This window comes from Triticum urartu, chromosome 5A (assembly GCF_056163025.1).
Source record: "Triticum urartu cultivar PI428250 chromosome 5A, HENAU_Tu73, whole genome shotgun sequence".
NCBI classification, from domain to species: Eukaryota; Viridiplantae; Streptophyta; class Magnoliopsida; order Poales; family Poaceae; genus Triticum; species Triticum urartu.
In genome coordinates this window covers 133,065,659-133,137,747 of record NC_141877.1, presented here as the reverse complement: position 1 = coordinate 133,137,747, position 72,089 = coordinate 133,065,659, and the positions used below count along the sequence as shown (strand labels likewise).

The 72,089-nt window shown below is 39.9% G+C and overlaps 1 protein-coding gene and 1 long non-coding RNA gene across 12 annotated transcripts; one reads left to right on the top strand and one right to left on the bottom strand.

Moving 5' to 3' along the window:
- Positions 1-40,660: 40,660 nt before the first annotated feature.
- LOC125508157 (uncharacterized) lies at positions 40,661-41,262 on the top strand. Its single transcript, XM_048672762.2, has 2 exons — positions 40,661-41,047; positions 41,153-41,262. Exons 1-2 carry the CDS (start codon positions 40,685-40,687, stop codon positions 41,204-41,206), a joined length of 417 nt encoding a protein of 138 aa, XP_048528719.1. The 5' UTR covers positions 40,661-40,684; the 3' UTR covers positions 41,207-41,262.
- A 739-nt stretch (positions 41,263-42,001) lies between these two features.
- Positions 42,002-70,793, bottom strand: LOC147970586 (uncharacterized). 11 transcript variants are annotated; one of them, XR_015604106.1, is made up of 4 exons: positions 45,977-70,793; positions 43,577-45,892; positions 42,831-42,914; positions 42,002-42,487 (listed from the first exon to the last, which is right to left on the bottom strand). It is a non-coding gene; the product is annotated as an uncharacterized LOC147970586 (long non-coding RNA). The 11 variants fall into 11 exon arrangements; XR_015604113.1 differs by having other exon boundaries at positions 42,002-42,914; positions 43,577-43,820; positions 44,264-45,892; XR_015604115.1 differs by having other exon boundaries at positions 42,002-42,914; positions 43,577-43,820; positions 44,280-45,892.
- Between the last annotated feature and the right edge of the window lie 1,296 nt (positions 70,794-72,089).

The window sequence follows — 72,089 nt, the reverse complement described above, 5'->3', positions numbered from 1 at the left end:
GTAGTTTTATTCTTGAAAAATAGTTTCACACTTGTTTTAGGTAAAGCAAATGTTAACTATGCGTAGAGTTGTATCGGTGGTCGATAGAACTTGAGGGAATATGTGTTCTACCTTTAGCTCCTCATTGGTTTCAACACTCTTATTTATCGAAGAAGGCTACAAATGATCCCCTATACTTGTGGGTTATCAAGACCTTTTTCTGGCGCCGTTGCTGGGGAGCAATAGCGTGGGGTGAATATTTTCGTGTGTGCTTGTTTGCTTTATCACTAAGTAGTTTTTATTTCCTCTTCTAAGTTGTTCTCTATCTTTAGTTATAGATATGGAACACCAAACACCAAAAAAAGTTAGTTGTACTTGCTACTCATGGAGATGGGGGACCTCCTAAAACCCTCGATGCTTGTTACGTGAAAGATATTATGCACTACTTTGATAATCCTGAGAAAACCCCATTCAACTATATAATGGGAGTAACGTTGGATCAACGTGAATACTTTAGGGATTATCGCTTGAATCATAAATGGAAATTGTTATGGGATCAAATTCATATGTTGCATTGGTATGCTTGGGAGCTATGCCTGAGATATGATTATACTTGTTGCTCTAGGATGAATGCTCCACATCTTCCCTTTTCATGCAAATTTAATGGTAATGAAACCTTGGCTTCTTATGCTAATGGTATATATGATTACTATGATGTGGAACAAATAGAAGAATTTGTTGCTTTTAATGGTGCTTATGGAATTGAATCTTTGTTTGATAAGTTTGAAGATTTTGATGATTCAGTTTATAGACCTAAAAAAATTTCTATCCTTAAATATTGCCATGATAATTATAAATGCAATTACGATATTGATGTATTTATGGAGAGAATGTTTGTTGCCTTGGAAGAAAGGCTAATATTTTGGAGGAGTCTATGGAAAAAGTAATTGATGAAACTGTGAGCTCATTGGATGAAAAAGATGATGAGGAGAGCGAAGAACAAAAGGAGGAAGAGTGGATTAGCTACCCGTGCCCACCTTCTAATGAGAGTAACTCTTTAACTCATGCATTGTTTAACATTCCTTCGTTCTTATCGAAGGATGAATGCTATGACCCCGTTGATTCTTTTGAAATATCTCTTTTTGATGAACTTGATACTTGTTATGCTTGTGGCCAAGATACCAATATGAATTATGCTTATGGAGATGAACTTGCTATAGTTCCTTACGTTAAGAATGAAATTGTTGCTATTGCACCCACACATGATAGTCCTATTATCTTTCTGAATTCTCCAAACTACACTATATCGGAGAAGTTTGCACTTATTAAGGATTGTATTGATGGGTTGTGTTTTGCTACTACACATGATGATTTTGATGAATATAATATGTATGTGCTTGCTGCTCCTACTTGCAATTATTATGAGATAGGAACTACATCTCCACCTCTCTTTATGTTTTGAGCACGATAAAATTGCAAGAAACTGCTTACGCTATGTATTGGCCTTTACTTGATGTGCATGAATTGTTCTTGAATGACATGCCAATGCATAGGAAGAGAGTTAGACTTCGTCATTGCATGATATATGTTGCTTTGTTCTCACTACTAAATGACAAATCATTGCTAATTAAGATTGGCTTTGATATACCTTGGGATCCGGGTGGATTCATTACTTGAGCACTTTATGCCTAGCTTAATGGCTTTAAAGAAAGCGCTGCCAGGGAGACAACCCGAAAGTTTTAGAGAGTAATTTATTTCTGTTGAGTGCTTTTATATAGTTTAAAAACAAAAAATATAGAGGGGAACTTAAAACTTCACAAAAAGAAAAACGAAAGTGAGAGGGACGAGCATTGTGAAAGTGGGAGGATGCCTTGAACTTTGTTCATGCCCATGGGAACTTTGTGAATCTTGAATTACAGAAACTTTTCAACAAAAATAATTATCCCCTTGTACAATTCCATTGTATTATAAAAATAATGTGCCAAGATTTGCCTTTAGGATGATTAGCTTGCTTGTTGGTATGTGCGGTGCAGAAACAGAAACTTTGGTTGTAGCGCGTGAATTTTCATTTTCACTGGAACGTGAAAAGGTTCTAAAACTTTTTGCACAGTCTTGCTATACAAATAGTTTATTTCATCCTAATTGTTCAGTATTTTTGGAGTTGCACAAGTATGGTAGATGTTCATATTACTATAGACTATCATGTTTAAGACAGATTATGTTTTTGATGCATTGTTTTGCTTGTTTTGATGAAACTATCAATACTATCGGTGGTATAAGCCATGGAAAAGTTATATTACAGTAACTAAAATGCAAAAAATATGAATTGGTTTGCAACAGTACTTAGATTAGTGATTTGCTTTATTATACTAACGGATCTTTCCGAGCTTTTTGTTGAGTTTTGTGTGGATGAAGTGATCAAAGATCAAGGAGGTCTCAATATGAGGAGAAGGAGGAGAGGCAAGAGTGAAGGAAATATGCCCTAGAGGCAATAATAAAGTTGTTATTTATATTTCCTTATATCATGATAAATGTTTATTTTTCATGCTAGAATTATATTAATCGAAAACTTAGTATATGTGTGAATACATAGACAAATAGAGTGTCACTAGTTTGCCTCTACTTGACTAGCTCGTTGAATCAATGATGTTTATGTTTCCTAACCATAGACATGAGTTGTCATTTGATTAACGGGATCACATCATTAGAGAATGATGTGATTGACTTGACCCATGCGTTAGCTTAGCACGATGATCGTTTAGTTTGTTGCTATTGCTTTCTCCATAACTATACATGTTCCTATGACTATGAGATCATGCAACTCCCGAATACCGGAGGAACACTTTGTGTGCTACCAAACGTCACAACGTAACTGGGTGATTATAAAGGTTCTCTACAGGTGTCTCTGATGGTGTTTGTTGAGTTGGCATGGATCAAGATTAGGATTTGTCACTCCGATTGTCGGAGAGGTATCTCTGGGCCCTCTCGATAATGTACATCACTATAAGCCTTGCAAGCAATGTAGCTAATGTGTTAGTTACAGGATGTAGCATTACGGAACGAGTAAAGAGACTTGCTGGTAACGAGATTGAACTAGGTATTGAGATACCGACGATCGAATCTCGGGCAAGTAACATATCGATGACAAAGGGAACAACGTATATCATTATGTGGTTTGACCGATAAAAGATCTTCGTAGAATATGTAGGAACCAATATGAGCATCGAGGTTCCGCTATTGGTTATTGACCGGAGACATGTCTCGTTCATGTCTACATAGTTCTCGAACCCGTAGGGTCCGCACGCTTAACGTTCGGTGACGATCGGTATTACGAGTTTATGTGTTTTGATGTACCGAAGGTAGTTCAGAGTCCTGGATTTGATCAAATACATCACGAGGAGTCTTGAAATGGTCGAGACATAAAGATCAATATATTTGAAGCCTATGTTTGGACATCGGAATGGTTCCAGATGAGTTCGGGCATTTTCCAGAGTACCGGGAGGTTATCGGAACCCCCGGGGAGTATATGGGCCTTATTGGGCCTTAGTGGAAAAGAGGAGAGGGAAGGAAAAGGAGGGAGGTGCGCCCCCCTAGCCCAATCCGAATTGGGAGGGGGCCTCCCCCCTTTCCTTTCTCCTCTCCTCCCCTTCCTTCTCTCCTACTCCTACTACATGGAAGGGGGAATCCTACTCCTGGTGGGAGTAGGACTCCCCTAGGGCTCGCCATAGAGAGGGCCGGACCCTCCACTCCTTTATATACGGGGGAGGGGGGCACCCCATAGACACACAAGTTGATCATTGATCTTTTAGCCGTGTGTGGTGCCCCCTCCACCATAATCCACCTCGCTCATATCGTAGCGGTGCTGAGGCGAAGCCCTGTTCTGGTAGCAACATCATCACCGTCATCACGCCGTCGTGCTGACGAAACTCTCCCTCGATGCTCTACTGGATCATGAGTTTGCGGGACGTCACCGAGCTGAACGTGTGCAGATCGCGGAGGTGTCGTACCTTCGGTGCTAGATCGGTCGATCGTGAAGACGTACGACTACATCAACCGCGTTGTCATAATGCTTCCGCTTACGGTATACGAGGGTACGTAGACGATACTCTCCCCTCTCGTTGCTATGCATCACCATGATCTTGCGTGTGCGTAGGAAATTTTTTGAAATTACTACGTTCCCCAACAATGGCATCCGAGCCAGGTTTATGCATAGATGTTATATGCACGAGTAGAACACAAAGGAGTTGTGGGCGTGGGTATATACATATTGATTACTGTCACAAGTTGATTCTTGATTCAGCGGCATTGTTGGATGAAGCGGCCCAGACCGACATTACGCGTATGCTTACGCAAGACTGGTTCTACCGACGTGCTTCGCACACAGGTGGCTAGTGGGTGTCTGTTTCTCCAGCTTTAGTTGAATCGGATTCAATGAACAGGGTTCTTTCTGAAGATCAAAAAGCAATCACTATACCACGTTGTGGTTTTTGATGCGTAGGTAAGAACGGTTCTTGCTCAGCCCATAGCAGCCACGTAAAATTTGCAACAACAAAGTAGAGGACGTCTAACTTGTTTTTGCAGGGCATGTTGTGATGTGATATGGTCAAGACATGATGCTAAATTTTATTGTACGAGATGATCATGTTTTGTAACACAGTTATCGGTAACTAGCAGGAGCCATATGGTTGTCGCTTTATTATATGAAATGCAATCGCCATGTAATTTCTTTACTTTATCACTAAGCGGTAGCGATAGTCGTAGAAGCAATAGTTGGCAAGACGACACCGATGCTTCGATTGAGATCAAGGTGTCAAGCCGGTGACGATGGTGATCATGACGGTGCTTTGGAGATGGAGATCAAAGGCACAAGATGATGATGGCCATGTCATATCACTTATATTGATTGCATGTGATGTTTATCCTTTATGCATCTTATTTTGCTTATTTCGGTGGTAGCATTATAAGATGATCTCTCACTAAATTTCAAGGTATAAGTCTTCTCCCTGAGTATGCACCGTTGCTACAGTTCGTCGTGCCGAGACACCATGCGATGATCGGGTGTGATAAGCTCTACGTTCACATACAACGGGTCAAGTCAGTTTTGCACACGCGGAATACTCAGGTTAAACTTGAGAAGCCTAGCATATGAAGATATGGCCTCAGAACACTGGTGACCGAAAGGTCGAGCGTGAATCATATAGTAGATATGATCAACATAGTGATGTTCACCATTGAAAACTACTCCATCTCACGTGATGATCGGACATGGTTTAGTTGATGTCGATCATGTGATCACTTAGATGATTAGAGGGATGTCTATCTAAGTGGGAGTTCTTAAGTAATTTGATTAATTGAACTTCAATTTATCATGAACTTAGTACCTAATGGTATTTTGCATGTCTATGTTGTTGTAGATAGATGGCCCGTGCAATTGTTCCGTTGATTTTTAATGCGTTCCTAGAGAAAGCTATGTTGAAAGATGATGGTAGCAACTACACGGACTGGGTCCGTAACTTGAGGATTATCCTCATTGCTGCACAGAAGAATTACGTCCTGGAAGCACCGCTAGGTGACAAACCCGCTACAGGAGCAACACCAGATGTTATGAACACCTGGTAGAGCAAAGCTGATGACTACTCGATAGTTTAGTGTGCCATGCTTTACGTCTTGGAACCGGGAGTTCAACGACATTTTGAACATCATGGAGCATATGAGATTTTCCAGGAGTTGAAGTTAATATTTCAAGGAAATGCCCGGATTGAGAGATATGAAGTCTCCAATAAGTTCTATAGCTGCAAGATGGAGGAGAATAGTTCTGTCAGTGAACATATACTCAGAATGTCTAGGTACCACAACCAATTGACTCAACTGGGAGTTAATCTTCCTGATGATAGTTTCATTGACAGAGTTCTTCAATCACTTCCACCAAGCTACAAGAGCTTCGTGATGAACTATAATATGCAAGGGATGGATAAGACGATTCCTGAGCTCTTCGCAATGCTAAAGGGTGCGGAGGTAGAAATCAATAAGGAGCATCAAGTGTTGATGGTCAACAAGACCACCAGTTTCAAGAAAAAGGGTAAAGGGAAGAAGGGGAACTTCAAGAAGAACAGCAAGCCAGTTGCTGCTCAAGTGAAGAAACCCAAGTCTGGACCTAAGCCTGAGACTGAGTGCTTCTACTGCAAAGGAACTGGTCACTAGAAGTGGAACTGCCCCAAGTATTTGGCGGAGAAGAAGGGTGGCAAAGTGAAAGGTATATTTGATATACATGTTATTGATGTGTACCTTTCTAATGCTCGCAGTAGTGCCTGGGTATTTGATACTGGTTTGGTTGCTAACATTTGCAACTCGAAACAGGGGCTACGGATTAAGCAAAGATTGGCTAAGGACGAGGTGACGATGTACGTGGGAAATGGTTCCAAAGTCGATGTGATCGCCGTCGGCACGCTACCTCTACATCTACCTTTGGGATTAGTATTAGACCTAAATAATTTTTATTTGGTGCCAGCATTGAGCATGAACATTATATCTGGATCTTGTTTGATGCGAGACGGTTATTCATTTAAATCAGAGAATAATTGTTGTTCTATTTATATGAGTAATATCTTTTATGGTCATGCACCCCTGATGAGTGGTCTATTTTTACTAAATATTTATAGTAGTGATACACATGTTCATAGTATTGAAGCCAAAGATGCAGAGTTGATAATGATAGTGCAACTTATTTGTGGTACTGCCGTTTAGGTCATATTGGTGTAAAGCGCATGAAGAAACTCCATTCTGATGGACTTCTGGAATCACTTGATTATGAATCACTTGGTAATTGCGAACCATGCCTCATGGGCAAGATGACTAAAACTCCATTCTCTGGAACAATGGAGCGAGCAACAGAGTTATTGGAAATCATACATACTGATGTATGTGGTCCAATGAACATTGAAGCTCACGGTGGATATCGTTATTTTCTCACCTTCACATATGATTTGAGTGGATATGGGTATATCTACTTAATGAAACATAAGCCTCAAACATTTGAAAAGTTCAAAGAATTTCAGAGTAAAGTGGAAAATCATTGTAACAAGAAAATCAAGTTTCTACGATCTGATCATGGAGGCGAATATTTGAGTTATGAGTTTGGACTTCATTTGAAACAATGCGGAATAGTTTCGCACCTCACGCCACCTGGAACACCACAGCGTAATGGTGTCTCCAAACGTTGTAATCGTACTTTACTAGATATGGTGCGATCTATGATGTCTCTCACTGATTTACCGCTATCGTTTTGGGGTTACGCTTTAGAGACAGCTGCATTCACGTTAAATAGGGCACCATCTAAATTCGTCGAGACGACACCTTACGAACTGTGGTTTGGCAAGAAACCCAAGTTGTCATTTATTAAAGTTTGGTGCTACGATGCTTATGTGAAAAAAGCTTCAACCTGATAAGCACGAACCCAAATCGGAGAAATGTGTCTTCATAGGATACCCAAATGAGACTGTTGGGTACACCTTCTATCACAGATCCGAAGGCAAGATATTCGTTGCTAAGAATGGATCCTTTCTAGAGAAGGAGTTTCTCTCGAAAGAAGTGAGTGGGAGGAATGTAGAACTTGACGAGGTAATTGTACCTTCTCCCTTATTGGAAAGTAGTTCATCACTGAAATCGGTTCCAGTGATTCCTACACTAGTAAGTGAGGAAGCTAATGATGACGATCATGAAACTTCTGATCAAGTTACTACCGAACCTCATAGGTCAACCAGGGTAAGATCCACACCAGAGTGGTACGGTAATCCTGTTCTAGAAGTCATGTTACTTGACCATGATGAACCTACGAACTATGAGGAAGCAATGATGAGCCCAGATTCCGCAAAATGGCTTGAAGCCATGAAATCTGAGATGGGATCCATGTATGAGAACAAAGTGTGGACTTTGGTTGACTTGCCCAATGATCAGCAAGCCATAGAAAATAAATGGATCTTCAATAAGAAGACAGACGCTAACGGTAATGTTACTGTCTACAAAGCTCGACTTGTTGCGAAAGGTTTTCGACAAGTTCAAGGAGTTGACTACGATGAGACCTTCTCAGCCGTAGCGATGCTTAAGTCCGTCCGAATCATGTTAGCAATTGCCGCATTTTATAATTATGAAATTTGGCAAATAGATGTCAAAACTGCATTCTTTAATGGATATCTTAAAGAAGAGTTGTATATGATGCAACCAGAAGGTTTTGTCGATCCAAAAGGTGCTAACAAAGTGTGCAAGCTCCAGCGATCCATTTATGGACTGGTGCAAGCCTCTCGGAGTTGGAATATACGCTTTTATAGTGTGATCAAAGCATATGGTTTTATACAGACTTTTGGAGAAGCTTGTATTTACAAGAAAGTGAGTGGAAGCTCCGTAGCATTTCTAATATTATATGTAGATGACATATTGTTGATTGGAAATGATACTGAATTTCTGAATAGCATAAAAGGATACTTGAATAAGATTTTTTTTTCAATGAAAGACCTCGGTGAAGCTGCTTATATATTGGGCATCAAGATCTATAGAGATAGATCAAGACGCTTAATTGGACTTTCACAAAGCACATACCTTGATAAAGTTTTGAAGAAGTTCAAAATGGATCAGGCAAAGAAAGGGTTCTTGCATGTGTTACAAGGTGTGAAGTTGAGTCAGACTCAATGCCCGACCACTTCAGACGATAGAGAGAAAATGGAAGGTGTTCCCTATGCTTCAGCCATAGGCTCTATCATGTATGCAATGATGTGTACCAGACCTGATGTGTGCCTTGCTATAAGTTTAGCAGGGAGGTACCGAAGTAATCTAGGAGTGGATCACTGGACAGCGGTCAAGAACATCCTGAAATGCCTGAAAAGGACTAAGGGTATGTTTCTCGTATATGGAGGTGACAAAGAGCTCGTCGTAAATGATTATGTCGATGCAAGCTTTGACACTGATCCGGATGACTCTAAGTCACAAACTAGATACGTGTTTTTATTAAATGGTGGAGTTGTCGGTTGGTGCAGTTGCAAGCAGAGCGTCGTGGCGGGATCTATGTGTGAAGCGGAATACATAGCTGCTTCGGAAGCAGCAAACGAAGGAGTCTGGATGAAGGAGTTCATATCCGATCTAGGTGTAATACCTAGTGCATCGGGTCCAATGAAAATATTTTGTGACAATACTGGAGCAATTGCCTTGGCAAAGGAATCCAGATTTCACAAGAGAACCAAGAACATCAACAGACACTTCAATTCCATCCGCGATCAAGTCAAGGAGGGAGACATAGAGATTTGCAAGATACATACGGATCTGAATGTTGCAGACCCGTTGACTAAGCCTCTCTCACAAGCAAAACATGATCAGCACAAAGACTCCATGGGTGTTAGAATCATTACAATGTAATCTAGATTATTAACTCTAGTGCAAGTGGGAGACTAAAGGAAATATGCCCTAGAGGCAATAATAAAGTTGTCATTTATATTTCCTTATATCATGATAAATGTTTATTATTCATGCTAGAATTGTATTAACCGGAAACTTAGTACATGTGTGAATACATAGACAAATAGAGTGTCACTAGTTTGCCTCTACTTGACTAGCTCGTTGAATCAATGCTGGTTACGTTTCCTAACCATAGACATGAGTTGTCATTTGATTAACGGGATCACATCATTAGAGAATGATGTGATTGAATTGACCCATCCATTAGCTTAGCACGATGATCATTTAGTTTGTTGCTACTGCTTTCTCCATAACAATGCATGTTCCTATGACTATGAGATCATGCAACTCCTGAATACCGGAGGAACACTTTGTGTGCTACCAAACATCACAGCGTAACTGGGTGATTATAAAGGTGCTATATAGGTGTCTCCAATGGTGTTTGTTGAGTTGGCATTGATCAAGATTAGGATTTGTCACTCCGATTATCGGAGAGGTATCTCTGGGCCCTCTGGTAATGTACATCACTATAAGCCTTGCAAGCAATGTAGCTAATGTGTTAGTTACATGATGTAGAATTACGAAACGAGTAAAGAGACTTGCCGGTAATGAGCTTGAACTAGATATTGAGATACCGACGATCGAATCTCGGGCAAGTAACATACTGATGAGCATCCAGTTATGAGCCAGTAAAGGGAACAACATATATCGTTATGCGGTTTGACCGATAAAAGATCTTCGTAGAATATGTAGGAACCAATATGAGCATCCAGGTTCCGCTATTGGTTATTGACCGGAGACATGTCTCGTTCATGTCTACATAGTTCTCAAACCCGTAGGGTCCGCACGCTTAACGTTCGGTGACGATCGATATTACGAGTTTATGTGTTTTGATGTACCGAAGGTAGTTAGGAGTCCTGGATTTGATCACGGACATCACGAGGAGTCTTCAAATGGTCACGACATAAAGATCGATATATTGGAAGCCTATGTTTGGACATCGGAATGGTTCCGGATGAGTTCGGGCATTTTACGGAGTACCGGGAGGTTACCGGAACCCCCCCGGGGAGTATATGGGCCTTATTGGGCCTTAGTGGAAAAGAGGAGAGGGAAGGAAAAGGAGGGAGGCGTGCCCCCCTAGCCCAATCCGAATTGGGAGCCCCCCCCCCCTTTCCTTTCTCCTCTCCTCCCCTTCCTTCTCTCCTACTCCTACTACATGGAAGGTGGGAATCCAGGACTCCCCTAGGGCGCGCCATAGACAGGGCCGGCCCCTCCCCTCCTCCACTCCTTTATATACGGGGGAGGAGGTGATACGTCCATTTTGCATCATGCTTTTATATCGATATTTATTGCATTATGGGCTGTTATTACACATTATGTCAAAATACTTATGCCTATTATCTCTTATTTTATAAGGTTTACATGAAGAGGGGGAATGCCGGCAGCTGGAATTCTGGGCTGGAAAAGGAGCAAATATTAGATACCTATTCTACACAACTGCAAAAGTCCTGAAACTTCACGGGAGCACGTTTCAGAATATATAAAAAATATTGGGCGAAAGAAGTACCAGAGGGGGGCCACGAACCATCCACGAGGGTGGGGGCGCGCCCTACCCCCTCGGCAAACAAGTAAATAAAGTAAATAAGGTGAAACAAGATGGCCCAATCCTCTTTGTAGCAAAGGACAAGCCTGGACAAACTCTTATATAAAGGAAAACGCTCCCGAGGACACATGGGAATTATCGTCAAGCTAGTTTTCATCATGTTCATATGATTTGCGTTTGGTACTTTGATAATTTGATATGTGGGTGGACCGGTGCTTGGGTACTGCCCTTCCTTGGACAAGCATCCCACTTATAATTAACCCCTATTGCAAGCATCCGCAACTACAAAAGAAGTATTAAGGTAAACCTTACCATAGCATGAAACATATGGATCCAAATCAGCCCCTTACGAAGCAACGCATAAAGTAGGGTTTAAGCTTCTGTCACTCTAGCAACCTATCATCTACTTATTACTTCCCAATGCCTTCCCCTAGGCCCAAACAATGGTGAAGTGTCATGTAGTCGATGTTCACATGACACCACTAGGGGAAAGACAACATACATCTCATCAAAATATCGAACGAATACCAAATTCACATGACTACTTATAGCAAGACTTCTCCCATGTCCTCAGGAACAAACGTAACTACTCACAAATCATATTCATGTTCATAATCAGAGGGGTATTAACATGCATAAAGGATCTGAACATATATTCTTCCACCGAATAAACCAACTAGCATCAACTACAAGGAGTAATCAACACTACTAGCAACCCACAGGTACCAATCTGAGGCTTTGGGACAAAGATTGGATACAAGAGATGAACTAGGGATTGAGATGAGATGGTGTTGGTGAAGATGTTGATGGATATTGACCCCCTCCTGATTAGAGGATCAATGGTGATGATTTCCCCCTCCCGGAGGGAAGTTTCCCCGGCAGAACAGCTCCGCCGGAGCCCTAGATTGGTTCCGCTAAGGTTCCGCCTCATGGCGGCGGAGTTTCGTCACGTGAGCTAGCTTATGATTTTTTTCCTCGACGAAAGACTCCATATATCTAAAGATGGGCATTAGAGGGCTGCTAGGGGGGCCCACGAGGCAGGGGGCGCGCCCTCCTCTGGTACTTCTTTCGCCCAATATTTTTTATATATTCTAAAACGTGCTCCCGTGAAGTTTCAGGACTTTTGGAGTTGTGCAGAATAGGTCTCTAATATTTGCTCCTTTTCCGGCCCAGAATTCCAGCTACCGGCATTCCCCCTCTTCATGTAAACCTTATGAAATAAGAGAGAATAGGCATAAGTATTGTGACATAATGTGTAATAACAGCCAATAATGCAATAAATATTGATATAAAAGCATGATGCAAAATGGACGTATCAACTCCCCCAAGCTTAGACCTTGCTTGTCCTCAAGCGAAAACCGATATCGAAAAATATCTCGACATGTTTAGAGATAGAGGTGTCAATAAAATAAAATACGGACATGAGGGCATCATGATCATTCTTAGAACAGCAACATATATATAGGGCCGGACGGTGATGTTTCCGAACTCGCGAACTCGGGCGGTGACAAGAAAAAATAAAAAAGCCCACCCCACCTCCCGCTCCCCTCCCCCCGATCCCCCACCTTCCCCACCTCCCGCCCCGAACGGGGATGCGCCCGCCACCCCATCCCCAACCGGCGGCGCCACCGCTACCCCGCCGTGCCCCAACCGGAGACACCGTCGCCCCAAGATCCCATCACCGTGCCACCAAGACACCAACGCTACAGGCTGCATCTCGTTGTTCCGCGCCACCGGGATCTCGCCTCCCACCTTCCCGTGCATGCCGGTGGAAGAGCTCAGGCACCGCTGGTTGCCCCGGGCACCACTCTGCCTTCTTTCGTTGTGACCTTCCCAGGGGCACACCATGACCTTCTCAGTGGCGTCGCCGCGACCTTCCTAGGGGCACCGCCTCGTCCTTCCCAGGGAGGCCACGGTGACTTGCCGACCTCCACCCGACGCACATGCTGTCCAGCGACCTTCCACTCCGTGCTCTACTGCGGCGGCCGCCGGTGGCCTTCCATCCGCCCTGGAACCCCCCCTCCCGCCTGGATCCGGCCCCAGCACCTCCCCTCGCCTGGATCTGGCTATGGCTCCGCCCCGCGCCTGGGTCCGGCCGCCGCGCTGTACCCGCCCTCTCAACCCGTTCACTGTCAGCTCCCCCACCCCCAGCTCAGGAGCGTCGGCATCCACTGCCAGCCCCAAGCATGCCACAGTTCCCCGCCCTACCACCTCCTCTTCTCCGGCCACCAGCTCCTCCTTCCTTCTCTGCTCCGGCCACGAGACTCCGCTGTTGTGCCACAGGCCACCACAAACGGCAAGCGCCACCAGCATCCTGTCGGCCCTCGGCTCCTTCTCTGTTCACCAAGGGTCACTGCCCACATCCGCATATACAACATTTCCTTCAGGATTCAGTTCAACAAAAGAATCTGCAGCAATTCTTCAGTGTCTTATTACTCCATCAGCAATTCATCTTGTGTTTGTTTTTTGTGCTTGGTTTTTGCAAAAAGGGAACCATTTTTCCGGCCAATTTTGAAAAAATTACAGTGTAAAGATGTTCTCTCAAACGTGTCTATTATTATGTGGGTAAAAGAACTTTCCTATACTTCAACAACTTAGTAGTAATATACAGCAGTCCAAATGTTTGTTTTTTCAATGGGCCAATATGTCCATTCACCAATTTTGTGCAACGAAAAAATAGTAGCTAAATTTTTGATGGCTAATGTGTAGATGAACCAATTTAGTAGGGCTGCATTGAAGATGGGAAATTCACGAGAAAAAAAAGGTGAAGTAAATGAAATTGAAAAAATGAAGTTAATGAAATTCCCTTGATTTTGTTAAACTGATTCCATTCTTCTGATTTCTTGCAGCAGTTCAATGTACAAGAAGAAAAAACTAACACTAGTTGCAGATGTTGTGCTTTGTGATTGTCATAGGCTTACAGCCGAGACAACGGCCTCCACATTTCCTACCAGCCTCGCCCAATCCCGGTGCCGGCGTCCACCCCACCACACCGCCTGAGTCCACCACTCCGCGTCCGGCTGCACACCCAGTGCACCACCACTAGAGACCTTCCTGACTCCCTCGGCCTCCTACACACTATTGCTGCTCCCTATACTTTTTTGATGAAGTTAGGTGATGTTGCTGGCTTTGGATGTAGCAATGCAGCTATGGATATTGTGATGATGCTACTATGTTCAACAGGGCATCTGCTTTGATCTGAAAAATGAATTTGTATGAGTTCCTATAAAATAGAATGGGTGGCAGGTCGGATACAAAAAAAGTTGAAGTTGAAAGGTAATAGACTTGATAAAAATAAGGAAAACTCTATAACAAATAAGTGTTTGAAAAGGAGTTATGTGGCATGTGCCGAATTAGATCAAAGAATAAGGAGATAACACCAAAAGTGTGTGTGTGTGTGTGTTGTGATGCAGATAGAGTACTAGTTGGTGGGCATGTACGTTTTAGTTTTCAGAGTTGGTTTCTTCCAATTTTATCTCCAAAGTTTTCAGAGCTGGTTCCTTCCAATTTTATCTCCAAAATGCATCAATGCCGTGGAGTATTTATTCTTCTTGTGTTTTTGCATCATTCAACAATGCCATGGAGAAAAAAAGAAATCGAACTTCAACTTCAAATAATAGCCAAGTACAATATTTATAAAATTCGGATTGTTCCCATTTTAAGAAAATAAAACTATGAAGTTCAAATTTTAAAACTAGCGAAGTTCGATGTTTATAAAAACACTAGGGAGAATTAGAGAAAGAAAACGAGTAAGAACACATGGAGAAAAAGTTTCATCAACACATGGACAAAATGTACAAAAATTTACAGTATCACTAAAAAGGATGTTATTTTGTCGATTTTTTTGACAAAAAACCCTGAGGAATTTATGTTCCAATTTTTTGTAATAAAACTATTAAGTTCGAATTGAAAAAACGGATCACTTCGATGTTTACAAAAAATAATCATTTTAAAAATTATAAAAAAATTGGATTACCCCATTTCTACAAAAAGCCTAGAGGTTCAAATTTAAAAGAGGAAGAAGTTCAATGTTTATTACAAACCTAAAGAATGTAAAAAAAAGCATCCCAAACAATTTTATATAAAAAAGGGATTTTGTCCTTTAAAAAAGACCCTAGAAGTTCAAATTTGAAATACGGAATGAGTCGATGTTTATTAAATAGATGGAGAAGTTCGATGATTTTCCTCATTATTAAAGAATGGAAACAAGAAGTTCAAAAATAAAATAACAAGAAGCTCAAATTTTAAAAATAGAGCGCTTCAAAATTTCATAAAAAAGAATAAAAAATAAAACCAGGAAGTCCATATTAAATCAATGGAGAAGTTCGGTGATTTTCCTCGTTATTAAAGAAAGGAAACAAGAAGTTCAAAAATAAAATAACAAGAAGTTCAAATTTTAAAAATAGAGTGCTTCAAAATTTCATAAAAAAGATCAAGAAATAAAAACAGAAAGTCCATGTTAAATAGATGGAGAAGTTCAATGACTATAGAAAACTCAGATTTTTCTCGTTATTAAAGAATAGAAATAAGAAGTTCAAAAATTAAAAAACAAGAAGTTCAACTTTTAAAAATAGAGCGCTTCAAAATTTCATAAAAAAGATTAAGAAAAACCCAGGAAGTCCATATTCAAAAGATGGAGAAGTTCGATGATTATAGAAAACTCAAATTTCCCTCGTTATTAAAGAATGAAAACAAGAAGTTCAAAACTAAAATAACAAGAAGTTCAAAAATAAAATAACAAGAAGTTCAACTTTAAAAAATAGACCGCTTTAGAATTCATAAAAAAGGATTAAGAAATTCAGATTAATATTCATAAAAAACTAAGATATTTTCACGTAACTGAGAAAGGTTCAGAGAGATAACTCCCAGAAGTTCACGTACTACATGAAGGAAATATGCCCTAGAGGCAATAATAAAGTTATTATTTATTTCCTTATATCATGATAAATGTTTATTATTCATGCTAGAATTGTATTAACCGAAAACATAATACATGTGTGAATACATAGACAAACAGAGTGTCACTAGTATGCCTCTACTTGACTAGCTCGTTAATCAAAGATGGTTATGTTTCCTAACCATGAACAAAGAGTTGTTATTTCATTAACGGGATCACATCATTAGGTGAATGATCTGATTGACATGACCCATTCCATTAGCTTAGCACCCGATCGTTTAGTATGTTGCTATTGCTTTCTTCATGACTTATACATGTTCCTATGACTATGAGATTATACAACTCCCGTTTGCCGGAGGAACACTTTGTGTGCTACCAAACGTCACAACGTAAATGGGTGATTATAAAGGTGCTCTACAGGTGTCTCCAAAGGTACATGTTCGGTTGGCGTATTCCGAGATTAGGATTTGTCACTCCGATTGTCGGAGAGGTATCTCTGGGCCTTCTCGGTAATGCGCATCACATAAGCCTTGCAAGCATTGCAACTAATGAGTTAGTTGCGAGATGATGTATTATGAAACGAGTAAAGAGACTTGCCGGTAACGAGATTGAACTAGGTATTGAGATACCGACGATCGAATCTCGGGCAAGTAACATACCGATGACAAAGGGAACAACGTATGTTGTTATTCGGTCTGACCGATAAAGATCTTCGTAGAATATGTGGGAGCCAATATGAGCATCCAGGTTCCGCTATTGGTTATTGACCGGAGACGTGTCTCGGTCATGTCTACATTGTTCTCGAACCCGTAGGGTCCGCACGCTTAAGGTTTCGATGACAGTTATATTATGAGTTTATGAGTTTTGATGTACCGAAGTTAGTTTGGAGTCCCGGATGTGATCACGGACATGACGAGGACTCTCAAAATGGTCGAGACATAAAGATTGATATATTGGACGGCTATATTCGGACACCGGAAGTGTTCCGGGTGATTTCGGAGAAAACCGGAGAGCCGGAGGGTTACCGGAACCCCCCGGGAGAAGTAATGGGCCATATGGGCCTTAGTGGAGAGAGAGAAGGGCAGCCAAAGGTGGGCCACGCGCCTCCTCCCCCCTGGTCCGAATTGGACTAGGAGAGGGGGGGCGGCGCCCCCCCTTTCCTTCTCCCTCCCCACTTCTTTCCCCCTCCTAGTAGGAGTCCTACTCCTACTAGGAGGAGGACTCCTCCTTGGCGCGCCATAGGGGCCGGCCGTCCTCCTCCCCTTGATCCTTTATATACGGAGGCAGGGGCACCCCATAGACACAAGTTGATCCACGTGATCATATTCTTAGCCGTGTGCGGTGCCCCCTTCCACCATAATCCTCGATAATATTGTAGCGGTGCTTAGGCGAAGCCCTGCGATGGTAGTACATCAAGATCGTCACCACGCCGTCGTGCTGACGGAACTCTTCCCCGACACTTTGCTGGATCGGAGTCCGGGGATCGCCATCGAGCTGAACGTGTGCTAAAACTCGGAGGTGCCGTAGTTTCGGTGCTTGATCGGTCGGGCCGTGAAGACGTACGACTACATCAACCGCGTTGTGCTAACGCTTCCGCTGTCGGTCTACAAGGGTACGTAGATCACACTCTCCCCTCTCGTTGCTATGCATCACCATGATCTTGCGTGTGCGTAGGAAATTTTTTGAAATTACTACGTTCCCCAACAGTGGCATCCGAGCCTAGGTTTTATATATTGATGTTATATGCACGAGTAGAACACAAGTGAGTTCTGGGCGATATAAGTCATACTGCTTACCAGCATGTCATACTTTGGTTCGGCGGTATTGTTGGACGAAGCGGCCCAGACCGACATTACGCGTACGCTTATGCGAGACCGGTTCTCCCGACGTGCTTTGCACATAGGTGGCTTGCGGGTGACAGTTTCTCCAACTTTAGTTGAACCGAGTGTGGCTACGCCCGGTCCTTGCGAAAGTTAAAACAGCACCAACTTGACAAACTATCGTTGTGGTTTTGATGCGTAGGTAAGATTGGTTCTTGCTTAAGCCCGTAGCAGCCACGTAAAACTTGCAACAACAAAGTAGAGGACGTCTAACTTGTTTTTGCATGGCATGTTGTGATGTGATATGGTCAAGACATGATGCTAAATTTTATTGTATGAGATGATCATGTTTTGTAACCGAGTTATCGGCAACTGGCAGGAGCCATATGGTTGTCGCTTTATTGTATGCAATGCAATCGCGCTGTAATGCTTTACTTTATCACTAAGAGGTAGCGATAGTCGTGGAAGCATAAGATTGGCGAGACGACAACGACGCTACGATGGAGATCAAGGTGTCGCGCCGGTGACGATGGTGATCACGACGGTGCTTCGAAGATGGAGATCACAAGCACAAGATGATGATGGCCATATCATATCACTTATATTGATTGCATGTGATGTTTATCTTTTATGCATCTTATCTTGCTTTGATTGACAATAGCATTATAAGATGATCTCTCACTAATTATCAAGAAGTGTTCTCCCTGAGTATGCACCATTGCGAAAGTTCTTCGTGCTGAGACACCACGTAATTATCGGGTGTGATAGGCTCTACGTTCAAATACAACGGGTGCAAAACAGTTGCACACGCGGAATACTCAGGTTATACTTGACGAGCCAAGCATATACAGATATGGCCTCGGAACACGGGGACCGAAAGGTCGAGCGTGAATCATATAGTAGATATGATCAACATAGTGATGTTCACCAATAAAACTACTCCATCTCACGTGATGATCGGACATGGTTTAGTTGATTTGGATCACGTAATCACTTAGAGGATTAGAGGGATGTCTATCTAAGTGGGAGTTCTTTAAGTAAATTAATTGAACCTAAATTTATCATGAAACTTAGTACCTGATAGTATCTTGCTTGTTTATGCTTGATTGTAGATAGATGGCTCGTACTGTTGTTCCGTTGAATTTTAATGCGTTCCTTGAGAAAGCAAAGCTGAAAGATGATGGTAGCAATTACACGGACTGGGTCCGTAACTTGAGGATTATCCTCATTGCTGCACAGAAGAATTACGTCCTGGAAGCACCGCTGGGTGCCAGGCCTACTGCTGGAGCAACACCAGATGTTATGAACGTCTGGCAGAGCAAAGCTGATGACTACTCGATAGTTCAGTGTGCCATGCTTTACGGCTTAGAATCGGGACTTCAACGACGTTTTGAACGTCATGGAGCATATGAGATGTTCCAGGAGTTGAAGTTAATATTTCAAGAAAATGCCCGGATTGAGAGATACGAAGTCTCCAATAAGTTCTATAGCTGCAAGATGGAGGAGAACAGTTCTGCCAGTGAGCATATACTCAAAATGTCTGGGTATAATAATCACTTGATTCAATTGGGAGTTAATCTTCCAGATGATTGCGTCATTGACAGAATTCTCCAATCACTGCCACCAAGCTACAAGAGCTTCATGATGAACTATAATATGCAAGGGATGAATAAGACTATTCCCGAGCTCTTCGCAATGCTGAAAGCTGCGGAGGTAGAAATCAAGAAGGAGCATCAAGTGTTGATGGTCAGCAAGACCACTAGTTTCAAGAAAAAGGGCAAAGGGAAGAAGAAGGGGAACTTCAAAAAGAACAGAAAGCAAGTTGCTACTCAAGAGAAGAAACCCAAACCTGGACCTAAGCCTGAAACTGAGTGCTTCTACTGCAAGCAGACTGGTCACTGGAAGCGGTACTGCCCCAAGTATTTGGCGGATAAGAAGGATGGCAAGGTGAACAAAGGTATATGTGATATACATGTTATTGATGTGTACCTTACTAATGCTCGCAGTAGCACCTGGGTATTTGATACTGGTTCTGTTGCTAATATTTGCAACTCGAAATAGGGACTACGGATTAAGCGAAGATTGGCTAAGGACGAGGTGACGATGCACGTGGGAAACGGTTCCAAAGTCGATGTGATCGCAGTCGGCACGCTACCTCTACATCTACCTTCGGGATTAATATTAGACCTATATAATTGTTATTTGGTGCCAGCGTTAAGCATGAACATTATATCTGGATCTTGTTTGATGCGAGACGGTTATTCATTTAAATCTGAGAATAATGGTTGTTCTATTTATATGAGTAATATCTTTCATGGTCATGCACCCTTAAAGAGTGGTCTATTTTTATTGAATCTCGATAGTAGTGACACACATATTCATAGTGTTGAAGCCAAAAGATGCAGAGTTGATAATGATAGTGCAACTTATTTGTGGCACTGCCGTTTGGGTCATATCGGTATAAAGCGCATGAAGAAACTCCATACTGATGGACTTTTGGAACCACTTGATTATGCATCACTTGGTACTTGCGAACCGTGCCTTATGGGTAAGATGACAAAAACATCATTCTCCGGTACTATGGAGAGAGCAACAGATTTGTTGGAAATCATACATACAGATGTATGTGGTCCGATGAACGTTGAGGCTCGTGGCGGATATTGTTATTTTCTCACCTTCACAGATGACTTAAGCAGATATGGGTATATCTACTTAATGAAACACAAGTCTGAAACATTTGAAAAGTTCAAAGAATTTCATAGTGAAGTTGAAAATCATCGTAACAAGAAAATAAAATTCCTACGATCTGATCGTGGAGGAGAGTATTTGAGTTACGAGTTTGGTGTACATTTGAAAAATTGTGGAATAGTTTCGCAACTCACGCCACCCGGAACACCACAGCGTAATGGTGTGTCCGAACGTCGTAATCGTACTTTACTAGATATGGTGAGATCTATGATGTCTCTTACTGATTTACCGCTATCGTTTTGGGGATACGCTCTAGAGACAGCCGCATTCACGTTAAATAGGGCACCATCAAAATCCATTGAGACGACGCCTTATGAACTGTGGTTTGGCAAGAAACCAAAGTTGTCGTTTCTGAAAGTTTGGGGCTGCGATGTTTATGTGAAAAAGCTTCAACCTGATAAGCTCGAACCCAAATTGGAGAAATGTGTCTTCATAGGATATCCAAAGGAAACTGTTGGATACACCTTCTATCACAGATCCGAAGGCAAGACTTTTGTTGCTAAATTCGGAAACTTTCTGGAGAAGGAGTTTCTCTCGAAAGAAGTGAGTGGGAGGAAAGTAGAACTTGACGAGGTAACTGTACCTACTCCCTTATTGGAAAGTAGTACATCACAAAAACCTGTTTCTATGACACCTACACCAGTTAGTGAGGAAGCTAATGATGATGATCGTGAAACTTCAGAACAAGATACTACTGAACCTCGTAGATCAACCAGAGTGAGATCCGCGCCAGAGTGGTACGGTAATCCTGTTCTGGAAGTCATGCTACTAGATCATGATGAACCTACGAACTATGAAGAAGCGATGGTGAGCCCAGATTCCGCAAAATGGCTTGAAGCCATGAAATCTGAGATGGGATCCATGTATGAGAACAAAGTATCGACTTTGGTTGACTTGCCCGATGATCGGCAAGCAATTGAGAATAAATGGATCTTCAAGAAGAAGACTGACGCTGATGGTAATATTACTGTCTACAAAGCTCGACTTGTCGCAAAAGGTTTTTGGCAAGTTCAAGGGATTGACTACGATGAGACCTTCTCACCCGTAGCGATGCTTAAGTCTGTCCGAATCATGTTAGCAATTGCAGCATTTTATGATTATGAAATTTGGCAGATGGATGTCAAAACTGCATTCCTGAATGGATTTCTGGAAGAAGAGTTGTATATGATGCAACCAGAAGGTTTTGTCAATCCAAAGGGAGCTAACAAAGTGTGCAAGCTCCAGCGATCCATTTATGGACTGGTGCAAGCCTCTCGGAGTTGGAATAAACGCTTTGATAGTGTGATCAAAGCATTTGGTTTTATACAGACTTTTGGAGAAGCCTGTATTTACAAGAAAGTGAGTGGGAGCTCTGTAGCATTTCTGATATTATATGTGGATGACATATTACTAATTGGAAATAATATAGAATTTCTGGATAGCATAAAGGGATACTTGAATAAGAGTTTTTCAATGAAAGACCTCGGTGAAGCTGCTTACATATTAGGCATTAAGATCTATAGAGATAGATCAAGACGCTTAATTGGACTTTCACAAAGCACATACCTTGATAAAGTTTTGAAGAAGTTCAAAATGGATCAAGCAAAGAAAGGGTTCTTGCCTGTGTTACAAGGTGTGAAGTTGAGTAAGACTCAATGCCCGACCACTACAGAAGATAGAGAGAAAATGAAAGATGTTCCCTATGCTTCAGCCATAGGCTCTATCATGTATGCAATGATGTGTACCAGACCTGATGTGTGCCTTGCTATAAGTCTAGCAGGGAGGTACCAAAGTGATCCAGGAGTGGATCACTGGACAGCGGTCAAGAACATCCTGAAATACCTGAAAAGGACTAAGGATATGTTTCTCATATATGGAGGTGACAAAGAGCTCATCGTAAAAGGTTACGTTGATGCAAGCTTTGACATTGATCCGGACGATTCTAAATCGCAAACCGGATACGTGTTTACATTAAACGGTGGAGCTGTCAGTTGGTGCAGTTCTAAACAAGCGTTGTGGTGGGATCTACATGTGAAGCGGAGTACATAGCTGCTTCAGAAGCAGCAAATGAAGGAGTCTGGATGAAGGAGTTCATATCCGATCTAGGTGTCATACCTAGTGCATCGGATCCAATGAAAATCTTTTGTGACAATACTGGTGCAATTGCCTTGGCAAAGGAATCCAGATTTCACAAGAGAACCAAGCACATCAAGAGACGCTTCAATTCCATCCGGGATCTAGTCCAGGTGGGAGACATAGAGATTTGCAAGATACATACGGATCTGAATGTTGCAGACCCGTTGACTAAGCCTCTTCCACGAGCAAAACATGATCAGCACCAAGGCTCCATGGGTGTTAGAATCATTACTGTGTAATCTAGATTATTGACTCCAGTGCAAGTGGGAGACTGAAGGAAATATGCCCTAGAGGCAATAATAAAGTTATTATTTATTTCCTTATCATGATAAATGTTTATTATTCATGCTAGAATTGTATTAACCGGAAACATAATACATGTGTGAATACATAGACAAACAGAGTGTCACTAGTATGCCTCTACTTGACTAGCTCATTAATCAAAGATGGTTATGTTTCCTAACCATGAACAAAGAGTTGTTATTTCATTAACGGGATCACATCATTAGGTGAATGATCTGATTGACATGACCCATTCCATTAGCTTAGCACCCGATCGTTTAGTATGTTGCTATTGCTTTCTTCATGACTTATACATGTTCCTATGACTATGAGATTATGCAACTCCCGTTTGCTGGAGGAACACTTTGTGTGCTACCAAACGTCACAACGTAAATGGGTGATTATAAAGGTGCTCTACAGGTGTCTCCAAAGGTACATGTTGGGTTGGCGTATTTCGAGATTAGGATTTGTCACTCTGATTGTCGGAGAGGTATCTCTGGGCCCTCTCGGTAATGCACATCACATAAGCCTTGCAAGCATTGCAACTAATGAGTTAGTTGCGAGATGATGTATTACGAAACGAGTAAAGAGACTTGCCAGTAACGAGATTGAACTAGGTATTTAGATACCGACGATCGAATCTCAGGCAAGTAACATACCGATGACAAAGGGAACAACGTATGTTGTTATGCGGTGTGACCGATAAAGATCTTCGTAGAATATGTGGGAGCCAATATGAGCATCCAGGTTCCGCTATTGGTTATTGACCGGAGACATGTCTCGGTCATGTCTACATTGTTCTCGAACCCGTAGGGTCCGCACGCTTAAGGTTTCGATGACAGTTATATTATGAGTTTATGAGTTTTGATGTACCGAAGTTAGTTCGGAGTCCCGGATGTGATCACGGACATGACGAGGAGTCTCGAAATGGTCAAGACATAAAGATTGATATATTGGACGGCTATATTCGGACACCGGAAGTGTTCCGGGTGATTTCGGAGAAAAGCGGAGAGCCGGAGGGTTACCGGAACCCCCCGGGAGAAGTAATGGGCCATATGGGCCTTAGTGGAGAGAGAGAGAGGGGCAGCCAAAGGTGGGCCGCGCGCCTCCTCCCCCTGGTCCGAATTGGACTAGGAGAGGGGGGGCGGCGCCCCCCTTTCCTTCTCCCTCCCCACTTCTTTCCCCCTCCTAGTAGGAGTCCTACTCCTACTAGGAGGAGGACTCCTCCTTGGCGCACCATAGGGGCCGGCCGGCCTCCTCCCCTTGATCCTTTATATACGGAGGCAGGGGGCACCCCATAGACACAAGTTCATCCACGTGATCATATTCTTAGCCGTGTGTGGTGCCCCCTTCCACCATAATCCTCGATAATATTGTAGCGGTGCTTAGGCGAAGCCCTGCGACGGTAGTACATCAAGATCATCACCATGCCGTCGTGCTGACGGAACTCTTCCCCGACACTTTGCTGGATCGGAGTCTGGGGATCGCCATCGAGCTGAACGTGTGCTAAAACTCGGAGGTGCCATAGTTTCGGTGCTTGATCGGTCGGGCCGTGAAGACGTACGACTACATCAACCATGTTGTGCTAACGCTTCCGCTGTCGGTCTACAAGGGTACGTAGATCACACTCTCCCCTCTCGTTGCTATGCATCACCATGATCTTGCGTGTGCGTAGGAAATTTTTTGAAATTACTACGTTCCCCAACACTACACGGTGTGCATTTTGTATTAAAAAAAGAATGAAAATGCAAAGCATAAAGTTTTGTTGCTAGAAGTTCAAGTGCTCGATTGGAGAAAGTTCAAAAATTCTTGTGTGCGAGAGGTTGAACAAAAATACGTGACAGAAGTTCAAGATGAAAACAACGAGAAGTTCAACTACTGCAAGGAATGCATTTCAAATGAGAATAAAAGTACAAAAAATTAAAAGCTTAAAAGGTTTGTTGAAAGAAGTTCAAGTGCTCTGTCCGGGGAAGTTCAAAAATTCTTGCGAGAGAGGTTCACCTTGTATTTCCATGTTCGAAAACACAAAAAAGAAAAAAATCTGTGTTTTAAAATAATTCTCTCAATCCACAAGTAAGTTCAATTACTATTTGGGAGCAATTTGATTTCAAAAAGAAATAAAAAATTCAAATTATAAAAATGAAAAAAGTTCATGTAATACATGGTGTGTGTTTGATATGAGAAAAATGAATTAAAAGGCAAGTTCCAATTTTTTGTTATAAGTTCAAGTCCTCGGTCGGTCAAAGTTAAAAAAATTATTGTGAGAGATGTTGTACAAAAGGAATATTATTTGTGTAACACTAACGAATGGATGAGAAAATTACAAACAAAAATACGTCACAGAAGTTCAACGTGAAAACAGCTGGAAGTTTAACTACTATGCTGAATGAATTTTAGATTAAAAACATTTAAAATCGTCGTGAGTATGAAAAGATGATCAACATGAGAAACTTGCGTGCTTACAGCAGCTTTTCATCCGTATATCACCTGCTCTATTCCGGTGAATGGATGGAGAGTTACGAGCAGTGGATGGTGACCTACAAGCAAAAAAAACACGTGAAAAACAGAGTGAAGTTCAGGTACACGCGCCGAGAAGTCCAGGTTCTTCACGCGGTGCATTTTTGAAGAATCTGTTTCGCGATAAAGGCAGAACGCATGATCCCTCCGTTTTCGAAATTACTTGAAAACGGCTAGGAATCAGAGAGAACCATCAACATGAAAAAGTTTCGCATTTTCCGTAGCTTTTCAGCGGTATATTATTTGCCCCATTCCGATAAAGTTTGTAGAAATTATGGCAAAAATACGTTTTTAACCATTTTCAAAACTGACATAAAACCGTAGTGAATTAGGAGAAACAATATATACAAAAAAGTTTCGCATTTCTTCAAGCTTTCCAACGCCATATCATTTGCTGCATTTGGATGTACGGTTAAAAAATTAGCTCAAAACTACGAACTCGGTGGAACTTGTACCATTTTCTAAATTACTCTTAAACCATTCAAAATTAGAAAAAACTTTTAACATAAAAAAGTAGCACATTTTCATAAGCTTTCCAACACCATATTATTTGCCTCAATTGGATTAGCCTTTTAGAAATGGCGTCAAAAATACAAACTCGGGTGTTCGGTTTACGAAATTTTACGATTTTCCGAATTACTCTTTAACCGTAGGGAATTAGAGAAAACTTTCAACATGTGGAAGGAGCGGTTTTGCAGCAGCTTTCCAACGCCATATTATTTGCCTCATTCCGATAAACGGTTTAAAAATGCGATCGAAAATACCATTCACGTTTTTTGTATGAAGAAAAAACGGTTTTCAAAACTGCTCTTAAACTGCTTACATTTTGCCAAAATTTTAACTTGGGTCATGATACTGATGTCCATAGCTATCCAACGGTATATCACATCCCCATTTGGACACCTTTTAGCTGAAGTTCAACCTAGTACTCGGGGAAGGTCAGGCGCGTTACTCGGGAAGTTCATGTTGTGATCAGAATATTATTCTGATCCCGTGATCAGAATAGTGTTTATGTATATATATATATATATTGTCATATGATCTCTTATGCTAAAGTAACAATTCATTCACAATTTCAAGTATGAATCAGAAACTTCATTGAAAACTAACAAACTATAATCTCAGTCATTGAAGCAATTGCAATTTATCATAACATAGGAAAGAGTCAATAAGAGTTTTTCAGCAAGTCCACATACTCAACTATCATTTAGTCTTTCACTATTGCTAACACTCACGCAATATTTATGGGTATGAAGTTTTAATCGGACACAGAGAAAGATAGGGGCTTATAGTATTGCCTCCCAACCTTTTACCTCAAGGGTAATGTCAACAATAATAGTTCATGAAAACTCACATCCAATTAGCTATATATATATATCTGGATCTTTCCAACACATTGTGCTTACCGGATAAAATGTAAAAAGTAATGGTGAAAATCACCATGACTCTTGTATAAAGTATAAGACAAGAATAAAAGATAGGCCCTTCAGAGAGGGAAGCAGAGGTTGTCATGTGCTTTTATGGTTGGATGCACAAAATCTTAATGCCAAAGAACGTCACTTTATATTGCCACTTGTGATATGGACCTTTATTATGCAGTCTGTCACTTTTATTTCTTCCACATCACAAGATCGTATAAAGCTTATTTTCTCCACACTAATAAATCATACATATTTAGAGAGCAATTTTTATTGCTTGCAACGATGACAACTTACTTGAAGGATCTTACTCAATCCATAGGTAGATATGGTGAACTCTCATGGCAAAGCTAGGTTTAAGGATATTTGGAAGAACAAGTAGTATCTCTACTTGGTGCAAAGAGTTTGGCTAGCATGAGAGGGAAAGGCAAGCTCAACATGTTGGATGATCCATGACAATATAATTTATTTCATATGTAAGAAGACATAACCCATTACGTTGTCTTCCTTGCCCAACATCAACTCTTTAGCATGTCATATTTTAATGAGTGCTCACAATCATAAAAGATGTCCAAGATAGTATATTTATATGTGAAAACCTCTCTTTCTTTATTACTTCCTATTAATTGCAAGGATGACCAAAACTATGCTTGTCAACTCTCAACAACTTTTATTCATCATACTTTTTTATGTGAAGTCATTACTCTCCATAAGATCCATATGATCTCTTTATTTCTTTTTATTCTTTCTCTTTTATTTTATTCCCTCAAGATCATAGCAAGATAATCAAGCCCTTGACTCAACACTAATATTTATTATATATAGCTCACGGACTCGATTACATAGAAGGATCATAAAGCAAAACACAAAACTAGATCATACTAAAACTTTATTCTACTAGATCAATATATTACCGAAAGGATCGTACTAAGAAAAACGGTAAAGATAAAAGTGTGATGGTGATACGATACCGGGGCACTCCCCCAAGCTTGGCAGTTGCCAAGGGGAGTGCCCATACCCGATATTCAGTTCTTCTTTGTTGGTGAAGAAGGTGTTGGTGATGATGGATAGTGGCACATCGAGCGTAGGAGATCCTCTAATTTGCGGATAATGCCCTTGAGTGCGATGATATGCTCCTTCAACAAAATATTTTCACTTGTGAGATACTTGTTTTGAATGTGAGCTAACTCAATCATCTTGAAAGCTTAAATCTCCGTTGGGGTAAAGAGATTGTGATGAGGTTGAAGGATGTCTTCTTCTACTACTGCCGGAACTTGATCCCCCATGGCCTTCTTGATCCCATCATCCTTGTTGATCTCTCCGGGCTCTTCTCTTCTCATCTCTATCTTCATTAGCCAAGCATCGTTGCCCTCATTGTTGGAGGAGGAAGGAGACGACATGATGCCTGGCCTTGACAACCCTGGCAGAAAACAACTCGAAACAAAAGCAGGAGATATTTGTGTGGTACGGTGATCAAAACCTTCGAGAGATTATATAATGAATTTTTACCGACCAAAAGAAGTATCGTGCAAGAAAATGGAGTCCGTAGAGCACACGAGGTGCCCATGAGGCAGGGGGCACGCCCTCCACCCTTGTGGACGCCTCGTGTCCTTCCCGGACTGCTTCTTATTTTCCTATTTCCTTAAATATTCCAAAACGGAGAAAAATTGCTATTAGAACTGTTTTGGAGTCGGTTTACTTACCGTACCTCATACTTATTCCTTTTCGGAGTCTGAAATGTTCTGGAAAGTGTCCCTTATGTATTCCTCCGGGGTTACGGTTTTAATAACATTAGTTTCAACATTTATAGGATTAACTGAGATATAATGTTTGATTCTTTGACCGTTCACCACCCTTGGATTTGTACCTTCGAAGTTGATGATTTTTATGGCACCGGAACGATAGACCTCCTCGATAACGTAAGGACCTTCCCATTTTGAGAGGAGTTTGCCTGCAAAAAATCTTAAACGAGAGTTGTATAACAATACATAATCACCTACATTAAACTCACGTTTTTGTATCCTTTTGTCATGCCACCTTTTAACTTTTTCCTTGAACAGTTTGGCATTCTCATAGGCCTGGGTTCTCCATTCATCAAGTGAGCTAATGTCAAAAAGCCTCTTCTCACCGGCAAGTTTGAAATCATAATTGTGCTCTTTAATGGCCCAATATGCCTTATGTTCTAGTTCGAGAGGTAAGTGACATGCTTTACCATAAACCATTTTATACGGAGACATGCCCATATGATTTTTATATGCAGTTCTATAAGCCCATAATGCATCATCAAGTTTCTTGGACCAATTCTTTCTAGATCTATTAATAGTCTTTTGCAAAATTAATTTAATCTCTCTATTACTCAATTCTACGTGGCCACTAGATTGTGGGTGGTATGGAGATGCAATTCTACGGTTAACATCATACTTAGAAAGCATTTTATGAAAAGCACCATGAATAAAATGTGAACCACCATCAGTCATAAGATATCTAGGGACTCCAAACCTCGGAAAAATAACTTCTTTAAGCATCTTAATAGAGGTGTTATGATCAGTACTACTAGTTGGAATAGCTTCTACCCACTTAGTAACGTAATCAACAGCAACTAAAATATGTGTATACCCATTAGAGGAAGGAAATGGTCCCATATAATCAAAGCCCCAAACATCAAATGGTTCGATAACAAGTGAATAATTCATAGGCATTTCTTGACGTCTACTAATATTACCAATTCTTTGACATTCATAATAATACAAGACAAACTTACAGGCATCTTTGAAGAGAGTAGGCCAATAAAAACCGGATTGCAATACCTTATGTGCAGTTCTATCTCCAGCATGGTGTCCTCCATAAGCCTCGGAGTGACACTTGTGTAGGATCTGTTCCTGTTCATGCTCAGGTACACAACGTCTAATAACACCATCTACTCCTTCTTTATAATGGTGTGGGTCATCACAAAAGTAATGTCTTAAGTCATAGAAGAACTTTTTCTTTTGTTGGTATGTGAAACTAGGTGGTATAAATTTAGCAACAATATAATTAGCATAATCAGCATACCATGGAGCAGTACGAAAAGCATTTATGACAGCTAGTTGTTCATCAGGAAAGCTATCATCAATAGGTAGTGGGTCATCAAGAACATTCTCTAACCTAGACAAGTTGTCTGCAACGAGGTTCTCAGCTCCCTTTCTATCAATAATATGCAAATCAAATTCTTGTAGCAAGAGAACCCATCTAATAAGTCTAGGTTTAGCATCTTTCTTTTCCATGAGATATTTAATAGCGGCATGATCAGTGTGAACAGTTACTTTAGAATCAACTATATAAGATCTGAACTTATCACACGCAAATACAACTGCTAAAAATTCCTTCTCGATAGTAGCATAATTTCTCTGGGCATTGTCCAGAGTCTTACTAGCATATTGGATAAAATTTAAATTCTTGTCAACTCATTGTCCTAAAACAGCCCCTACAGCATAATCACTAGCATCACACATAATTTCAAATGGTAAATTCCAATCAGGAGGCTGAACAATAGGTGCAGAAATCAAAGCTTTCTTAAGTATTTCAAATGCTTCTACACAATCATCATCAAAGGCAAAAGGAACATCTTTTTGTAAGAGATTAGTCAGAGGCCTAGAAATTTTAGAGAAGTCCTTAATGAACCTCCTATAAAAACCGGCATGAGCAAGGAAACTTCTTATACCTTTAATGTCCTTAGGACACGACATCTTTTCAATAGCATCAACCTTAGCTTTATCACTTCAATACCTCTTTTAGAAACTTTATGCCCCAAGAAAATACATTCATTAACCATAAAGTGGCAGTTCTCCCAATTCAAGACAAGATTAGTTTCTTCACATCTCTGCAAAACTCGATCAAGGTTGCTTAAGCAATCATCAAAAGAAGTTCCATATACGGAGAAATCATCCATGAATACCTCAACAATCTTTTCACAAAAGTCATAGAATATAGCAGTCATACATCTTTGAAAGGTAGCAGGTGCATTGCATAAACCAAAAGGCATACGTCTATAAGCAAAGGTACCGAAAGGGAAAGTAAAAGTTGTCTGTTCTTGATCCTCTTTTGACACAGGTATTTGAGAGAAACCGGAATAACCATCTAGAAAGCAAAAATGTGTATGTTTGGATAATCTTTCTAGCATTTGATCAATAAAAGGTAAAGGGTAATGATCCTTTTTAGTAGCTTTATTTAATTTGCAGAAATCAATTACCATTCTATAACCTGTAACAATTCTTTGTGGAATCAATTCATCTTTATCATTAGGAACAACAATAATACCTCCCTTCTTAGGGACACAATGGACAGGACTTACCCACTGACTATCAGCAACAGGATAAATTATACCTGCCTCCAGAAACTTTAGTATTTCTTTTCTCACCACTTCTTTCCTCTTAGGATTTAACTGTCGTTGGTGATCAACAACTAGTTTCACGTCTTTCTCCAATTTTATTTTGTGCTGGCGTAGAGTGGGAATAATGCCCTTAAGATCATCAAGAGTATATCCAATAGCAGCACGGTGCTTCTTCAGAGTTTTCAATAATTTCTTTTCTTCATGCTCTGAAAGGTTAGCGCTAATAAGAACACGATATATCTCTTTCTCATCAAGATAAGCATATTTAAGAGCATCAGGCAATGGTTTAAGCTCAAACACGGGATCACCCTTGGGTGGAGGAGGATCCCCTAGGATTTCAACAGGCAAGTTGTGTTTCAAAATAGGTCCCTGTTTAAAGAATACTTCATCTATTTCCCTTCTTTCATTCATAAACATATCATTTTCATGGTCTAGCAAATATTGTTCTAAAGGATCATTAGGAGGCACGGCAATAGAAGCAAGACCAATAATTTCATCTTTACTAGGCAATTCTTTATCATGGGGTTGTCTATGAAATTTAGCAAAGTTAAATTCATGAGACATATCCCCTAAATCAACAGAAAGAATATCCTTATTGCAGTCTATCTTAGCATTAACAATATTCAAGAAGGTCTACCAAATATAATGGGACACAAGTTATCTTGTGGGGAACCAAGAACAAGAAAATCAGCAGGATATTTAACTTTCCCACACAAGACTTCAACATCTCTAACAATCCCAACTGGTGAAATAGTGTCTCTATTAGCAAGCTTAATTGTAACATCAATTTCCTCTATCTCAGCAGGTGCAATATCGTGCATAATTTCTTTATATAAGGAATGAGGTATTGCACTTGCACTAGCACCCATATCACATAAGCCATGATAGCAATGATCTCCTATTTTAACTGAAATAACAGGCATGCCTACAACAGGTCTATGTTTATGTTTAGTGTCGGGTCTAGCAATTCTAGCAGCTTCATCACAGAAGTAAATCACATGCCCATCAATATTATCGGCCAAGAGATCTTTAACCATAGAAATACTAGGTTCAACTTTAATTTGCTCAGAGGGTGTAGGTGTTCTAGTATTACTCTTATGAACCACAATTGAAGCTTTAGCATGATCCTTTATTCTAACAGGGAAAGGTGGTTTCTCAATATAAGCAGTAGGAACAACAGAATCATTATAAGTGATAGTCTTTTCTTCAACTTTAATAGGTGTAAATACTTTTACTTCAATGGGAGGATTATATTTAAAGTTTTAAACCACTTCTCCTTAGGGAGATCAACATGACTAGCAAAGGATTCACAGAAAGAAGCTACAATCTCATAGTCAAGTCCATATTTAGTGCTAAATTCACGGAAAGCATCGGTATCCATAAAAGTTTTAACACAATCAAACTTAGGTGTTATACCTGACTCCTTACCTTCGTCGAGATCCTAGTCTTCAGAGTTGCGTTTAATTCTTTCCAATAAATCCCATTTGAATTCAATAGTCTTCATCATAAAAGAGTCAGTACAAGAAGTATCGAGCATGGAGCGATTATCGAGAGAAAGCCGAGCATAAATTTTTTGAATAATAATTTCTCTTGAGAGCTCATGATTGGGGCATGAATATAACATTGACTTAAGCCTCCCCCAAGCTTGAGCGATGCTTTCTCCTTCACGAGGCCAAATATTATATATAATTACGATCACGATGAACAAGATGCATCGGATAAAACTTCTGATGAAATTCCAATTTCAATCAGTTGTAGTTCCATGATCCCATATCATCACATAGCCTAAACCATGTCAATGCCTTCCCCTTCAAAGATAAAGGGAAGACCTTCTTCTTGATAACATCCTTGGGCATACCTGCAAGCTTAAATAATCCACAAACTTCGTCCACATAGATTAGGTGCAAATTGGGATGTAATGTTCCATCACCTGTGAAAGGATTGCTAGCAGTTTCTCTATCATACCCGAAGGAATTTCAAAGTAAACATTTTCAGTAGGTTCAGTAGGTTGAGGAGCAACTCTTTGCTCTACTGGTCAGGGTAAAGATACCCCGAACAAGCCCCTCAAAGGATTATGTTCCATAGTAACAAGTGACAGTAAATTTCAGCACACTATATAAATTTTTCCTTACCAAATTCCACCTACCGGAGGTGCTTCACTCCCCGGCAACGGCGCCAGAAAAGAGTCTTGATGACCCACAAGTGTAGGGGATCTATCATATCCTTTTCGATAAGTAAAAGTGTCGAACCCAACGAGGAGCAGAAGGAAATGATAAGAGGTTTTCAGCAAGGTATTCTCTGCAAGCACTGAAATTATCGATAACAGATAGTTTTGTGATAAGATAATTTGTAACGGGTAACAAGTAAATAAAGTAAATAAGGTGTGGGTCAATGGCCCAATCCTCTTTGTAGCAAAGGACAAGCCTAGACAAACTCTTATATAAAGGAAAACGCTCCTGAGGACACATGGGAATTATCGTCAAGCTAGTTTTCATCACGTTCATATGATTCGCGTTCGGTACTTTGATAATTTGATATGTGGGTGGACCGATGCTTGGGTACTGGCCTTTCTTGGACAAGCATCCCACTTATGATTAACCCCTATTGCAAGCATCAGCAACTACAAAAGAAGTATTAAGGTAAACCTAACCATAGCAGGGGGCACCCCATAGACACACAAGTTGATCATTGATTTTTTGGCCGTGTGCGGTGCCCCCCTCCACCATAATCCACCTCAGTCATATCGTAGCGGTGCTTAGGCAAAGCCCTGTTCCGGTAGCAACATCATCACCGTCATCACGCCGTCGTGCTAACGAAACTCTCCCTTGAAGCTCTACTAGATCGTGAGTTCACAGGACGTCACCGAGCTGAACGTGTGCAGATCGCGGAGGTGCCGTACCTTCGGTGCTAGATTGGTCGATCGTGAAGACGTACGACTACATCAACCGCGTTATTATAACGCTTCCGCTTATGGTCTACGAGGGTACGTAGACGATACTCTCCCCTCTCGTTGCTATGCATCACCATGATCTTGCGTGTGCGTAGGAATTTTTTTGAAATTACTGCGTTCCCCAACAAAGAGCTCAAGCTTGGGGATGCCCAAGGCACCCCAAGTAAATATTCAAGGAGACTCAAGCGTCTAAGCTTGGGGATGCCCCGGAAGGCATCCCATCTTTCTTCAACAAGTATCGGTATGTTTTCGTCTTCGTTTCGTTCACGTGATATGTGAAATCTTGGAGCGTCTTTTGTGTTTATTTTTCACTTTTATTTTATGCACCATGCTGGTATGAGATAGTTCATGGTTGATTTATAGAATGCTCATTGCACTTCACTTATATCTTTTGAGTGTGGCTTTATAGAATGCTTCATGTGCTTCACTTATATCATCTGAAGTTTGGATTGCCTGTTTCTCTTCACATAGAAAACCGTTGTTTGTAGAATGCTTTTTTGCTTCACTTATATTTATCAGAGCATGGTCTTTTGAGAAAGAATTAAACTCTCGTGCTTCACTTATATCTATTTAGAGAGTCAAAAGGAATTGGTCATTTGCATGGTTAGTCATAAAACTTATGGATCACTGAATATGATATGTTTGATTCCTTGCAATAGTTTTGCGATATAGAGATGGTAATATGTGGGAGGTACTAGTAAACGGTTGTGGTTAGTAGGAATATTGGTGTTAAGGTTTGTGATTCCCGAAGCATGCACATATGTTATCTCGTTATGATATGAAGTTGGAGCATGATTTATTAATGATTGTCTTCCTTATGAGTGGCAGTTGGGGACGAGCAATGGTCTTTTCCTACCAATCCATCCCCCTAGGGGCATGCGTAGTAGTACTTTGCTTCGAGGGATAATATACTTTTGCAATAAGTATATGAGTTCTTTATGACTAATGTGAGTCCATGGATTATATGCACTCCTACCTTCCTGCAATTTGCTAGCCTCTACGGTACCGTGCATTGCCCTTTCTCACCTCGAGAGTTGGTGCAAACTTCGCAGGTGCATCCAAACCCCGTGATATGATACGCTCTATCACACATAAGTCTTATTATATCTTCCTCAAAACAGCCACCATACCTACCTATTATGGCTTTTCCATGACCATTCCGAGATATATTGTCATGCAACTTCCACCTCTTCTGTTTGATGACTTGAGCATTCATTGTCATATTGCTTTGCATGATCATATAGCTGACATAGTAGTTGTGGCTCAGCCACCGTTCATTATTTTTCATACATGTTACGCTAGATCATTGCACATCCTAGTACATTGCCAGAGGCATTCATATAGAGTCATACTTTGTCATAGGTATCGAGTTGTAATTTTTATTTCTTTTGAGTTATAAGTAAACAGAAGTGTGATGATCATCATTATTCATTTTTAGAGCATTGCCCCGGTGAGGAAAGGATGATGGAGACTATGATTCCCGCACAAGTCGGGATGAGACTCCGGACAATGAGAGAAAAAATATAAAAAAAAAGAAAAACAAAGAGAGAAGGGGAATCTAATTCCACACTTGTGCTTCAAAGTAGCACCATGTTTTTCATATAGAGAGTCTCCTATGTAGTCACTTTCATATACTAGTGGGAATTTTTCATTATAGAACTTGGCTTGTATATTCCGATGATGGGCTTCCTGAAATGCCCGAGGTCTTCATGAGCAAGCAAGTTGGATGCACGCCCACTTAGTTTTTATATTGAGCTTTCATACACTTATAGCTCTTAGTGCATCCGTTGCATGGCAATCCCTACTCCTCACGTTGATATCAATTGATGGGCATCTCCATAGCCCGTTGGTTAGCTGCGTCGATGTGAGACTTTCTTACTTTTTTGACTTCTCTATATTTACCCCTATCATCATACTCTATTCCACCCGTAGTTCTATATCCATGGCTCACACTCATGTATTGCGCGAGGGTTGAAAAAGCTGAAGCGCGTTAAAAAGTATGAACCAATTGCTCGGCTTGTCATCGGGGTTATGCATGATAAATACTTTGTGTTAAGAAGACAGAGCATGACAAGACTATATGATTTTGTAGGGATAGCTTTCTTTAGCATTGATATTTTGAAAGACATGATTGTTTGTTGGGATGCATGAGTATTGATGTCTTTATGTCAAATTATAGACTATTGCTTTGAATCACTTATGTCTTAATATTCATGCCATGATTATATATATAATCAAGTTTATGCTAGGTAGCATTCCACATCAAAAATTATCTTTTTTATCACTTACCTACTCGAGTACGAGCAGGAATTAAGCTTGGGGATGCTGATACGTGTCCGTCGTATCTATAATTTTTGATTGTTTCATGTCAATATTATACAACTTTCACATATTTTTGGCGGCTTTTTATATAATTTATTAGACTAACCTTTTGATCCAGTGCCCAGTGCCAGTTCCTGTTTGTTACATTTTTTTTATTTCACAGAAAAACCATATCAAAGGAAGTCCAAATGTGATAAAAAATTACAGAGAATTATTTTGGAATATTTATGATTTTTGGGAGGTGGAATCGACGCAAATGGGGGCCCACAATGACCACAACCCACCAGGGCGCGCCGGGCACCCCTGGGGCGCCCAGGTATCTTGTGCCCTCCTCGAACATCAGTTGGGGCCCTTCTTCTGGCGCAACAAATATAATTTATGGAAAAAATCGTATAAAAATTTCAGCACAATCGGAGTTCCGGATCTTCCGGAATTTATGAAACCATGAAGGGCCAGATCCGGGAAGCGCGAAACAGAAGAGAACAGAGAGGGAGATCCAATCTCGGAGGTGGACCAGAGGGGGAACCCTCCTCCCATCTAGGGGGGAGGCCAAGGAAGAAGAAGAAGAAGGAGGGGGGCCTCTCCCCATCTCTCCTAGGGGGACAAGGATCGTGACGGTGATCTACATCAACAATCTTGCTACCGTCAACACCAACTCTCTCCCCCTCTATGCAGCGGTGTAACACCCATTCTCCCTGCTGTAATCTCTACTTAAACATGGTGCTCAACTCCATATATTATTTACCAATGATATTTGGCTATCCTATGATGTTTGAGTAGATCTGTTTTGTCCTGTGGGTTAATCGTGATCTTGGTTGGTATGATTGCATATTTTATTTATGGTGCTGTCCTACGATGCCCTCCGTCTCGCGCAAAAACGTGAGGGCCCCCCGCTGTAGGGTGTTGCAATACGTTCATGATTCGCTTATGGTGGGTTGCGAGAGTAACAGAAGGTTAAACCCGAGTAGCTGGGTTGTTGCATATGGGATAAAGAGGACTTGATACTTAGTGCTATGTTTGGGTTTCATGACCTTAATGATCTTTAGTAGTTGCGGATGCTTGCTAGGGGTCCAATCATAAGTGCATATGATCCAAGTAGAGAAAGTATGTTAGCTCATGCCTCTCCCTCATATAGAATTACAAGAATGATTACCTGTACTTGTTATCAATTGCCGAGGGACAAATGACTTTCTTGTTGACAAAAGCTATCCACTTTTATTACCTTGCAATTTATTCATAGTTTTATTCTTGCAAAGTACTCGTAGTTTTATTTTTGCAAAATAGTTTCATACTTGTTTTAGGTAAAGCAAACGTTAAGTGTGCGTAGAGTGTATCGGTGGTCGATAGAACTTAAGAGAATATTTGTTCTACCTTTAGCTCCTCGTTCGGTTCGACACTCTTATTTATCGAAGAAAGATACAAACAATCCCCTATACTTGTGGATTATCACTCCTCAACCTTCGTCCATCACGTGCCATCACCAACAATACCCCCTTTTTCATGTTGCATGGCATACCCCCCACGTACGACCATTTGCGTACTTTTGGGTGCCCCTATTACCCTAACCTATATGCCACCACGCCCCACAAATTAGCCCCGCAGTCCCGACGTTGCGTCCTCCTCGGTCTCCCTCGTGAGCACAAATTCTATTGTTGCCTCGACCTCGAGACATGGCAAGTCATCACTTCCCGGCATGTCATTTTTGACAAGAGCGTTTTTCCATACACCAATGCCATACCGGCCTCCCGTGCCACAAACAATCCCGTGAACAGATCCCCACACCCGATCCTCCTCGGTTACCCCCCACCCAACCCGATCGCACCCGTCGGCGCATCTACCTCGTACGCCACAACCAATCCAACAGCCCCCCCTATCCCCTCCGGGATCGCCGCCTGCCAGCTCTGCTAGCGCATCAGTCGCTGGATCAACGCCCACTACTCTCCCTCCACCCGTGGATCCCCAACCACCAATCCCGTGCCCTCTCCCAGCCCGTTGTCGGCCACCACTCGCGACACCGACCCCCCGGCCATTTCATGCTCGCCACTTGTCCGCCCGCTACCGCCTCGCGTCATACCAATTATGCCTCGTCGTAACACCCACGCCATGCAGACTCGCAGCCAGTCCGGCTTTCAGCAACCTAAAAATCTCTCCTCCCCACATTCTCTCACAGCCATGGCCACCAGCACCTCCATCTCACCCATCCCTTCCAACTACAAGCAGTCTCTCAAAGATCCGAATTGGTACGCCGCCATGTGTGATGAGTATCGTGCTTTGTTGCAAAACAATACGTGGTCTCTTGTTGCTCGTCCTGTAGGTGTTCATACGGTGACCGGGAAGTGGGTCTTCCGCCACAAGCTGCACCCCGACGGCACTCTAGCCCGTTACAAGGCAAGATAGGTGCTCCAAGGATTCACTCAACGGCCTGGCATTAACTTTGGTGAGACCTTCAGTCCGGTGGTCAAGCCAGCGACGATCCGGGTCGTCCTCAGCCTCACTGTGTCGTCGAGCTGGCTTGTTCACCAACTGGAGGTGAAGAACGCCTTCTTGCATGACGAGCTCGACACCACCGTCTACAGCCAGCAACCTTCGGGGTTTGTCGACGCCGATCGGCCCACACACATCTGCCATCTCCGCAAGTCGCTCTACGGACTCCGACAGGCCCCGTGGGCGAGGTTCCAACACTTCCACACCTTCATTCTTTCGCCCGGCTTCCATGCGTCCAAGTGCGACTCCTCGCTTTTCATACTCCAGAGCGCCGCCGGCACGGCATATCTATTGCTTTACGTCGATGACATACTACTCACAGCCAGCTCCGCCCACCTGCTATGCTCCACCATCGCCACTCTGCACGCTGAGTTCACCATGACCGACCTTGGTGAGCTGCACCACTTTCTCGGCATCACCACGCATCGCACCGCCACCGGTCTCTTCCTTTCGCAGCAGCAGTACGCCCTCGAGATACTCGACCGCGCCGCCATGCTCAACTGCAAGCCTGGCGCCACGCCAGCCGACACCAAAAGCAAGCTCTCATCGCTCGTCGGGGCTCCTGTCTCCGATCCCGCGTTGTACGGGAGCTTGGCCGACGCCCTGCAATATTTGACATTGACGCGGCCGGACCTTGCTTACGCCATCCAGCAACTGTGCCTGTTAATGCATGACCCGCACGAGGCACACCTCACTCTCCTCAAGTGCGTTCTATGATACGTGTGCGGCTCTGCTCACCTCGGGCTCCATCTACGGCGCAGCAGCGACACCAACCTCATGGCCTACTCCGACGCCGACTGGGCGGGATGCCCGAACACGCGATGCTCCATGTCAGGCTTCTGCGTCTTCCTCGACGACAATCTCATCTCTTGGTCATCCAAGAGGCAGCACATGGTGTCGCGGTCCAGCGCGGAGGTGGGGTGTCGCACACCTGTTGGCTCCGACAGCTTCTCCATGAGCTGCATCGACCGCCAGCGAGCATGACGATCATCTACTGCGATAACGTCAGCGCCATGTACCTCTCCTCCAACCCAGTGCAACACCAGCGCACCAAGCACGTGGAGATCGACCTCCACTTCGTCTGCGAGCGCGTGTCCTTCGGCGACGTGCACGTACTCCAGGTGCCCTCGACATCCCAGTTCGCCGACATCTTCACCAAAGGGTTGCCGACGGCTATCTTCACCGAGTTCCGATCCAGCCTCAACATTGTCGAAGACCCTGCTGCAGCTGCGGGGGGCTGTTGGAAGTCTTCCTCCACTCCTGACGCTGACTCGGGCACGTCCGCACGCCCACGGCCAACACGGTGATCGTGGTCACGTAGAGCTAGGCCACGATCCACTCTCTCTATTGTACACTCCTGTATACAAAGGGCCAGACCGACCCTATGATCAATAGTTATGCGGTGAATCCTATCATTCTTCTCGATGAAATTGCCAGCTTTGTTGAATTCTCTAACTAGTTTGGTAGTACCTGGGAAGGTACTGTCAGTCCTATCTGTACATGATGTGAAGTCGATTGTGAGTTCCAGTTTGGCTGTCTGGAACCTTGGCGTCGTCTAACCTAGATCAACGTCTATCTGGGATCTGGTGTTGAGTCGTAGCATCGATCGTGGATGTGTACACGTGTGCGCACCATGACACGTGCCTCCGCCCGGAACAGACAGCTGCCACCGTGGCTTGGCATCTCTCCTTCTTCAGTGCTTCCACCGCTCAGCGCCAGTACAAAATCAACCAGCACCCATGCAGTCAGTCACCGTTCTGCCCCACGTTATCCAGAGCACCGATCGTCCTTCAGAGCATCGATCCGAGCACCGTAGTGAACCCGCACGAGAAGATGCACGCCAGGGACGTGGGGAAAGTGGCCCGAGGGGAGCAGGCGCCGAGGCCGCCGCACGAGCCCGGCAGCGTAGTCGACTCGCCGCCGCCGCCTACGTCGAGCTGCGCACTGCGCCCTGCGACTTCCGGTTCCCGACCCAGAACCAGACGCGCCACTGCTGCGTGCGCTACCTCGAGTACCACCGGTGCATGAAGGCCAAGGAGGGTGACACGTCGGAGTGCGGCAAGTTCCAGCGCTACTACAGATCTCTCTGCCCCACGGATTGGGTAAGCAGGTTCATTCAGGTTCCGGTGCATAATACTATGCTGCTTCTTCTGCCTCGGGTCTCCATCGTCGTCGGCTGTTAAGAGGGAGTGTGATTTGCTTTGCAGGTTGTGGAGTGGAACGGGAATCTAATCTGCTGTATCATCTTAGGGAGCGAGTGACGACATGTCATTTCGATGTACCAGTAGTTACATAAGCACAGAGACAGCGGTCTGAATCTATGTTGTTGGCCCCTCCTTAAAATGCTTCCAGCTGGTAGTGTTTGCCATCTCAAGTTGATTCTTCACAAATACATTTTCCAGCTCCAAGTTTCTTCATGTCACAGCAATTGAGGTCCCTAACCTCAATTTTGGCTACGGTCTCCATTTATCAGATAGCTTCAATGGACACTAGAAGCATACGCGCGCCTTGCTGCGCCGCTTAAACTGCTACGGTGTCCAAGTCTGAAAAATATTAAACTGCTACTGTGCCAAGTCTGAAAAATATGCCTTGAATGCTACCATGAGCTATCCATCTCACTCTTTTTTAACCGAAATACTGCTTATAAATGTGTACTGGGAATTGTCGTAGCACTTGCTCTTACCTCGAGTTAACATCCAGACAATTGAAATAGATCGGATAATTGTCTAGTTGTGGAAGAGAAGTTCATATCAGTCCTAGGCACAAAGCATTTGACCAGCAGTGACCCTTTCTCCTTTCTGAGATGGATATCATCTCTCACAACCAAGCATTGGGCAATTCAAATGCCATGCAATAGAACGACACCAGATCGTTTAAATACTGAATGAGAAGTACCTTTTGTATTACATATACTAGAACGTATGAATAGCAACCACCTCTCGCAAACCGTACTTGATAAATGGTAGAGGAACAAAATTTCCAAAACAATAAAATTGAGAAAAGCAAATGATTAATTAATCTGCTAAAACTTAGGATGAATAACTAAGAAACACGGATACATGGTAATACGGTTTTTTTTTCTCAAAAGCAGCCATACGGGGACGTTAAGTATATATAGAACAAATAACAATATGCCATCTAATAAAGAGAAAAATAATAATGGGATGCAATTATACTGCCCCCTTTGTTGTCTCCCTGCCTGTCAATGGTTGAGTTGAATGAATCTAAATCTCCTCATACTGAGATCTTTGCAACATGCAAATACATACTATGCTAATATTGGAAATTGTGACAAACATAAACCTTCACTTCACCCGTGAAGGATTGGCTGCTGCCCCAGATATCATGCCCCTGGCCAACAAAAAGACAGCGACACCAGCAGCAAGAAGGAAAGACCCAAACACAAAGCGGCATCCACAGCAGGCGGAAGTTAAGCAAGAACTCAAGCACAAAGCGGCATCCACAGCAGGCGGAAGTTAAGCAAGAACCCCAAGCAGCAAAGGCACTCCGACAGCCGACAGCAATAGTTCAGCAGCAAAAAACTAATCAGAAAGAGGTGAGGGTGAGGTGATTTGTTTCTAAATATCATTATCTTGGTCAGTATTTAACAATCTGGCATTCTGTTTCGGAAGTGTATGGACAGGGAAAGCTCAGTACAGTGTTGACTTGCAGTGAAAGTGGATGGATGGTTTTTTGGTTCCATGAGGATGAACAATTCCTGCATGTTGTTTTGATTGGTCCTAGTCCATAAAGATATGGTGTAGATTATCACAAAGTTATCCATTTAACATTTAATTAACATTTTTCAATAATCTCAATCCAGTTTAGTGTAGTTTCTGTGAGATTTCAGTTCTGCGTAAAAATGCAGTTATATATGCAGTTTACCTGTATTCTTGCATCTCCAGACCAACTTCTGAGCAAGGGGCTTGAACAAACTGGGTGCACATACTTGCATATTTTGACTGACTCCTGAAAAAGCAAGGATATATTACTCAATCTATGTGTATTGTAACTGCAATATGATGCTTGGTCACATGAATGCATGCTTTGCTAAGTCTTCTAATTTCTGTGGTATGGTGTTCAGGTTTTTGGGGCCAAATTGCTACATATAGCATGCATTGCTAAATCTTGTAGCTTAATAGTTGGGACAAATTTTTGCTGCTGCTAGCTTGAATGCTTGACCATTTTGAAACCGTAATAAATCCATAGGAAACTCAAGAAGGGTTGTCTATAGGAAATTAATAGACATGACCATCTAACAATTACAATTTAGCTTGAAATAAAATGATTATCAGTACATAATCTGATTCCTAACCTTGTAATAACTCAAAATAATGCTGATTTGGAATGAGAAGCTTGTTTATTTCCCATTGCAGATCAATGTACTAAATTTGCATGTGATTCTACAAAGGACAAACTTTATCAAGCACATAATCTGTTTCCCACTCACATTTTCCTGGAGTACTCATATTGGTGATGCGGCAGGTATGAATTTTGTACTACTGCAAAAATCAAATCTGAATGAGGTGGGCGCTATGTTACCTGCTCAAGCTTCCTTGCTGCCGGGAGCAACTAACGGCAGAAAGTTGCGTTGGGGGACGAGATAGGGGAGGAATGAGTTGAAGGCGTACCTTGCTGCCACGAGGTGAGCTGTTTGGGAGCTTCAGCACCAGACGAGATGGCGTCACCCGTGCTCCCTTCTAGGGGCCGCTAGATAGAAGGGCCCAGCAGAACCGAAGGAAATCACCGCCGCCAAGCAGAACCGAACGAAAGTCCCGACACCAATTGTAGGCTGGCAACACAAGCGCTCCACGCAGCAGAGCAAAGAACAGCGCAGGCATGCAGCGACTAACATCCACGGTGGGTCAACGCCCCCTGTGGTTTGTGCATGAAGCGTTCAACTGAGTCACTCATGTTAAGTGAATATGGAGAGAAATATTAAGATAACAAAATATTGTAGTTCTGATTGAATAAGAATTCCAGTTGCTACTTGTATAAGTGTAGGGTTGAACATATTTTAATGGCAAAATGTTCCACTGTTTGCTTGAACGTTATGACTAAATAAGTGTTCTGGTAAGCTTTGAGCATTTGCAGAATTGAACAGAAGAACAACATATGCAGAATTATGAACAAAGCTGAACAAAACTGAACTGAATTCCACTTGTTGCTCCTAACACTTAACTAAATGGCACACAAGACTGAACTTGAACTGAACTAAATGACAATTATTGCCCAGAATTGACTAAACTGAATGGCACCCAAAATTAAACTTGAACTAAACTAAATGGCAACTATTGCCTGGAGTTGAGTTGAAATACTTGTTTACACTCTCACTTGAGTTAGAGCACATGTTTTCCAAAAAAGAACAAAAGTATTTCACCACAACCCAGAAAAAATGCCATCTGTGACCAGGCCCTGTAAATAAAAAATAGAAGTACAGTTTTTAGACAGAAATTATGATCTCTAGATTTGTAAACTAACTGAATATGAGTGAATCATTATGACTGAATGAATGCTCCAGTAACCTACAAGTTTCCAGTTTGCACCATGCAAGCAGCGTATTCAACTATGTATGACAAAAAAGCAGGCCACCACTATAGCTTGTACAGATTTTGTAGTTATACGGAAACATCATGTTCTCCGTCTTACTATGAAACTGCACCCCTTGTGAATCAGGCCACTCCAAAATGGTGTCCATAATTTGAATCAAAAATATAATTTTGGGCCACTGAAGTTGGTGTACACCACATAAGACCTAGGTATAAATTTCCATGAGAAGTGATTTCTATTTGGTTCCTGTGATAAGTAATAATCAGAAATAACACTCAACATGAGCTAAGCTAGCCAGGTAAGATTAGTCAACCTAATCCAGTTTCCTACTTAGGCCTTTAAATTATTTCTGCCGAGGGAAGCATGTTCAATTGCCTCTTATTTTTCTTACTCTTAGCTTCATATCAGTCGGCGCTTTTCCATCACCGGTGAACATTAAAAATGAATACAATTGCATGATCACATAGAAGTATAATTAAGTAGCAGCAGCATATACGATCTATAATAATGCAAAGCATAGCCAGACAACCATTCGATGCTGATTACAATCAAAGATGCAACAAAAGGTCAATGGAAATTGTTAATCTGACAAAAGAGTGAAAGCATCATTAATACTGGAAGAAAACTAAATATTATTCCCTCCGATCCAAAATAAGTGTGGCAGTTTTGAACGAACCCGGGCTCAAAACTGCGACACTTACTTTGGATTGGAGGTAGTAGAAAGAAAATATTTTTCTATAAAAAATAGATAGAACATGTCACCTGCAGCTCATACAAAATTAGCAGCATCCAAAGACAATCAACTATAATTCAAACTAAATATTTACCCCCAGCCACCAACAAAGGCAAATGAACTGGAAGCACAATGAGGTAAACCATAGGTGTCATACAACCCAAGTAACCAAGTACAGGATAAAGTTCTTCCAAGCCCAATCCCAAGCCCAAGCAAGTAAAAAAGGAGGCAATTTATCCATGAATTCAGACCAAGACAAAAGGAGAATAAAAGGTTCCAAACAGAGCATATAGGCAAACAAAGCATACAGGCCAAGACCCAAACATCAGAAAAACAAAATTGACGACGCGTTGGAAATTACTCTTAACCAAAACTTTTCTATTATTGATTCTCAAGGAAGTTCATCTTACTGTAAGCCTAAATTCTGTAATTCATGAGCAACCCCAATGGACTCAGATAAATCAAGGATGGAGCGATAAAAGACCTGAAGGAAATGGGGCATAATAAAATCCATAGCTCTGGTAAAAGGACGCCCTTCCAAAACAGCAGGTCAGTAGCCAAGCAAGCTCATAAAGTCATAATTCATATGATAAATTCAGGTATGCCACCTGCATCATTCAGTATGGCTATGATGAGAACCATGAATAATGCCAGAAGAACAAACCTGCAACCATAAAAGACAGCAAGATTACTGGTGGTGAAATACTGTCACAATTACCTACTATTGGATTTGCTGTTGCATTCTTACCACTATCCGTATGGTGATGCAAACGGCACAAATTTGCAGCCAAGTAGTACAAATCGTCAGGGCTCTTAGTAGGAAGAAAATAGAGGAACTGCAGCTGAACTTTGCCGTGTAGTTCACCATGCACTGCAAAATGGAGAACACAACGCAGCGGCCAGGCTCTGTGAGCACGATGTTGACGCGGACCTGGCAGCGTCCATCGTGTCTGACACCGCTTGCCGCAGGTGCCCAACAAAATCCAAACAAAGACAATGAACATTAATGATCGCAGGAAGTGCATAGAAAATCCATAGTTTTGATATATAACTATATAATACAAGATTATTTTTTGCATACAACTGTATCTTATTGCATAGCAGAACTTTTCTATTATTGATTCTGAAGGAATTTATTTACCGTAACATCTTAATATTTTAGAGAGAATTCCTTATTTAACACTGTGTCTAAAATTTATGCCCTATTTGACATTGACAAATAATTTGTTCCCTATCTAACAAGGAGTCTAAATTTTATGCCTTTTATAACACTTATGTCCATTTTAAGCCTAAATGACACCTGAAATGACCATTTTGCCCTCATGTGGTATGTTTGTGTGCGCGTGCCTGTGATGTTGCGTGTGTTTGTGTGCGCGTATGTATGTGCTACTGCTGCATATGTGTGTGTGTGTGCACGCGCGCGTGTGCTGCTGTGTGTGAGTTTGCTACTGCGTGTGTACGTGCATGTTGTTGTGTGCATGCGTGGTGCGTGCAGTGGCGGAGGCAGGAATATTTTTCTGGTGTGGCGGAGTTTATGAAGGAGAAAATCATGTATGATATAATTTTGAAAGAACTTACTACAATACTGGATGTATATTACTTCGCTGTGTGTGTTGCTGCGTGTGTGTGTGTTGTTGATGCGTGCGTGTGTGCTGCTACCTGTGAGTGTGTTGCGTGTGTGTGTGTGTGTGTGCTGCGTGTGTGCGTACTGCTGTGTGTGTTGTGTGTGCTACTGCCCTCGCACTGATGTTGCGTGCGTGTGTTATTGCCCCGCACACACACATACCACATGAGGGGCAAAAGGATCTTTTCAGTTGTCATTTAGGCTCAAAATAGACAAAAGTGTTATAAAAGGCATAAAATTTAGACTCGTTGTTACATAAGGAAGAAAAAGGTTTTCAGTGTCAAATAAGGAAACGAAATTTAAGATAGTGTTAAGTAAGGAATTGTTTCAATATTTTAAGGTTTTAACAAAAGAAGAACATATAGTTTAGGAATGAACGGACTACATGAGTATGAGGAAACATTTATACCCATTACTATATATTGATAAACTTCATTATCAGTTGTTTGACTTTAATAAACAGCAAGATATATCCAATTCTTGTGCGTCTTTGGAGGTTCCTTAGTTGATCTTGCCATGGTAGGATAAGCACAAATGGCAGCATGAACCTTCTTGTACAGTGCTTCCTTGTCATCGGCCGCAATATTCTTCCTGATGTACTCACTGAAGTGAGATTGGTACTTCTTAGGTTCCTCATCAGCTATTGACTGAAATATGGGTAGGGCAGAAGTTAAATCGAGATTCAGTAAGCTGCTTCAGAAATAAGAAGAAAGTACACTTGCTTTAGGATACTTTATATGGGTGAATCGGGCCCAGATATATCTTCCAGAAAGAATTCATGTATACAACAACGACAGCCCTAGGGAATGAAGAAATGGCATTATAATACCACGAGGGCAACGGATCCAACTCAAATCTCTTGTCACTGTGTGGAATACCAAGACCACCATCCAAAGCTCCCTGCAGTAGCCAACAGACTGAAGAGGGTCTCAAAAGTAAATGGATAAACTATATGCTTCCTAATTCAATAGCTTAGAACCCCCTAAATATAGAATAAAAGAAGCAGACCAACAACAGGCAATAAATGCAGTCCAAGATTAGTCATACTTCAAGTCCATCAGTGAGCCTGCCGCAGAGCGATGGATCAAACAACACTGTAAGTAAGCTATATATTTTTCTTGGCTTTCCATGTGTACCAACTACATCCTTTAAAATGTCTATTATTTAGATTTCTAACCTATCCAGCAAAATTATCAATCGTGCATTCAAGATCTGTAGGTAAACAAAATAAAGGAGACTTTTCACCACAAATCTCATCCAGCCATCACAAACCATAGCATCAGAATAAGAGAACAAAGTTTAACAAAGTGACAAAACAACAGAAAATGAAAGCATTACAACAGCAGCACGCCATGGCAATCCTGAAAAGCAAAGACTTGTCAGTGTGGAAGAGGTATGTAAAACCCTCTCTGCCTGATCTTCCTACTCTTCCTCGCGACTGCAGATGAAAAGAAAAGCAGTTAACTTGAGGTCCAGATCTCAGATTCATACATCCAATTTTTTGCCAAAAAAAGCAAAGTAAAAATCTGAGAACTAAAACCAACTGATACAGCTGCGGGAGCCCAAATAGTTCTGCATACAAGAATCTTTAATTCCCCATAAGAAAACTTCTCCATACCAAGTTGTATATTCTTTGACACTTTCAATGGGAAAAATATTTAGCAATAAAACTGGTCATTGAAGCTAAAGCACCATTCATCTATGCAACAAGAACATAAATTAGTATCAGAATTCTAACATCAAATGTAGGTGTAGTCCATAGATAAGCTAACTACCTGGAATACCTAGCAATTTAAAATATATGCTTGAATGAAGCTGCAGAATGAGAAAAAAAGGGAGACAAGAGTGAGAGCAGGGAGGAGAGCGGAGGTGGAGGCAAACCTGAACCGCCTCGGCATCCTTGCTCCTGCTCCTCCTGTGCCAGGAAGGAGAGGGTTGTGGGGCGCAGGAGATGCGTGGAGTCACCATTGTGCACAAGCAGCAGGAGCAGAGCCAAACTAAATCTCATAATCCACCATAAATTTTGGTTAAAGATCACAGTCGACTAACTAAAACCAAATTGTTCCAAATTTATTAAAGATTCATTTCCATAAAAATAATAATCACCATGCTCATCTATTAGACCTAAAATCTCATAATCCACCAGACATCTTTCACTATCTTCTCAAGACACAATCTCCTAACTAAATCCAACTAACATCTCATAAATCACAGACAAATTTGGTTCAATATCACAATCACCTAACTAAATCCAAATTGTTCAAGATTAATTAATACACCGAACATCTTTGACTATCTCTTCAAGATCACAATCAACTAACTAATCCATCAAAAATCTCATACTCCAGCATAAAATTTGGTTCAAAATGACAATCGCCTAACTAAATCCAAAATTTTCCAAGTTTATTAAATAATTATTTATCCAGCAATACAATAATCAACATGCTCACCTACAAGACCTAAATTCACATAATTCACCAAACATCTTTTACTAGCTTGTCAAAATCACAATCAGCTAACCAAATCCAACCAAAACCTTATAATCCACCGTAAAATTAGGTTAAAAAATCACAATCACCAAACTAAATCCAAATCATTTCAAACTAAATTAAATATATGTACATCCTCCAATATAATAATCGCCATGCTCAGTTATTAGACCTAAAATCCATAATCCACCAAACATCTTTGATTATCATCTCAAGACACAATCACCTAATTAAATCCAACTAAAATCTCATAAATCACAGAGAAATTTGGTTCAATATCGCAAATCATCTACCAACTCCAAATTGTTTAAGATTAATTAATCCACCAAACATTTTTGACATCTCCCCAAGATCACAATCTACTAACTAAATCTATTGAAAATCTTGTAATCCACAATGAAATTTATTCAAGATCATAATAGCCTAACTACATCCAAATTACTCCATGTTTACTAAAGGACCATTTATTCACCAATATAATAACCACCACGCTCACTTACTAGACCTAAGTTTAACAAAATTCACCAAACATCTTTGACTAACTCGTCAAGATCACAATCACCTAACTAAATCCAACAAAACCTCAAAATCCACCTTGGATTTGTTTGAAAAATAGCAATCACCTAACTAAATCAAAATTGTTCCAAACTAAATTAAAGATCTGTTTATCCATCAATATAATAATCACCATTCTCATCTACTAAACCAAAAATCTCATAGTCCAGCAAACATCTTAGACTATATTCTCAAGACACAATCACCTAACTAAATCTACATTAAATCTCATAATCCAGCGTAACATTCGGTTCAGTATCACAATCACCTAACCAAATCCAAATGATTCAAGATTAATTAATCCAAACATATTTGAATATGTTCTCAAGATCAGAATCAACTAACTAATCCATAAAAATCTCATAATCCACCATAAAATGTGGTTCAAGGTTACAATCACCTAACTAAATCCAAATTATTCCAAATTTATTAAAAATTCATTTATCCACCAATATATAATCAACATGCTCACCTACTAGACCTAAATTCACATAATTCATCGAACATCTTTTCCAACCTCCTCAAAATCACAATCACCTGACTAAATCCAATCAGAACCTTATAATCCATCGTAAAATTAGGTTAAAAGATCACAATCACCTGACCAATTCAAATTGTTTCAAATTAATTTAAACATCTATCTATCCACCAATAAAATAATCACCATCCTCCTCTACTAGACCTAAAATCTCATGATCCACAAAACATGTTTGATTATCATCTCAAGACACAATCACCTAACTAAATCCAACTAATATCTCATAAATCACAGAGAAATTTGGTTCAATATCACAATCACATAACTAAATCCATATTGTTCAAGATTAATTAATACACCGAACATCTTTGTCTATCTCCTCAAGATCACAATCAACTAAATCCATTGAAAAATCTCGTAATCCACCATGAAATTTGTTCAAGATCACAATTGCCTAAGTAAATCCAAATTGCTCCAGGTTTACTAAAGAAGTCGATACTTCCTTGAGATTGAGGTTTCTTCTACCTCTAATGCCTTCTTTATTTCCTAAGAGGAGTATATCCAGGATCTTCTTGCTCTTGTTGCTCGTACTAATGAGCACACTATTGAGACTGCTATGGAGCTCAACATCCATCTTTGTGTCCACCATCGCTCCCTGAAAGTCCGGACGGGCGTCCGTTGCCTGGTCACAGGTTGCTATGTGTGCTTGTCTTGATCCTACATCCCGTGTTCCCTTGTTGGGCGACACCATGACCGCACGCTCAAGCACCACCAATGGCGAGCAAGAGCACAGACAATCGACGCATACCTGAATTTTACCCACGGGACACGCTCGAGAACACGGCGCTACCTATCGTCAAGGCCAAGGGCGCACATTAGGAGAACGTGGGATGCTTAATCAAGTGCGTGACACAAAATCCGCAAACAGGACAAGAACACCAAAACGGACAACGAGGAACGGAGAGTGCACATGCACGTGGGATGCTGGATCAAAGTCCATCTGCTACCACTACCCCCATTCTCTCCTCATTTGCCTTGTTTACCAGTTATTTTCAGTAGTGGCATCATTGCCTTGAGTCACTTGTGTGGCCCTCATCTCTAACCACCAATATAATAATCAACATGCTCACCTACTAGACGTAAATTCACATAATCCACCGAACATCTTTTACTAGCTTGTCAAAATCACAATCACCTAACTAAATTGAAATCGTTTCAGACTAAATTAAATATATGTCCATCCATCAATATAATAATCGCCATGCTCAGTTATAAGACCTAAAATCCATAATCCACCAAACATCTTCGATTATCATCTCAAGACACAATCACCTAACTAAACCCAACTAAAATCTCATAAATCATAGAGAAATTTGGTTCAATATCGCAATCATCTACCAACTCCAAATTGTTTAAGATTAATTGATCCACCAAACATCTTTGACATCTCCCCAAGATCACAATCTACTAACTAAATCTATTGAAAATCTTGTAATCCACTATGAAATTTATTCAAGACCACAATAGCCTAACTACATCCAAAGTGCTCCATGTTTTCTAAAGGACCATTTATCCACTAATAACCACGATGCTCACTTACTATACCTAAGTAAACATAATTCACCAAACATCTTTGACTAACTCGTCAAGATCACAATCACCTAACTAAATCCAACAAAACCTCAAAATCCACCATGAATTTGTTTGAAAAATAGCAATCACCTAACTAAATCAAAATTGTTCCAAACTAAATTAAAGATCTGTTTTATCCACCAATATAATAATCACCATTCTCATCTACTAAACCTAAAATCTCATAGTCCAGCAAACATCTTTGACTATATTCTCAAGACACAATCACCTAACAAAATCCACCTTAAATCTCATAATCCAGCGTAAATTTCGGTTCAGTATCACAATCACCTAACCAAATCCTAATGATTCAAGATTAATTAATCCAAACATATTTGAATATGTTCTCAAGATCATAATCAACTAACTAAAATCAAAATGTTCCAAACTAAATTGAAGATCTGTTTTATCCACCAAAATAATAATCACCATTCTCATCTACTAAACCTAAAATCTCATAGTCCAGCAAACATCTTTGACTATATTCTCAAGACACAATCACCTAACAAAATCCACCTTAAATCTCATAATCCAGTGTAAAATTCGGTTCAGTATCACAATCAGCTAACCAAATCCTAATGATTCAAGATTAATTAATCCAAACATATTTGAATATGTTCTCAAGATCATAATCAACTAAATAATCCATAAAAATCTCATAATCCACCATAAAATGTGGTTCAAGGTCACAATCGCCTAACTAAATCCAAATTGTTCCAAATTTATTAAAGATTCCTTTATCCACCAAAATATAATCAACATGCTCACCTACTAGACCTAAATTCACATAATTCATCGAACATCTTTTACTACCTTGTCAAAATCACAATCACCTGACTAAATCCAACCAGAACCTTATAATCCATCGTAAAATTAGGTTAAAAGATCACAACCACCTCACCAATTCAAATTGTTTCAAATTAATTTAAATATCTATTTATCCACCAATACAATAATCACCATCCTCCTCTACTAGACCTAAAATCTCATGATCCACAAAACATTTTTGATTATCATCTCAAGACACAATCACCTAACTAAATCCAATTAAAATCTCACAAATCACAGAGAAATTTGGTTCAATATCACAATCACATAACTAAATCCATATTGTTCAAGATTAATTAATATACCGAACATCTTTGACTATCTCCTCAAGATCACAATCAACTAAATCCATTGAAACATCTCGTAATCCACCATGAAATTTGTTCAAGATCACAATCGCCTAACTAAATCCAAATTGCTCCATGTTTACTAAAGAAGTCGCTACTTCCTTGAGATTGAGGTTTCCTCTACCTCTAATGCCTTCTTTTTTTTCCTAAGAGGAGTATATCCAGGATCTTCTTGCTCGTGTCGCTCGTACTGATGAGCACACTATTGAGACTGCTATGGAGCTCAACATCCATCTTTGTGTCCACCTCCGCTCCCTGAACGTCCGGACGGGCGTCCGTTGCCTGGTCACAGGTTGCTATGTGTGCTGTCTTGATCCCACATCCCGTGTTCCCTTGCTGGGCGACACCATGACCGCACGCTCAAGCACCACCAATGGCAAGCAAGAGCACAGACAATCGACGCATACCTGAATTTTACCCACGGGACACGCTCGAGAACACGGCGCTACCTATCGTCAAGGCCAAGGGCGCACATTAGGAGAACGTGGGATGCTTAATCAAGTGCGTGACACAAAATCCGCAAACAGGACAAGAACACCAAAACGGACAACGAGGAACGAAGAGTGCACATGCACGTGGGATGCTGGATCAAACTCCATCTACTGCCACTACCCCCATTCTCTCCTCATTTGCCTTGTTTACCAGTTATTTTCAGTAGTGGCATCATTGCCTTGAGTCACTTGTGTGGCCCTCATCTCTATCCACCAATATAATAATCAACATGATCACCTACTAGACCTAAATTCACATAATCCAACGAACATCTTTTACTAGCATGTCAAAATCACAATCACCTAACTAAATCCAAATCGTTTCAGACTAAATTAAATATATGTTCGTCCATCAATATAATAATCGCCATGCTCAGTTATAAGACCTAAAATCCATAATCCATCGAACATCTTCGATTATCATCTCAAGACACAATCACGTAACTAAATCCAACTAAAATCTCATAAATCACATAGAAATTTGGTTCTATATCGCAATCATCTACCAACTCCAAATTGTTTAAGATTAATTAATCCACCAAACATCTTTGACATGTCCCCAAGATCACAATCTACTAACTAAATTTATTGAAAATCTTGTAATCCACTATGAAATTTATTCAAGATCACAATAGCCTAACTACATCCAAATTGCTCCATGTTTACTAAAGGACCATTTATCCACCAATATAATAACCACCATGCTCACTTACTATACCTAAGTAAACATAATTCACCAAACATCTTTGAGTAACTCGTCGAGATCACAATCACCTAACTAAATCCAACAAAACCTAAAAATCCACCGTGAATTTGTTTGAAAAATAGCAATCACCTAACTAAATCAAAATTGTTCCAAACTAAATTAAAGATCTGTTTTATCCACCAATATAATAATCACCATTCTCATCTACTAAACCTAAAATCTCATAGTCCAGCAAACATCTTTGACTATTCTCAAGACACAATCACCTAACTAAATCCACCTAAAATCTCATAATCCGGCGTAAAATTCGGTTCAATATCACAATCACCTAACTAACTCCAAATTATTCAAGATTAATTAATCCAACCATCTTTGAATATCTTCTTAAGATCAGAATCAACTAACTAGTCCATAAAAATCTCATTACCCACCATATAATTTGGTTCAAGGTCACAATCGTCTAACTAAATCCAAATTGCTCCAAATTTATTAAAGATTCATTTATCCACTAATATAATAATCAGCATGCTCACCTACTAGACCTAAATTCACATAACTCATCGAACATCTTTAACTACCTCGTCAAAATCACAATCACGTGACTAAATCCAACCAGAACCTTATAATCCATCGTAAAACTAGGCTAAAAATTGTTCCAAACTAAATTGAAGATCTGTTTTATCCACCAATATAATAATCACCATTCTCATCTACTAAACCTAAAATCTCATAGTCCAGCAAGCATCTTTGACTATATTCTCAAGACACAATCACCTAACAAAATCCACCTTAAATCTCATAATCCAGCGTAAAATTCGGTTCAGTATCACAATCAGCTAACCAAATCCTAATGATTCAAGATTAATTAATCCAAACATATTTGAATATGTTCTCAAGATCATAATCAACTAAATAATCCATAAAAATCTCATAATCCACCATAAAATGTGGTTCAAGGTCACAATCGCCTAACTAAATCCAAATTGTTCCAAATTTATTAAAGATTCCTTTATCCACCAAAATATAATCAACATGCTCACCTACTAGACCTAAATTCACATAATTCATCGAACATCTTTTACTACCTTGTCAAAATCACAATCACCTGACTAAATCCAACCAGAACCTTATAATCCATCGTAAAATTAGGTTAAAAGATCACAACCACCTCACCAATTCAAATTGTTTCAAATTAATTTAAATATCTATTTATCCACCAATACAATAATCACCATCCTCCTCTACTAGACCTAAAATCTCATGATCCACAAAACATTTTTGATTATCATCTCAAGACACAATCACCTAACTAAATCCAATTAAAATCTCACAAATCACAGAGAAATTTGGTTCAATATCACAATCACATAACTAAATCCATATTGTTCAAGATTAATTAATATACCGAACATCTTTGACTATCTCCTCAAGATCACAATCAACTAAATCCATTGAAACATCTCGTAATCCACCATGAAATTTGTTCAAGATCACAATCGCCTAACTAAATCCAAATTGCTCCATGTTTACTAAAGAAGTCGCTACTTCCTTGAGATTGAGGTTTCCTCTACCTCTAATGCCTTCTTTTTTTTCCTAAGAGGAGTATATCCAGGATCTTCTTGCTCGTGTCGCTCGTACTGATGAGCACACTATTGAGACTGCTATGGAGCTCAACATCCATCTTTGTGTCCACCTCCGCTCCCTGAACGTCCGGACGGGCGTCCGTTGCCTGGTCACAGGTTGCTATGTGTGCTGTCTTGATCCCACATCCCGTGTTCCCTTGCTGGGCGACACCATGACCGCACGCTCAAGCACCACCAATGGCAAGCAAGAGCACAGACAATCGACGCATACCTGAATTTTACCCACGGGACACGCTCGAGAACACGGCGCTACCTATCGTCAAGGCCAAGGGCGCACATTAGGAGAACGTGGGATGCTTAATCAAGTGCGTGACACAAAATCCGCAAACAGGACAAGAACACCAAAACGGACAACGAGGAACGAAGAGTGCACATGCACGTGGGATGCTGGATCAAACTCCATCTACTGCCACTACCCCCATTCTCTCCTCATTTGCCTTGTTTACCAGTTATTTTCAGTAGTGGCATCATTGCCTTGAGTCACTTGTGTGGCCCTCATCTCTATCCACCAATATAATAATCAACATGATCACCTACTAGACCTAAATTCACATAATCCAACGAACATCTTTTACTAGCATGTCAAAATCACAATCACCTAACTAAATCCAAATCGTTTCAGACTAAATTAAATATATGTTCGTCCATCAATATAATAATCGCCATGCTCAGTTATAAGACCTAAAATCCATAATCCATCGAACATCTTCGATTATCATCTCAAGACACAATCACGTAACTAAATCCAACTAAAATCTCATAAATCACATAGAAATTTGGTTCTATATCGCAATCATCTACCAACTCCAAATTGTTTAAGATTAATTAATCCACCAAACATCTTTGACATGTCCCCAAGATCACAATCTACTAACTAAATTTATTGAAAATCTTGTAATCCACTATGAAATTTATTCAAGATCACAATAGCCTAACTACATCCAAATTGCTCCATGTTTACTAAAGGACCATTTATCCACCAATATAATAACCACCATGCTCACTTACTATACCTAAGTAAACATAATTCACCAAACATCTTTGAGTAACTCGTCGAGATCACAATCACCTAACTAAATCCAACAAAACCTAAAAATCCACCGTGAATTTGTTTGAAAAATAGCAATCACCTAACTAAATCAAAATTGTTCCAAACTAAATTAAAGATCTGTTTTATCCACCAATATAATAATCACCATTCTCATCTACTAAACCTAAAATCTCATAGTCCAGCAAACATCTTTGACTATTCTCAAGACACAATCACCTAACTAAATCCACCTAAAATCTCATAATCCGGCGTAAAATTCGGTTCAATATCACAATCACCTAACTAACTCCAAATTATTCAAGATTAATTAATCCAACCATCTTTGAATATCTTCTTAAGATCAGAATCAACTAACTAGTCCATAAAAATCTCATTACCCACCATATAATTTGGTTCAAGGTCACAATCGTCTAACTAAATCCAAATTGCTCCAAATTTATTAAAGATTCATTTATCCACTAATATAATAATCAGCATGCTCACCTACTAGACCTAAATTCACATAACTCATCGAACATCTTTAACTACCTCGTCAAAATCACAATCACGTGACTAAATCCAACCAGAACCTTATAATCCATCGTAAAACTAGGCTAAAAATTGTTCCAAACTAAATTGAAGATCTGTTTTATCCACCAATATAATAATCACCATTCTCATCTACTAAACCTAAAATCTCATAGTCCAGCAAGCATCTTTGACTATATTCTCAAGACACAATCACCTAACAAAATCCACCTTAAATCTCATAATCCAGCGTAAAATTCGGTTCAGTATCACAATCAGCTAACCAAATCCTAATGATTCAAGATTAATTAATCCAAACATATTTGAATATGTTCTCAAGATCATAATCAACTAAATAATCCATAAAAATCTCATAATCCACCATAAAATGTGGTTCAAGGTCACAATCGCCTAACTAAATCCAAATTGTTCCAAATTTATTAAAGATTCCTTTATCCACCAAAATATAATCAACATGCTCACCTACTAGACCTAAATTCACATAATTCATCGAACATCTTTTACTACCTTGTCAAAATCACAATCACCTGACTAAATCCAACCAGAACCTTATAATCCATCGTAAAATTAGGTTAAAAGATCACAACCACCTCACCAATTCAAATTGTTTCAAATTAATTTAAATATCTATTTATCCACCAATACAATAATCACCATCCTCCTCTACTAGACCTAAAATCTCATGATCCACAAAACATTTTTGATTATCATCTCAAGACACAATCACCTAACTAAATCCAATTAAAATCTCACAAATCACAGAGAAATTTGGTTCAATATCACAATCACATAACTAAATCCATATTGTTCAAGATTAATTAATATACCGAACATCTTTGACTATCTCCTCAAGATCACAATCAACTAAATCCATTGAAACATCTCGTAATCCACCATGAAATTTGTTCAAGATCACAATCGCCTAACTAAATCCAAATTGCTCCATGTTTACTAAAGAAGTCGCTACTTCCTTGAGATTGAGGTTTCCTCTACCTCTAATGCCTTCTTTTTTTTCCTAAGAGGAGTATATCCAGGATCTTCTTGCTCGTGTCGCTCGTACTGATGAGCACACTATTGAGACTGCTATGGAGCTCAACATCCATCTTTGTGTCCACCTCCGCTCCCTGAACGTCCGGACGGGCGTCCGTTGCCTGGTCACAGGTTGCTATGTGTGCTGTCTTGATCCCACATCCCGTGTTCCCTTGCTGGGCGACACCATGACCGCACGCTCAAGCACCACCAATGGCAAGCAAGAGCACAGACAATCGACGCATACCTGAATTTTACCCACGGGACACGCTCGAGAACACGGCGCTACCTATCGTCAAGGCCAAGGGCGCACATTAGGAGAACGTGGGATGCTTAATCAAGTGCGTGACACAAAATCCGCAAACAGGACAAGAACACCAAAACGGACAACGAGGAACGAAGAGTGCACATGCACGTGGGATGCTGGATCAAACTCCATCTACTGCCACTACCCCCATTCTCTCCTCATTTGCCTTGTTTACCAGTTATTTTCAGTAGTGGCATCATTGCCTTGAGTCACTTGTGTGGCCCTCATCTCTATCCACCAATATAATAATCAACATGATCACCTACTAGACCTAAATTCACATAATCCAACGAACATCTTTTACTAGCATGTCAAAATCACAATCACCTAACTAAATCCAAATCGTTTCAGACTAAATTAAATATATGTTCGTCCATCAATATAATAATCGCCATGCTCAGTTATAAGACCTAAAATCCATAATCCATCGAACATCTTCGATTATCATCTCAAGACACAATCACGTAACTAAATCCAACTAAAATCTCATAAATCACATAGAAATTTGGTTCTATATCGCAATCATCTACCAACTCCAAATTGTTTAAGATTAATTAATCCACCAAACATCTTTGACATGTCCCCAAGATCACAATCTACTAACTAAATTTATTGAAAATCTTGTAATCCACTATGAAATTTATTCAAGATCACAATAGCCTAACTACATCCAAATTGCTCCATGTTTACTAAAGGACCATTTATCCACCAATATAATAACCACCATGCTCACTTACTATACCTAAGTAAACATAATTCACCAAACATCTTTGAGTAACTCGTCGAGATCACAATCACCTAACTAAATCCAACAAAACCTAAAAATCCACCGTGAATTTGTTTGAAAAATAGCAATCACCTAACTAAATCAAAATTGTTCCAAACTAAATTAAAGATCTGTTTTATCCACCAATATAATAATCACCATTCTCATCTACTAAACCTAAAATCTCATAGTCCAGCAAACATCTTTGACTATTCTCAAGACACAATCACCTAACTAAATCCACCTAAAATCTCATAATCCGGCGTAAAATTCGGTTCAATATCACAATCACCTAACTAACTCCAAATTATTCAAGATTAATTAATCCAACCATCTTTGAATATCTTCTTAAGATCAGAATCAACTAACTAGTCCATAAAAATCTCATTACCCACCATATAATTTGGTTCAAGGTCACAATCGTCTAACTAAATCCAAATTGCTCCAAATTTATTAAAGATTCATTTATCCACTAATATAATAATCAGCATGCTCACCTACTAGACCTAAATTCACATAACTCATCGAACATCTTTAACTACCTCGTCAAAATCACAATCACGTGACTAAATCCAACCAGAACCTTATAATCCATCGTAAAACTAGGCTAAAAATTGTTCCAAACTAAATTGAAGATCTGTTTTATCCACCAATATAATAATCACCATTCTCATCTACTAAACCTAAAATCTCATAGTCCAGCAAGCATCTTTGACTATATTCTCAAGACACAATCACCTAACAAAATCCACCTTAAATCTCATAATCCAGCGTAAAATTCGGTTCAGTATCACAATCAGCTAACCAAATCCTAATGATTCAAGATTAATTAATCCAAACATATTTGAATATGTTCTCAAGATCATAATCAACTAAATAATCCATAAAAATCTCATAATCCACCATAAAATGTGGTTCAAGGTCACAATCGCCTAACTAAATCCAAATTGTTCCAAATTTATTAAAGATTCCTTTATCCACCAAAATATAATCAACATGCTCACCTACTAGACCTAAATTCACATAATTCATCGAACATCTTTTACTACCTTGTCAAAATCACAATCACCTGACTAAATCCAACCAGAACCTTATAATCCATCGTAAAATTAGGTTAAAAGATCACAACCACCTCACCAATTCAAATTGTTTCAAATTAATTTAAATATCTATTTATCCACCAATACAATAATCACCATCCTCCTCTACTAGACCTAAAATCTCATGATCCACAAAACATTTTTGATTATCATCTCAAGACACAATCACCTAACTAAATCCAATTAAAATCTCACAAATCACAGAGAAATTTGGTTCAATATCACAATCACATAACTAAATCCATATTGTTCAAGATTAATTAATATACCGAACATCTTTGACTATCTCCTCAAGATCACAATCAACTAAATCCATTGAAACATCTCGTAATCCACCATGAAATTTGTTCAAGATCACAATCGCCTAACTAAATCCAAATTGCTCCATGTTTACTAAAGAAGTCGCTACTTCCTTGAGATTGAGGTTTCCTCTACCTCTAATGCCTTCTTTTTTTTCCTAAGAGGAGTATATCCAGGATCTTCTTGCTCGTGTCGCTCGTACTGATGAGCACACTATTGAGACTGCTATGGAGCTCAACATCCATCTTTGTGTCCACCTCCGCTCCCTGAACGTCCGGACGGGCGTCCGTTGCCTGGTCACAGGTTGCTATGTGTGCTGTCTTGATCCCACATCCCGTGTTCCCTTGCTGGGCGACACCATGACCGCACGCTCAAGCACCACCAATGGCAAGCAAGAGCACAGACAATCGACGCATACCTGAATTTTACCCACGGGACACGCTCGAGAACACGGCGCTACCTATCGTCAAGGCCAAGGGCGCACATTAGGAGAACGTGGGATGCTTAATCAAGTGCGTGACACAAAATCCGCAAACAGGACAAGAACACCAAAACGGACAACGAGGAACGAAGAGTGCACATGCACGTGGGATGCTGGATCAAACTCCATCTACTGCCACTACCCCCATTCTCTCCTCATTTGCCTTGTTTACCAGTTATTTTCAGTAGTGGCATCATTGCCTTGAGTCACTTGTGTGGCCCTCATCTCTATCCACCAATATAATAATCAACATGATCACCTACTAGACCTAAATTCACATAATCCAACGAACATCTTTTACTAGCATGTCAAAATCACAATCACCTAACTAAATCCAAATCGTTTCAGACTAAATTAAATATATGTTCGTCCATCAATATAATAATCGCCATGCTCAGTTATAAGACCTAAAATCCATAATCCATCGAACATCTTCGATTATCATCTCAAGACACAATCACGTAACTAAATCCAACTAAAATCTCATAAATCACATAGAAATTTGGTTCTATATCGCAATCATCTACCAACTCCAAATTGTTTAAGATTAATTAATCCACCAAACATCTTTGACATGTCCCCAAGATCACAATCTACTAACTAAATTTATTGAAAATCTTGTAATCCACTATGAAATTTATTCAAGATCACAATAGCCTAACTACATCCAAATTGCTCCATGTTTACTAAAGGACCATTTATCCACCAATATAATAACCACCATGCTCACTTACTATACCTAAGTAAACATAATTCACCAAACATCTTTGAGTAACTCGTCGAGATCACAATCACCTAACTAAATCCAACAAAACCTAAAAATCCACCGTGAATTTGTTTGAAAAATAGCAATCACCTAACTAAATCAAAATTGTTCCAAACTAAATTAAAGATCTGTTTTATCCACCAATATAATAATCACCATTCTCATCTACTAAACCTAAAATCTCATAGTCCAGCAAACATCTTTGACTATTCTCAAGACACAATCACCTAACTAAATCCACCTAAAATCTCATAATCCGGCGTAAAATTCGGTTCAATATCACAATCACCTAACTAACTCCAAATTATTCAAGATTAATTAATCCAACCATCTTTGAATATCTTCTTAAGATCAGAATCAACTAACTAGTCCATAAAAATCTCATTACCCACCATATAATTTGGTTCAAGGTCACAATCGTCTAACTAAATCCAAATTGCTCCAAATTTATTAAAGATTCATTTATCCACTAATATAATAATCAGCATGCTCACCTACTAGACCTAAATTCACATAACTCATCGAACATCTTTAACTACCTCGTCAAAATCACAATCACGTGACTAAATCCAACCAGAACCTTATAATCCATCGTAAAACTAGGCTAAAAATTGTTCCAAACTAAATTGAAGATCTGTTTTATCCACCAATATAATAATCACCATTCTCATCTACTAAACCTAAAATCTCATAGTCCAGCAAGCATCTTTGACTATATTCTCAAGACACAATCACCTAACAAAATCCACCTTAAATCTCATAATCCAGCGTAAAATTCGGTTCAGTATCACAATCAGCTAACCAAATCCTAATGATTCAAGATTAATTAATCCAAACATATTTGAATATGTTCTCAAGATCATAATCAACTAAATAATCCATAAAAATCTCATAATCCACCATAAAATGTGGTTCAAGGTCACAATCGCCTAACTAAATCCAAATTGTTCCAAATTTATTAAAGATTCCTTTATCCACCAAAATATAATCAACATGCTCACCTACTAGACCTAAATTCACATAATTCATCGAACATCTTTTACTACCTTGTCAAAATCACAATCACCTGACTAAATCCAACCAGAACCTTATAATCCATCGTAAAATTAGGTTAAAAGATCACAACCACCTCACCAATTCAAATTGTTTCAAATTAATTTAAATATCTATTTATCCACCAATACAATAATCACCATCCTCCTCTACTAGACCTAAAATCTCATGATCCACAAAACATTTTTGATTATCATCTCAAGACACAATCACCTAACTAAATCCAATTAAAATCTCACAAATCACAGAGAAATTTGGTTCAATATCACAATCACATAACTAAATCCATATTGTTCAAGATTAATTAATATACCGAACATCTTTGACTATCTCCTCAAGATCACAATCAACTAAATCCATTGAAACATCTCGTAATCCACCATGAAATTTGTTCAAGATCACAATCGCCTAACTAAATCCAAATTGCTCCATGTTTACTAAAGAAGTCGCTACTTCCTTGAGATTGAGGTTTCCTCTACCTCTAATGCCTTCTTTTTTTTCCTAAGAGGAGTATATCCAGGATCTTCTTGCTCGTGTCGCTCGTACTGATGAGCACACTATTGAGACTGCTATGGAGCTCAACATCCATCTTTGTGTCCACCTCCGCTCCCTGAACGTCCGGACGGGCGTCCGTTGCCTGGTCACAGGTTGCTATGTGTGCTGTCTTGATCCCACATCCCGTGTTCCCTTGCTGGGCGACACCATGACCGCACGCTCAAGCACCACCAATGGCAAGCAAGAGCACAGACAATCGACGCATACCTGAATTTTACCCACGGGACACGCTCGAGAACACGGCGCTACCTATCGTCAAGGCCAAGGGCGCACATTAGGAGAACGTGGGATGCTTAATCAAGTGCGTGACACAAAATCCGCAAACAGGACAAGAACACCAAAACGGACAACGAGGAACGAAGAGTGCACATGCACGTGGGATGCTGGATCAAACTCCATCTACTGCCACTACCCCCATTCTCTCCTCATTTGCCTTGTTTACCAGTTATTTTCAGTAGTGGCATCATTGCCTTGAGTCACTTGTGTGGCCCTCATCTCTATCCACCAATATAATAATCAACATGATCACCTACTAGACCTAAATTCACATAATCCAACGAACATCTTTTACTAGCATGTCAAAATCACAATCACCTAACTAAATCCAAATCGTTTCAGACTAAATTAAATATATGTTCGTCCATCAATATAATAATCGCCATGCTCAGTTATAAGACCTAAAATCCATAATCCATCGAACATCTTCGATTATCATCTCAAGACACAATCACGTAACTAAATCCAACTAAAATCTCATAAATCACATAGAAATTTGGTTCTATATCGCAATCATCTACCAACTCCAAATTGTTTAAGATTAATTAATCCACCAAACATCTTTGACATGTCCCCAAGATCACAATCTACTAACTAAATTTATTGAAAATCTTGTAATCCACTATGAAATTTATTCAAGATCACAATAGCCTAACTACATCCAAATTGCTCCATGTTTACTAAAGGACCATTTATCCACCAATATAATAACCACCATGCTCACTTACTATACCTAAGTAAACATAATTCACCAAACATCTTTGAGTAACTCGTCGAGATCACAATCACCTAACTAAATCCAACAAAACCTAAAAATCCACCGTGAATTTGTTTGAAAAATAGCAATCACCTAACTAAATCAAAATTGTTCCAAACTAAATTAAAGATCTGTTTTATCCACCAATATAATAATCACCATTCTCATCTACTAAACCTAAAATCTCATAGTCCAGCAAACATCTTTGACTATTCTCAAGACACAATCACCTAACTAAATCCACCTAAAATCTCATAATCCGGCGTAAAATTCGGTTCAATATCACAATCACCTAACTAACTCCAAATTATTCAAGATTAATTAATCCAACCATCTTTGAATATCTTCTTAAGATCAGAATCAACTAACTAGTCCATAAAAATCTCATTACCCACCATATAATTTGGTTCAAGGTCACAATCGTCTAACTAAATCCAAATTGCTCCAAATTTATTAAAGATTCATTTATCCACTAATATAATAATCAGCATGCTCACCTACTAGACCTAAATTCACATAACTCATCGAACATCTTTAACTACCTCGTCAAAATCACAATCACGTGACTAAATCCAACCAGAACCTTATAATCCATCGTAAAACTAGGCTAAAAATTGTTCCAAACTAAATTGAAGATCTGTTTTATCCACCAATATAATAATCACCATTCTCATCTACTAAACCTAAAATCTCATAGTCCAGCAAGCATCTTTGACTATATTCTCAAGACACAATCACCTAACAAAATCCACCTTAAATCTCATAATCCAGCGTAAAATTCGGTTCAGTATCACAATCAGCTAACCAAATCCTAATGATTCAAGATTAATTAATCCAAACATATTTGAATATGTTCTCAAGATCATAATCAACTAAATAATCCATAAAAATCTCATAATCCACCATAAAATGTGGTTCAAGGTCACAATCGCCTAACTAAATCCAAATTGTTCCAAATTTATTAAAGATTCCTTTATCCACCAAAATATAATCAACATGCTCACCTACTAGACCTAAATTCACATAATTCATCGAACATCTTTTACTACCTTGTCAAAATCACAATCACCTGACTAAATCCAACCAGAACCTTATAATCCATCGTAAAATTAGGTTAAAAGATCACAACCACCTCACCAATTCAAATTGTTTCAAATTAATTTAAATATCTATTTATCCACCAATACAATAATCACCATCCTCCTCTACTAGACCTAAAATCTCATGATCCACAAAACATTTTTGATTATCATCTCAAGACACAATCACCTAACTAAATCCAATTAAAATCTCACAAATCACAGAGAAATTTGGTTCAATATCACAATCACATAACTAAATCCATATTGTTCAAGATTAATTAATATACCGAACATCTTTGACTATCTCCTCAAGATCACAATCAACTAAATCCATTGAAACATCTCGTAATCCACCATGAAATTTGTTCAAGATCACAATCGCCTAACTAAATCCAAATTGCTCCATGTTTACTAAAGAAGTCGCTACTTCCTTGAGATTGAGGTTTCCTCTACCTCTAATGCCTTCTTTTTTTTCCTAAGAGGAGTATATCCAGGATCTTCTTGCTCGTGTCGCTCGTACTGATGAGCACACTATTGAGACTGCTATGGAGCTCAACATCCATCTTTGTGTCCACCTCCGCTCCCTGAACGTCCGGACGGGCGTCCGTTGCCTGGTCACAGGTTGCTATGTGTGCTGTCTTGATCCCACATCCCGTGTTCCCTTGCTGGGCGACACCATGACCGCACGCTCAAGCACCACCAATGGCAAGCAAGAGCACAGACAATCGACGCATACCTGAATTTTACCCACGGGACACGCTCGAGAACACGGCGCTACCTATCGTCAAGGCCAAGGGCGCACATTAGGAGAACGTGGGATGCTTAATCAAGTGCGTGACACAAAATCCGCAAACAGGACAAGAACACCAAAACGGACAACGAGGAACGAAGAGTGCACATGCACGTGGGATGCTGGATCAAACTCCATCTACTGCCACTACCCCCATTCTCTCCTCATTTGCCTTGTTTACCAGTTATTTTCAGTAGTGGCATCATTGCCTTGAGTCACTTGTGTGGCCCTCATCTCTATCCACCAATATAATAATCAACATGATCACCTACTAGACCTAAATTCACATAATCCAACGAACATCTTTTACTAGCATGTCAAAATCACAATCACCTAACTAAATCCAAATCGTTTCAGACTAAATTAAATATATGTTCGTCCATCAATATAATAATCGCCATGCTCAGTTATAAGACCTAAAATCCATAATCCATCGAACATCTTCGATTATCATCTCAAGACACAATCACGTAACTAAATCCAACTAAAATCTCATAAATCACATAGAAATTTGGTTCTATATCGCAATCATCTACCAACTCCAAATTGTTTAAGATTAATTAATCCACCAAACATCTTTGACATGTCCCCAAGATCACAATCTACTAACTAAATTTATTGAAAATCTTGTAATCCACTATGAAATTTATTCAAGATCACAATAGCCTAACTACATCCAAATTGCTCCATGTTTACTAAAGGACCATTTATCCACCAATATAATAACCACCATGCTCACTTACTATACCTAAGTAAACATAATTCACCAAACATCTTTGAGTAACTCGTCGAGATCACAATCACCTAACTAAATCCAACAAAACCTAAAAATCCACCGTGAATTTGTTTGAAAAATAGCAATCACCTAACTAAATCAAAATTGTTCCAAACTAAATTAAAGATCTGTTTTATCCACCAATATAATAATCACCATTCTCATCTACTAAACCTAAAATCTCATAGTCCAGCAAACATCTTTGACTATTCTCAAGACACAATCACCTAACTAAATCCACCTAAAATCTCATAATCCGGCGTAAAATTCGGTTCAATATCACAATCACCTAACTAACTCCAAATTATTCAAGATTAATTAATCCAACCATCTTTGAATATCTTCTTAAGATCAGAATCAACTAACTAGTCCATAAAAATCTCATTACCCACCATATAATTTGGTTCAAGGTCACAATCGTCTAACTAAATCCAAATTGCTCCAAATTTATTAAAGATTCATTTATCCACTAATATAATAATCAGCATGCTCACCTACTAGACCTAAATTCACATAACTCATCGAACATCTTTAACTACCTCGTCAAAATCACAATCACGTGACTAAATCCAACCAGAACCTTATAATCCATCGTAAAACTAGGCTAAAAATTGTTCCAAACTAAATTGAAGATCTGTTTTATCCACCAATATAATAATCACCATTCTCATCTACTAAACCTAAAATCTCATAGTCCAGCAAGCATCTTTGACTATATTCTCAAGACACAATCACCTAACAAAATCCACCTTAAATCTCATAATCCAGCGTAAAATTCGGTTCAGTATCACAATCAGCTAACCAAATCCTAATGATTCAAGATTAATTAATCCAAACATATTTGAATATGTTCTCAAGATCATAATCAACTAAATAATCCATAAAAATCTCATAATCCACCATAAAATGTGGTTCAAGGTCACAATCGCCTAACTAAATCCAAATTGTTCCAAATTTATTAAAGATTCCTTTATCCACCAAAATATAATCAACATGCTCACCTACTAGACCTAAATTCACATAATTCATCGAACATCTTTTACTACCTTGTCAAAATCACAATCACCTGACTAAATCCAACCAGAACCTTATAATCCATCGTAAAATTAGGTTAAAAGATCACAACCACCTCACCAATTCAAATTGTTTCAAATTAATTTAAATATCTATTTATCCACCAATACAATAATCACCATCCTCCTCTACTAGACCTAAAATCTCATGATCCACAAAACATTTTTGATTATCATCTCAAGACACAATCACCTAACTAAATCCAATTAAAATCTCACAAATCACAGAGAAATTTGGTTCAATATCACAATCACATAACTAAATCCATATTGTTCAAGATTAATTAATATACCGAACATCTTTGACTATCTCCTCAAGATCACAATCAACTAAATCCATTGAAACATCTCGTAATCCACCATGAAATTTGTTCAAGATCACAATCGCCTAACTAAATCCAAATTGCTCCATGTTTACTAAAGAAGTCGCTACTTCCTTGAGATTGAGGTTTCCTCTACCTCTAATGCCTTCTTTTTTTTCCTAAGAGGAGTATATCCAGGATCTTCTTGCTCGTGTCGCTCGTACTGATGAGCACACTATTGAGACTGCTATGGAGCTCAACATCCATCTTTGTGTCCACCTCCGCTCCCTGAACGTCCGGACGGGCGTCCGTTGCCTGGTCACAGGTTGCTATGTGTGCTGTCTTGATCCCACATCCCGTGTTCCCTTGCTGGGCGACACCATGACCGCACGCTCAAGCACCACCAATGGCAAGCAAGAGCACAGACAATCGACGCATACCTGAATTTTACCCACGGGACACGCTCGAGAACACGGCGCTACCTATCGTCAAGGCCAAGGGCGCACATTAGGAGAACGTGGGATGCTTAATCAAGTGCGTGACACAAAATCCGCAAACAGGACAAGAACACCAAAACGGACAACGAGGAACGAAGAGTGCACATGCACGTGGGATGCTGGATCAAACTCCATCTACTGCCACTACCCCCATTCTCTCCTCATTTGCCTTGTTTACCAGTTATTTTCAGTAGTGGCATCATTGCCTTGAGTCACTTGTGTGGCCCTCATCTCTATCCACCAATATAATAATCAACATGATCACCTACTAGACCTAAATTCACATAATCCAACGAACATCTTTTACTAGCATGTCAAAATCACAATCACCTAACTAAATCCAAATCGTTTCAGACTAAATTAAATATATGTTCGTCCATCAATATAATAATCGCCATGCTCAGTTATAAGACCTAAAATCCATAATCCATCGAACATCTTCGATTATCATCTCAAGACACAATCACGTAACTAAATCCAACTAAAATCTCATAAATCACATAGAAATTTGGTTCTATATCGCAATCATCTACCAACTCCAAATTGTTTAAGATTAATTAATCCACCAAACATCTTTGACATGTCCCCAAGATCACAATCTACTAACTAAATTTATTGAAAATCTTGTAATCCACTATGAAATTTATTCAAGATCACAATAGCCTAACTACATCCAAATTGCTCCATGTTTACTAAAGGACCATTTATCCACCAATATAATAACCACCATGCTCACTTACTATACCTAAGTAAACATAATTCACCAAACATCTTTGAGTAACTCGTCGAGATCACAATCACCTAACTAAATCCAACAAAACCTAAAAATCCACCGTGAATTTGTTTGAAAAATAGCAATCACCTAACTAAATCAAAATTGTTCCAAACTAAATTAAAGATCTGTTTTATCCACCAATATAATAATCACCATTCTCATCTACTAAACCTAAAATCTCATAGTCCAGCAAACATCTTTGACTATTCTCAAGACACAATCACCTAACTAAATCCACCTAAAATCTCATAATCCGGCGTAAAATTCGGTTCAATATCACAATCACCTAACTAACTCCAAATTATTCAAGATTAATTAATCCAACCATCTTTGAATATCTTCTTAAGATCAGAATCAACTAACTAGTCCATAAAAATCTCATTACCCACCATATAATTTGGTTCAAGGTCACAATCGTCTAACTAAATCCAAATTGCTCCAAATTTATTAAAGATTCATTTATCCACTAATATAATAATCAGCATGCTCACCTACTAGACCTAAATTCACATAACTCAATCGAACATCTTTAACTACCTCGTCAAAATCACAATCACGTGACTAAATCCAACCAGAACCTTATAATCCATCGTAAAACTAGGCTAAAATTGTTCCAAACTAAATTGAAGATCTGTTTTATCCACCAATATAATAATCACCATTCTCATCTACTAAACCTAAAATCTCATAGTCCAGCAAGCATCTTTGACTATATTCTCAAGACACAATCACCTAACAAAATCCACCTTAAATCTCATAATCCAGCGTAAAATTCGGTTCAGTATCACAATCAGCTAACCAAATCCTAATGATTCAAGATTAATTAATCCAAACATATTTGAATATGTTCTCAAGATCATAATCAACTAAATAATCCATAAAAATCTCATAATCCACCATAAAATGTGGTTCAAGGTCACAATCGCCTAACTAAATCCAAATTGTTCCAAATTATTAAAGATTCTGTATCCACCAAAATATAATCAACATGCTCACCTACTAGACCTAAATTCACATAATTCATCGAACATCTTTACTACCTTGTCAAAATCACAATCACCTGACTAAATCCAACCAGAACCTTATAATCCATCGTAAAATTAGGTTAAAAGATCACAACCACCTCACCATTCAAATTGTTTCAAATTAATTTAAATATCTATTTATCCACCAATACAATAATCACCATCCTCCTCTACTAGACCTAAATCTCATGATCCACAAAACATTTTTGATTATCATCTCAAGACACAATCACCTAACTAAATCCAATAAAATCTCACAAATCACAGAGAAATTTGGTTCAATATCACAATCACATAACTAAATCCATATTGTTCAAGATTAATAATTTACCGAACATCTTTGACTATCTCCTCAAGATCACAATCAACTAAATCCATTGAAACATCTCGTAATCCACCATGAAATTTGTTCAAGATCACAATCGCCTAACTAAATCCAAATTGCTCCATGTTTACTAAAGAAGTCGCTACTTCCTTGAGATTGAGGTTTCCTCTACCTCTAATGCCTTCTTTTTTTCCTAAGAGGTGTATATCCAGGATCTTCTTGCTCGTGTCGCTCGTACTGATGAGCACACTATTGAGACTGCTATGGAGCTCAACATCCATCTTTGTGTCCACCTCCGCTCCCTGAACGTCCGGACGGGCGTCCGTTGCCTGGTCACAGTTGCTATGTGTGCTGTCTTGATCCCACATCCCGTGTTCCCTTGCTGGGCGACACCATGACCGCACGCTCAAGCACCACCAATGGCAAGCAAGAGCACAGACAATCGACGCATACCT

Coding starts and splice junctions, on each gene's coding strand:
- LOC125508157 (XM_048672762.2), top strand. CDS start 40,685: ATGCAGTCAGTCACCGTTCTGCCCCACGTTATCCAGAGCACCGATCGT. Junction 41,048..41,152: donor CTCTCTGCCCCACGGATTGG/GTAAGCAGGTTC, acceptor TTTGCTTTGCAG/GTTGTGGAGTGGAACGGGAA.